This window comes from Chlamydotis macqueenii, chromosome 2 (genome assembly GCF_036417535.1).
Source record: "Chlamydotis macqueenii isolate bChlMac1 chromosome 2, bChlMac1.mat, whole genome shotgun sequence".
NCBI lineage: Eukaryota > Metazoa > Chordata > Aves > Otidiformes > Otididae > Chlamydotis > Chlamydotis macqueenii.
The window spans coordinates 12,860,826-12,932,914 of record NC_141557.1 but is presented as its reverse complement, the minus strand read 5'-3'; positions in this window follow the sequence as shown (position 1 = coordinate 12,932,914).

Sequence of the window (72,089 nt, the reverse complement as noted above, 5' to 3'; positions counted from 1 at the left end):
ATGATCACTCTGTCCAAGGCAGCCCCCAACCTCCACATCTCCCACCAGACCTTCCCTGTTTGCGAACAGCAGGTCTAGCGGGGCAGTTCCTCTCGTGGGCTCTCTGACCAACTGCATTAGGAAGGCATCCTCTATGCACTCCAAAAACCTCCTAGACTGCTTCTTCTGTGCTGTGCTGTACTCCCAGCATATGTCAGGGAAGTTGAAGTCCCCCATGAGGACAAGGGCTGACGACCGTGCAGCTCGTGCCAGCTGCTTGTAGAATACCTCATCTGTCTCTTCATCCTGGTTTGGCGGTCTATAACAAACGCCCACCAGGATGTCTGCCTTGTCAGCCCTTCCTCTGATCTTTACCCATAGGGATTCAATGTTATCATCCCCAGTCACAATCTCAGTAGCAGAAAAGGATTCCCTAACGTAGAGAGCCACACCACCACCCCTCCTTCCTTGCCTGTCCCTCCTGAAGAGTTTGTAGCCATCCATTGCAGTACTCCAGTCATGGGAGCAATCCCACCACGTTTCTGTTATGGCAACTAGGTCATAGTTTGCCTGCCGCACTATGGCTTCCAACTCTTCTTGCTTGTTCCCCATGCTGCATGCATTAGTGTACACGCACTTCAGCTGAGCCCCTCGCCTCTCTCCTAATCCCAATACCACTTCCCCAGGCCGATCTCTAGCAGTTTGTATAAGTTTCTCTGAAAACACATTAGGGACAGGGAGTTCTACAGCCTGCAGTAATTTTAGGAATAGTGACCTAAGAAATCCTGGTTTTAGTTATATTTGCTAACCACTAGCCTATGGAATCACATTTCCTTTTGCCGTGTATTACCAACATTACCAATACTATTGGTTAGAGAAGAGGCTTTTAAATTTTATGTATATATTAAATTACATCTGTATTTGTATATAATTATATGTTTAAGATTGTTTCCTATTTTTTGAAATTTGTGATCCTTTTATAATTGTGCATTTTTTATGTTCTTGAGATGAAGTTACAGTGGAAGATAAAATTAAAACCTACAACTGAGTATTGAAGTCAATAAAAGCTAAATAGCTACTCTAGTATCCAGTTCTTCAGTCACTCTTGCACAGTATTCTGTGCCTTGTTTATTTCTTCTGATCTCTTCAAAGCCTGATCCTCTCCCTCTTATTGCCAGCAACAGTGTAGTAATGCTACCTGTGTGGGCGATTGAAGATAGAACAGGATATGAGAAGGTCTTTGTGCATGATTTCCATCATGCACAACACAAACACTGTGGAAATCCTTTCACACCATTAGAAGAGAAGAAGGACATCCCAGGCAAGAGAAATGGTACAAATATGAAGGTGATTCATCATTAAGCAGATTCTGTTCTTTAACACTGAGGGCAAAAAGACCAGCAAATGCTAGTGCTTCAACTACACTATTATTCTGTCTCTTTCTGTGGGAGGATATCACACTATTCTCAACCAGAACAGAAGCCTAAATTTCACTATAGCTTGGATGCTTCAGGAATGACTGAAAACAATGCACGGGGCCATGCCTACCTTGTAGCCAGAATGGGCTCAGTCCTCTCAGCTGGAGGCTGTCACACTTCTGAGCCGCTCACTTCAGCGCTAATCCAGCTAAACTATGCAAGCCACAGCTGATTCTGAGATTAAGTGAAGAACATGTAAATTCATCTGTGAATCTGTGTAGTCACTCTATCTATACAAAATAAATTGCTAGAAAAAATCACCGGGCCTCAGGGAATCAGAGATTATATTTACTCATAAAGTGCGGGGAAGTATGAACTTTGTATATTTTAACAAGTGGAATTATTTTCTTTCACTTCTTAAAAGTGACTTATAAAATCTCCCCCCACATTTGAAAACTCAAGCAATCTTACAGTATTGGCAAAACATAATTGGCTTGATCTAGGGATGCTTGCGTAGTTAACACTGCAAGATAACTCCTTCCTTTCAGATAATCAGTTTCGGAGGTTGAAGAAATATTTAATATCAACAACAGAAGTTCCTTCCAAGTTGCTGTAGCTTTTATGAATCTGAATGCAGCACTTCTCAGGTTTTTGAGACTTGTATCTGAAACTGTAATATAATTCCTGCTTCCAATGTGACCTTTAAAGTTGTTTTTTTTTTGATAGGCTGCTGTTCACAGCAGGGGAAAATGGCAGGAGGAGATTTCTTTACAGCAGAATAAAAATGTGTTTACCTAAAGAAAAAGCAATAGAGAGTGTAGACTTTTGTTTCCTTCAAAATGACAGGAAATCAGAAAAGGCTCGTCAAACGGCCTTTGAGGAACTTGGATCACAACGTGTAGCAGAACTCATCAAGGCTTGGGGTTAATTGACTCATTTTGTTCTTTGAGAGACATTTAGTAATATATATTTACCCTTCAGGAAATATATTAGACTCAGGCTTGTTGAAACTATAACTTATTTCTTTAGTGGTAGCAACAGACTAGTGGTTCAATTTTAGTCTAACAGAAACTAATATGCTGTGGGTCTTTGTCTCCTTTAAGTGGTTGGATAAGTCCATTTGTTGAGAGGATTACAGGCTGAGACTGGCCACCAGAGGGCTGTCCTGCATTATACATTTAACACAGACATATAAATTGTGTATTTGAAGGTCCTAATTTATCTTGACTTTGCTCATCCTTGAGAGGAATTATAGCAGCCAAAAGCCTGCCATAGAAGCAGAAATAGGTAATATGGTTTAGCACTGGACTATTCATTTAATATTTATTTTGGTTAAGGAAGACTAGTGGTACCAAACATAGGTCTTTCTGTAAACACATGTCACTATCTAAATGGAAATTATAGTGTTGTTCCCATGCATCTTGATGTTGTCTCAGGGACTTGGGGGCTGTGAGAAAAGACACACTATCTCTTAGAAGAATTTTTGATGCCTGTGACACTGGCAAGGTTTAGGAAAACGTAGCAAATGTAGCATGTTTTCTCATGGAGTTTAGCATTTAAACTTACTGCTCTGGTCAATAATGAGCTGAGGAAAAGACTCAGAAAATCTGAACCTTATTCCCAAACCCATCTTTGGTTTTCTCGGTCACTTTGGTCACTTTTCCCTCAGCTTATTTCTTTGTAATTTCTTTGCCGTTGAAACACAAATAATGATGTACTATCCACTATATTGTGGAGTCTATGTATTATAATAGAATCAGAGAATCATAGAATAGTTTGTGTTGGAAGGCACCTTTAAAGGTCATCTAGTTCATCTCCCCTGCAAGGAGCAGGGACATCTCCAACTAGATGATGTTGCTCAGAGCCCTGTTCAACCTGACCTTGAATGTTTCCAGGGATGGGGCATCCACCACCTCTCTGGGCAAGCTGTTGTAGTGTTCCACCAGCTTCATTATAAAAAAAAAAATGTTCCGAATATCTAATCTGAATCTACCTCCCTCTATTTTAAAACCATTACCCCTTGTCCTATCACAACAGGCCTTGCTGAAAAGTTTCTCCCCATCTTTCCTGTAGGCCCCCTTCAGGTACTGGAAGGCCGCTATAAGGTCTCCCATGAGAGTTCTCTTCTCCAGGCTGAACAGCCCCAACTCTCTCAGCCTGTCCTCATAGGAGAGGCTGAGACAGTTGGGGCTGTTCAGCCTGGAGATTCAATAATGATAAATAGATTTTAAATGCTGCATTTTCACTCCAGTGTATACTGTTCTTAAGTTACCTATGCATTTCACCACACATCTGATATGGTGAATTGCTAACCATCTCCATCAGTGTGCGGCACATTCTCTGTTTATACTGAAATGAGCAACGTTCGAGAGAGTACTGCAGCATAGCACCTATCAAAAGGGGGTTCACAAGCGGCAATGTCAGCAAGTTTTCATTCATGCAAACTTGCAACACTCATGAGTGTTCAGAGTCACCACCTATTAAATTCTGAACAAGGAGAATTACTGAGGTCACAGAGAGAAAAATAATGTACAGCTTATAATTCAGCCCAAGGTTCACATGAAAACAGACAAAAGAGATTTATTAAGGCTTTTCAGAAACTCATATGACAGCCAGTTGGTGGTATTTTTGGTAAGGTAGAATTATGCCTATTATCTATGGAAATCCACAAAACATAGCTTTCAGTAAATGAGTTTCAAATACCTCACACTCAGCAGGAAAAGAGTAACTGCCAAAGTAGTTATTTAAAGTTACTGAAAATGCAGTGTGTGGATAAATGCTCCAAGATGATGTAAATTTTTAATATTCTCTGTTCTACCCTTCTATATCTGCTTTAATTTACTATCTTAATTCAACTATGTTAAATTACTGAGCTATGTCACAGGAGTCTTTAAAATACTGCTTCTAAGTTTGCACAGCACTGTATCCTGTTTGCAGCTTTCCCAACAAATGTCCAGGAAAATCTCACATGACAAAGACTTTGTGACAGTTCAGCTGTCTCTATTTCCACTGTCCTACAAAGTTTCCAATAAAATAACTCTACTATGTCTAAATTTTGAATATCTTACTTTTTATTTATTTAACAGAAAATGCATTAACTTTCTGTTTATTCTATCCGTGGTATACAGCAATTCATTAACGAACAAGAGACACCAGAAAAAAAAAGTCTTGAAAACAAAAAGAAGAATGAATTTCAATTCATCTTAATGTAAATGGAAGTAATACAATTAATGACAAAACTTCAGTAGTGCTAAAAGATATTTGGGATTTGATCCTCCACAGAACATTTCAGTGAAGTGTTTGGCCCTATTGGTGCTCACTGCGTTCAGAAATGAGCCTTTATGTTCTCTATATTGAAGGGTAACTATGAAATCAATATCCAATATAGTTAACATTCAGGTAAAGCAATTTCAGTTTCATCATTTCTACAGAGGTTTCATAGAGAAATAGTATTACTATTTAAAGGTAATAGATAGAGAAAGATAGATGAATTGAAAACACCATCCCTAGAGAAATTTAAACCCAGACTGTAAGCATTAGGAATATTCCATAGTGGGCAGAGGTACTAGAGGTACAGGATGCAAATGTACTTTACCTTCACACTGGGTAGCGTTACTTACCTTGAAGTTCACATTTTACAAAGTTCTCAAGGGAAAAATGGTTTTGTGTATACACGGACTCTGGAATGTATGCTCAGACTTTGATTCAAATCTTCCAGTTACCCATGAGAGCTGTTTCCAAAAAATGCTGGTTTCTTGATGAACAGAGATGGCAGGAGAATATACATGGGAACCTGAGATATCACAGCAAGTTCAAATCTGAAATTATCTCAGTTGCATTCTGTTATTCAAAAATCATTCACATCGAAGGAATCTGACAGGGGTTTGTTATATTCAATGTGTAAATTTTAACTGCTCTGCATTGCGTAACATAGGTCTCCACATGTCATAACAACCAGTATTAAATGCTTTTTTTCCTAGAAACTCTTAAAGATATAGCTGCTTGCATCCTCCTTTGTCAGTTAATAATAATAATAATAACAATTAACAATAAACAAGATAAAAAACTTCTAGTACAAATAAACATATATACATTTCTTACTAATTTATCTGCAATTTACGCATACTGTTAAAGTTCCCAATGTTATTTTATAGGCCTATGTTCTGTCTGCACTACTGTTATCAGACAATGACAAATCCATTAGTTCTGGTCATATCATGCTCTGATGCTCAGCCATCTCAATCTGCTATAGTTGTTGTCTGACCTTCTTGTGGGAAAATACCCAAGGCATAACAAAATAACTCAAAACCAAGCATTTTGTTTATCTCTCTTTTCTTGGAGATGTGGAGGAGGCTTTCACTCATCTGTTCATTGTGTATGTCTGAAGTGAAACTCTTACGTGACTGGAGGCATCGTAGGATACCACTGTTGTTTAAAATATTACTGTTCACCACTGGAGACGTGCATGTTATTATTTCCCCTGGATGGCTTACTCCTAGGATCCATCATTAAATGGATCATTTTACATTGCTTTGTTTGTCTTTTCATAAATCTGAAAGTCCCCGGAGGGTGTAACATCAATTTCTAAGACTTTTGGCATTATTTCTCCAGGTTGAAACTCAATAAAATGCCAACAGCTCTCAATTCTGGTTTCATTGATGCTGTTCTCTAATTTAACATCATTAAATATGGCTCTGAGTTTGATTTTGAATCTTTTGACAAGCCATTTGTTTAACACTATTTTCCGTTAAGAGCAGACGTAGTGGTGACTTGAGGTGATATAGAGAAGATTCTGCTTCCGTGAAAACTGCTTAAACTCACAACTAAACAAGTTTCCCGTCAGACATTATCATTTCAGTTGTGTCATGTTTAATGAAAAAGACTTCTGTATTCAGGATGTTTCTGTGGAATTTTGCAGCAAAATTCTGAAAAATAGTTGAGGGTAAATTCAGAGTAGTTTTTCTGTTCACAATTTTGTGCTGATTTTTAATCCAGTAAAGCCACTTGTCCAGTGCAGCAATATGAGCCTGGCTTATTTTGTCTGTTGTGCTGTTTTCTTGAATCTACTATAAAAATTCTCCTCATTTAAAAAAAATGATGGATCACTTTTATTAATTTTCTGTAAGATCTAGAGATGATCACCATACAGCCTTTAATGTAAACCCCATCTAGTTATGAAGACTATCTCTTAATCTGACAATAGTGCTTTCCTTGCAGCTACCTAAGATCTTTATTCCCTGCCACCCCCAATCTCCTGTCTTCATCCTTAGTTCTCGTAAATGCAGGCTATGTTCAGGAGCCAAGCATTTTAGAAAGACTCTGCTGATGTGTATTTCCTTGCCACCATTTTTGCGGAGTGCTTTAGCAAGTGTTCTACCAATTCTCCCTGGGTTTATTATTTATCTGTAGTTCATACAATTGTATCTAAAAAAAACCATCCTGTCTGAGGAAAGTATGGAACATGGAAGGCTCTTCAGGCAATTATAATAGGGTTTGTTTTAGCTAAGAATGGATTTTCATAAATATGAACTTATATATTTTTTTATATAATGTGATAAGTTCAGGGCATCTGCTACTGTCTCAGAACGATGGTAAATCATATCCATAATCTTTAGGACCAAAAGGCTGATGGTGACATAGTGCTGGTGGTTAATTGCTTAACTAGGAAGCGCCAGACAGGCTGCTGGCTGTTGTTCACATTTTCTCCTTCACATCCCCTGGCTACTGAAGGAAAAGCGCATGAATTGTCCTTGGAGTAGACACCAAAATGCCTGCTGACAGCTCAAGGCTAACCACCAAGCTAGAATGTCACGTTCCACCACGGTTGCCCTCTCCTTGCTACACAATTCAGATTCAACAGGAAGATAGAGGCTTAGGAGCTCTTTAATTTCTGCTAGACTGGTAGCTGCGAATTTCTCCTGAGATGTGGGAGATACAAGCTCAGCTATCATACACAATTGTCCTAGGTGTTTCAACACACAGGCCAAAATCCATTTGTGTAAATAGCACAGACTCTTCTTGAGTCCTCTGATTCAAACTCAGTGGTATCTTTACATTTTAAGCATGTATTAAGCACACCTACCAAATCAGTGAATGCAGGAATATGGTTCATTCTCACTCCATCAAGTCATTAGGACTTCCCTGTAAGGGAAGTAAATTAAAGTAAATTAAAAATTCCAGGTTTCTTAGAAGACATAAACACCGCACTTTTCCTGCATTTGCATACTAGTTCACTTCAGTAGGAATAATATTTCAGAACTTAGTTGTCTGCAAACTGCATCTGGAGTTAGCATCACACTGTGGAAAAGCTCGGTACCCCAGGTCACGCTGGGAGCGCCTCAGGTTCGTCTCTGTGGGTGCGCTGGTGCGTGCGCGAGCGCGCGTGTGCTTGTGTTTGCTTTCGGTTTGCTTGGATACCGTAAGTGTAAAATCAGTTTTGATTTTTCACAGCTATTCAAATCACAGTAAAAAGCTGCAAACTACGTTCCATTAGTCACATGGCAACTTCTTTGAAAGTTGTTTTTTTTTCTTTTCTTTGTGTAACGTTATATTCTTGAGAAAAAAAAATGCTGCTTTTCTTTCTTTTTTTCTTTTTTTTTTTCTTTTTTTTTTTTTCCTTCTGTGGAAACAAAACAAAGCTCTTGGCAAGGCAGCCTGCACTTACAGTCCTCTTCCTTCTCCTTTGTGAAGCGTGATGTCACCACTTGGCTCCGGGAAAGCCATTGTTTCGGTGAGACTCCCATAAATGGCCTTTCTGTGCTCCTGATTTACATGTTAAGAAATCGGATGGGAATTGCTCGCTGTGGTGACTCCCACTTTCCTTTCAGTTAAACATCATTTGATAGTAAATATCCACAGGATACATTGTTATTCATGGTACATCCTGTCTACTACCTAAGCACTCTTTTTTTTTTTTTGTTGTTGTTGTTTTCTGGAACTCTCGATTTGAACGGAATTTGCAAAATAAAGCTCTTCTTCCCTTCTCCCCTTTCTCCTCTCTCGCCTTCCAAAGATTACAAATGTTGGCTCTGGTATTCGAACATTACAATCCTAGAACAAAGACAACTTGTTTCTTTATTTCAGAAGTAAACTCATAATGGTGGCACACTTCCAGCGTGGTGTACTATTCCTTGCAGAATCGAATTTACGCTGCCTTAGACAAGTCACGGCAAAGCTGTACTATTTTGAAACTGCTCAGGATTGATTCATTTCGTAATTCAGTGTTCCCTTTCGGTTTGAAAAAAAAAAAATCATAGGGTTAAATTAGAAGATGAAGGAAATTTTGCGATTAAAGAGCTAGATAAAACTCAGGGAACCCACAGTTCTCTCAGTCTTCTCTAAGGCTTTGGCAAATAACTTTATCTGAGCCTTTCACTTGTGAAATGGGAAAATACTTCTCCATAGTTTTGAGGGGCTTTTGGTTTTTTGTTTGTTTGTTTGGTTGGTTGATTTTTTTTGTGTGTATGTGTTTTGTTGTTGTTTTTTTTTTTTTTAATTGATTTGAAGCTCTTTGGAACAGAGCTCTCCATGTGAGTACAAGAACTACCACAATGGATTCCTGATCTCAGACGAGCCCTTCATCAGCCATTGTGATAAAATTACTAATAAAAATTAAATCCTAAATCCCAAAGAACCTCAGACTTGGTGGAAGTTCAGATGTGATCAGAATCATTTTCCTCCCTGACAGAATAAGCACATTGTAAACAGTGGCAAAAAGTCCTCTGACTTCCAAAAAGTCAGTATCCCTCACTAATGAGCCACATCATTTGGAGTACTCCTTAGATCTATGTTCAGGCAGTTCTCAGTTGCTGGAAAAAAAGCTTGATGATATGATTACTTCAATTTTTTTTTTTAAAAAAAAGCTTTTAAAAACTTGCCTGTCATGAACATTTGCTATCTGCATTTGTTAGAGTGTGATAGGCAGGATCCCTGGTTGATGTAAGTCAATGTTGCTCTGATTTACACCCTATTAGGTTTGGCTCTCTGCCTTTTAAATAAAAAGGGAGCTCAGATATTGTTGTAAGTACTGCTGTGAGCTATTTTTACTTAGTCAACCAAGAAAAAAAAAATCACCACCCTAAATAAAGAGGGTTTTAACAAGTCCTGAGTAGGTACTCTGGGGCTGTGAAAAATCTGTTTCTTCTCAGTGAGCATCTGGAACCCCCAGTGGAGCTCTGGCCGGTTCCCATACACTTTTCTTCCAGCAATAACACTGGAGAGTGGCAGTTTCCCATCAGCTCTGTGGAGCAGAACTATAACCTCAGGAAGGAGTGAATAAACATCATTGCCAAGCAGCAGCTCCTGAGGAGCAGGGTGAAATTTCACGTGTTTAGTTCATGTGGAGAAAGGAATGTTGACCAAGTTCATCTGAATGATTGGAAAAATATCCTGGACTTTATTAAAATTACTTTCTCCTTCAGAGGGTTTGACAGCCACTTTCTGTTTCACAACAACATTTTCCAGCAGCAAAATGCCAAAAAAATGCTGAAAAAACCTTTATGGAAAGAATTATTAAGCAACTGGCTTATAATTAGCTAGACAAAGGAGACAGTTTTTTAGACACACTTTACATTGTGAATGTTGGATAAGACTGTAATTTGTGTTTTATCAGACAGCATGTGTGCCTAGATACAATGCTAATTTAATATTAAAAAATATATTTATTTTTTCTGAGAGTAAGAAGTTGATATCCTTTACAATTGTTAAAATCCAGCTAACACAACTGTTATTATTTAATTAAGAACTTCAAAAAACAAGATACATTATTGTGTTCAAGAGTATGTCTTCCAGCAGATAATGCCTGCTTCCAAGCAAGACCTCTGAAAGAATACAAATGAACTCATCTGGAAGTTGGAGGAAAAAAATATTAAGACAACAAAGAGAAAAAGATAGGGAGACATCTTCCAGTGAAAGAAAGGAAGAGAGAGAGAACAGATATGGTAAAAAAGGTTATATATAGTATGGAAAATAAGTTACCAGGATTTGAAAACATCTGGAATACATTTCTGGAATGTCTCTGAAAAACAAAACAAACCACAGGAGGAAAGTCAGACTAAGTATTACTCAATTCTTTTTTTTCCTTTCCTTTTTATAGAGGGGGGGATGTGAAAAATGTTTGATGTTAACGGAAAAATTCCTTCCAGTATGTGTGTTCTGCCTTCACAGGCCTCATCTGAGTAAGCACAAACCTAATTTTAAACATTTTGACAGCTTCTTAAAAATCAATGGGATTATACTTGTGTTAGAACTAGGTGAATAAAAGGGCCTGATCAAAAACCTCTTTCCAGTGATTTTGGTGAGCTTTGGAACAGGCTGGTTCCCAGTGCCTTGCCTTTGACATCTTGCACCTTGAAAGTCACGGAATTAGAAGTGGCATTTTTCCAACTGAACAAGAGCTACAGAAAGACCACTCTTCGCCCAAAGTCCAGTGAAGCACACTTTTGTCCTGGTTCAAACTCAGTATGCGAAAAGTATTAAGAGTGGAGAGGCTAGTAAAAAAAAAAAGGTTTGCAAATCTGTGAAGCATCACTTAAAATAACAAACAGCTTCTGCTATAAATGGAAGAAGCATCTATAAGTAGAGATTTTTAGATCTGCAAATATGATACATATGATGTGCGTGGTACTTCATTTTACAAGTATACTTTGTGTTGGTCAAAAATTCTTAACTGCTCTTACTGAGACATGTACCCATCATTAAGAAAATATAGCAACTCTGTTATTAGCCAGAAGTCGTGGTTTTATCTGAAACAAAGGCTTGTATCTCCTCTATCCTATTCTTGTGAAAAAGGCAGTGTTACTGACAAAGGCCACGAGTGCATCAGCAAAGCTGATATCATGAGATCAGGCCTAATGTTTCTGAGGTCTTCCAAGCTGGAGAGTTTGCAAAATACTGTGAATTCTGGACCTGAAACAAGCTGATGTATTCCAAAGACAGTCAGTTTGCTCTGAAAACCAAACAAAACCAGTGCAAAAGTAACACTCTAGGGAATTTTGGATCTTCTTCCTTCCCACGCTCCATTATTCCCAACCCACTGTCTCCTCATGCAAATACTCAAGTCTGAAGATCCCTTAGAAATGATGACGCTCTGGTTACTAGGACTAAGGGTTATCTTTGTGGCCATGCTTGCTAAGGCCATATTCTAGTTCAAGCAAACCTGAAAACGGAGATCTGAACCATAAAGATTGTAACTGGCCTTAGTGGTGATTCTGTCCCATCATCTGTGGTCTAACCCTGGCCACTGACAGCTTTTGTAAAGAGATGAGGTATTTTTCAATGCATCTGACTTTTTCCTTCTTCTTCATGAAATGCCCTAAAATTAAAAAAAAATAAATAAAAAAATGACTCTCTATCAGGTTGAGTTAGCCACACCTAGTCAAATATGTTATATGAACTTATATTTATGTGGATTTCACACACGAAAAACATTTCTAAGGTAGTGATGAAATAATTTCTGTACAAAATCTGAGCAGTTACTGTTCTCCCAGAAAAAAAAAAGGAACATTATGGTTTAATTCTCTATTCATTCTCCAAACTGATTGCCTGAATGATGAAAAAACAATCTCTTTTGAAGCACTGAGAATGACAAGTTGATTTATTGTGGTCTCAGCCAATGTGCAAAATACAAGTCAGACTTCTTTGCCCAGAAAGAGGTAAAGGCTTTGGTATCTTGTGGTTAGAGTTCTCACAGGAAAATCTCTGTAATTCAAACATGATTGTGCTGTACGTTAAGCTGAAATTCTATAAAATGTAAAAGGAAATGTTTTGCGGTCAACTGCAACACAAACTAAGATTTTTCTTATAAGCTCTTTATTAGCATCTTAGTTTTTGAGGTTGTCAGAATATAAGCTATTAATGTAATGGACACTTTCTCTTAGATCTTAACTTGATAATATGTCAGTAAATATACAAAGAACTAAAAATAACTCTACAATATTTTAATCAATTCTGCCTGCCAAAATAATCTTTATGAATTCTATACAGTATCTGAGCCCAGGCATAACAACTAACTAACTGCATTGTGGTTTTATTCAATTTGACAATTCTAATTATGAGCCCTTTCACCTAGGATTTTTTCTGATGTATATTTAAAGGAGACAAGTAGGCAAAGAAGTGTACTCAGGGCAGTCCTACTCGAAAAGCAAATGTAATTTGCATTATTGATAGATAAAGAAAAGTACAAAAGGTTTAATGGAGTTTAATGAGGAAGTCTTGTGATTATAGCATATTCCCAATAGCTTGTGTCTATTATCTCTGTATTATAGCAATCCTGGGAGTCTGCTAGTAGAAATGCATGAACTTTTCCTTTCTTCTGCCACCGCGTCTCTAACTTTTCCCTCTGGTGCCTTTCTATTGCCTTTGGAAGAAACAGCAGCTTCTCAACTTTCCTTCCACTCACTGACTGCCACTATGCATCCTGCTTCAAACTACAAAATATAATCACAATAGGCATGAAATTCTCTTTTTCATATCCATTTGCCAGGTGCAGTAGTTGCATGATGAACATAAAATATGAGGGGAATTCTCCTATAAAATGGGTATTGAGCAGACAACAAACATGGATGTAAAAATGACAATTCCCTAGTCCCAACACTCCTGACCTTTGCACATTAACTAAATTATTTCCTTTCCTGTATCTGCTCCAGAATGAGTGACTATGTGTTGCAATGAAATGCTGTACTGAAAAATGTCGGTTCATTTCAGTTCACAATCAGTTAGGACAATCTTTAACTCTACTGATGTTTTTGTTATTGGTGAATGTTGTAGAAGAACCATTTAAGTTTCTGGCTAGTTGATCAATAGGTCACTTCCATGATAGCCTTGGTTACTCATGATTTCTGACATTGAGGCTTGTGCATGTTATGTGTTGCTTTTTCTGCTACCCTCACTTCTATTTTTCAAGAAAATAACATGTTTAAAATAGAAAATAGTAAATACAAATACATTTATGAATACTCTTTATGATGTATAAAATTAACGAACAGGATATTTATCTGTTACATTTTCAATCACCAGAAGACATAAGAGCAGAATGGTACATCTCTGTGTGATAACAAAATTTCTGTGGGAAAATAGTTTATTTTCAGGGAATAATAACTTCAGAAGCTTTTTTTTTTTTTTCCTGTGGAAATGTTTTTTTTTTGTTTTGTTGTTTCTTGGTTTTGTTTTGGTTTGGTTTGGATTGTTTTTTTTTTTTTAATGAGAATAGCCAGTATTAGAAAACTGGGTGATTTTTGATTAAGAAATTAGTTATTTCAGAAGTGTCCCCATAGTACTTTATAGAACTTCCAATTGTGTCAAATCTCCATTCCCTCCTCTGAATTGTTCATTATGGCAAAATGTATTAACAATTCTGTCTCATTAAGGGGCAAAGGCTGTGATACATTGTGGGAGATGTCATCTGATTGAAAATTATGTTTCAGAAGAATATAATAATGGAGTTACTAGTGCATAACTGCTTTAAACTAAAATCTTAAATTAAAAATTCTTAATTTTCCGTTGAAAATTATCAGCTTTTATTTTTTCCTTTTTAATTAAATATGTTTTTTTCCAATATTTTCTAACTAGGGATACATGAAAGAAACTCTTTCTTCAGTATTCTGCCAGCTATAACCTACAATTATTATTCATTCAGAAACTCAGTGAATTGAAGAGGTAGACATTCTATGAGTGCCATGTTAATTGATAATAATGCTGTAAAGCTAGTGGCAGTACATATTTGACTGGAAAGAAATAGTAACAAAAGGTCAATAAGACAAGCTAAGGTCTACGGGAGTGACTTTTGTTTATTTGTAGGGTGAATTTCACTCAGTCCTTCAGGTTCTACAATTAAACAAAAGGCCTCAATTCAACTTGAGTTTAATGAGAGCAACTTCTCATATTGGGGACAGAGCTGAGCCAACATCATTCTAGATAACTGAAAGTTTTCACAAACATTACAGTAAAAATTAGCCAAGGTAGAGGCACAAATCTATTGAAACTTTTGGTTTTACTGTCAGTTAAATAACTTCTATCTCAAGAACTGACCTGTGGATCTGACATCTTATTACTGGTGATAAAATAATTCATCCTACATTGGATACTTTGACCACTGAAAAGGGAACTCGTATCAAAAATATTCAGCATCTATACTCAACAGGTAATGTAGATTTGTTGGTTGTCGGTCACTGATACTCTCCCTCAGAATGAAGGAAATTCTTAGTACAGAGGCAGAAATACTGTTGGCTGTTTAATTCCTTACAGTTCCAGCTCTTTAATTTGTAATTTATGAAGTAGTACAATTTAGTAGGACAATCTGAGCTAAAACATGCAATTCATTATTATCCAGATTTCTTTATAACTTTATTCATTTTGAGAAAATTGCAGGAAGCACAAAATAATTCCCTTAGAAATGAAGGAGCTGATACTTTACATTTATTACAGCTGTGAAGCCTTCAAGGTAGATGAGTAATAATTTTTCATTCTCAACAATAGTTTTACAGAGGATGCTTGGAGACTTGGAAAGGATGATTAACTGGCTGTGCATTCCCATGTAATGGCATCATGCTACTAATTCACTTCAAAATAAGTTCACCATTCACTACCAACTAGGAAAGAAATTGAAAGACTTGGCATTTTGCTCAAATTATCTGCTTTCATAACCATTCATTTTCAAGTCAAGGCCAAGAGCTTTTCTAAAAAATGTGCATGTCTACAGGCTATATTTACCATAAATGTATATTGTGTCTGCACTCAAGCTTTTTTATTAAAAATACAAAAGATTTCAAAACTAGAAGGACATAAACTAATAATACAGTCACAACAACTCGTGGGGAATTTTTGGAACCACATTTAAAGCTCTGTTATGTCACTGATTGTGAAAAATAAATAGCTTTGATTGCTTTCCTCTTCTTCTTTTTTTTTTTTTTCTTACTACTCAGTGTTTCGTTTTATACATAGCATGAATAAAGCTGATAGGATCCATTCTTCCTAAATTTTGACCCTCTGCAAGAAATGTAGAAAACATATATAGTAAAATTCACCAGTGGGCTTCCTAAGTAGATAATTTTTACAAAGTTACTTGTGTGATGTGAATCCTAAAAGCTCATAAATTATTATTACAGTCATATTTGAGTTACTTTTAATTTTAGCAGTTCTCAAAACTTTTATATTTTTTTAGCAACAGCAAAAAGGTGTCTGGAGATATTTAGTAACTGAGTGTTCAGCTCTCAGGCTACAACTCAGAATGGAAAAAAGAAGGGGAAGGGTGAGCTCTGCAAAAATCCATTGTATTCGAGAGGCTATGGAATTAGTTAAAAACAGTTTAAGCACATACTGGGAAGACTGAAGCTGTAGTTCATGAAAAGATTTCCACTAACATCTTAAAGAAAAGGATGCAATTTGAATGGTTAATATACAGGCCAACTTGGAACAGATACAGTGGCTTTATACTCATAACGTATGTCACAAGATGCTTTAGGCTAGAGGAGAACTTTGTTTAGTAGTATTTGTTGGAATGTGCTAATTCTCCTCTTCCTCAGAAGAAAGTTTTTGTGGAATGTCAAAGAACAAGCAGAGAAATAAATCTTGAAGATTGTTTCAAATGCAATTTAAAATGAATAATAGAAGGATTTGAGATGCTACAGTGGCTTTCAGGAAACCTGCCACATCTCACCCAGGCCCACTGATTAGGTGACTGAACAAGTTCAAGTTGTTAGAGCTGGAAACAAATCTCAGTACCTCTGAGGTTCTTGCTTACAGCCTGCAAATATTTACATTGACTTTGTGAAAGTAACAGGACTTTACAAAGAATTTTTGCAGGAAGATGCTTGACTCGGGATATTAAATTTCCTTATAAACTCCTAGATATTTATTAGTTATATAGCCCTCAGTAAGACTAGCTGTTTCTCAAAACATTGCATTAGACATCACTGTGATCTATGAGTTAAATGAAAAATGGAGTCTGCAAGTTTTCTGTTCATATCCAGAGACTTTATCAACATAATCTGGAAGAAAGTAGTAGTCCATCTTCACATGCTGTATGTGTATTTTGGAACATACAATTCTTATAAATCAGTCTAAGTCTACCCAGGAGGGAATGGTCAGTTTAAGAGTATTTACTACATCTAGTAACTACAGAAAACGCACTTTTAACAAATGCAAGAGATTCCTACTTTTACTTCTGAATATTCAGAACTCTTAATATCATCCTAAACATTTTGTTGCAGAAGTGGTGCCTGAGATATTTCTTGAATATTAGTGGACTGCACATCATCCAATGGAGCTTTTCTGGATTGGAGAAGCGTGGATCTTTCTGTAAAGATGTATAGATCTTTGTTCACCTGTAAAGGATAAGCCCCAGAAGCAATGGATATATTCATGGAGACTTACACACTTTTTGAAAAGGAGCTGACAACCTCTGCTGCAGGGACTTTTTTAACTGCTGAAAAAATACAGTTAATAAGCACATGCACTCTCTCAAACATTTTCTCTTTTCCACAATAATGCAGAGGGAAAATAAATAAATCACAGTTATTTCTAGAAAAAGATTCTCAGAAAAAAATGGATAAACTTCCTAGTGAATGTAATTACTTTAATTGTGACAGATTCCTCTACAATGAAATTAATGATAATTTTTTTTTCATTAGATGACACTATGTCTAGTTCTTTCATTATTATAGTAACCAATAAAGCATTCTTTGCAAAACTTCACAGGGTATTTTTACATATATTCATATATATATGTGCGTGCATGTGTGTACATCTTTTACACAATACTGTGTAAAACTGATTTGGAACTTCCAGTTGCAATTTAAATATTAATCGGAGATTTTTCTCCTGGGTTTTATCACTTGGGTGTTTCAGACATTTATTAGGATCTGTTGAATGTTTCTAGATTTATTTTCTCTTTTTATATTTTCACTTCTTTTCCCAAAACTCAGGATACTTACCTGTTCCTTCTTCCATTTACATTGTCTTTATCAGATTATTTGATTTATTTATGTTATTTATAATGAAATTTACATGTTGTATACAATTTGAAACAGCATCAATGCAACCATTGGCGTTTGCAATTCAATACTATAGTCTTGTAGTAACCTCAGGTGGATAAAATCTCCATCACAAATGAAACAGGGCAGATGTCAGTAAGGTTCTGTGCATTTACAGCATTATGGGTTACAGGGGTTTAATGAGATAGTTATAGAGAACATGTACCAGAATTAAGACACCAAGGAAAACAGCCTGATTTATTGAAATGGTCTTTTATTTAGGCCTCTAGCAAAATTATGAGTTAATTTAGAAGGCAACCTTTAAGAGAAAAGTTGATTTTGTTGTTTATCTCTATCCTGTCTTCATCACCCTGTAAATATCACAAGATTCAATATTTATTACTGATTCTATTCTAAGTATGAGTCAATAGCGTGGACATTGCGTACTGCAAAGCTCTTAAATTTATAGAATTTCTGCATCTGCCAGTGTCTCAGCTTTACTGCGACTTACAGTACCTTTAGCTGTTTCTGCTTTGTAGTAAGTGTCTCTTTATTGCAAAATGTTGCCATAAAATACACTAAATGAACTACTAGATCTTTTTAATCACCTGTTTATATACACTAGCAGAATATGCAGAGTTTGTGTCCCTTTATATATATCATTTATTTTCTTGCTCTTGTATTCTCTCTACCAAACATGCTTCTTGTGTCAAGTTTCCCAAGGCAGCTTCAGGTCATAATCAGAGTCCTATCAACTAAGTTAGCAACGTTTTCAATACAATAACAGTATTTGTTTGCTTAGGAACTTCCTTGTTAGTGTTTCAATATGCTTTATAAAACCTTAAATAGTACAGTCAGCTGAGGTTAAAATTTCCTTTGTTTGTTTGGGTGCTTGTCCCCTCTTCCTCCCCTCTCCCCAGAGATACAGGCTAACTAACGAGCAAATGAGAAGGAGAGGACTATGGTCGTGCATCTCCCCAGCCCCCATTACCCACAGGACATGTATGTTCCCATGTCACATGTCATAACCCCAGGAAATGCCTTACAAACCCCTGCCCTCCATTAGGATCAATTCTGTATCCATTCCATATCTATTCTTATATCAGTGCAGCTTATTAATAGATAACTGCAGCAAATGTATCTCACTTCTAAAGATCGTTTGTTAACTGCAACTGGTATAGCAAAGCAGGTAAGTTTGATTGGCCCTGATTTCAGCTGATTATAACTTTATGAAATGAAAAGTGAGACTGACCAAGTCAATTTTCTTCTAAAGGGTACAATTTTTTTTTTGGCATTAAAAAGAAAAGTATTCACTCGTTGCGTAGAATGATATTAGGGGAAAAGACATTTCTGTGCCCATGTAAAGAATAGGTTTAAATAGAGAAAACTTACTGGAAGGCTCCCATAACGTGAGAATAAAAAATAAGCTGGTAGGCTACTTTTCTTGCAGAGGCAGGATCTTCACCATCTAGATGGGAACTGAATAGCTGGAAAGAACTGGCCCTGTGACCCTCAGAGGTCTCACAAAGTACATGATCCAAGTGCATGTTCCTAAAACATTTTAATCACCAAATGCCAAATGCCAGTATGGGCTCACCAGGATAACAGCATTTGAACTCCTTGCTACATTCAAAGGGCAGTGAAATGGAGAGACACTTGAGGAGATGGCTTACAGGTTTCTCAGGAGAAATCTTTTTTTATCAAAAAGTGAGAGAAGGAAGCTGCTTTGGGTAAGAGCTGGGTAAAGCCACCTGAACAGGAGAAAACACGAGATGGATAGAGGAAATTAAACAGGGAAAAGAAGGAAGCAACTGGGAGCTGATGAGTATGTAAGTACTATGCGTCTTAGTTCAAGCACCTAAGTTTGAACAACTCTGCCTTTACAGTGTGTGGAGAGAATCAAGCACTTTGACGTCCCTGAATACACTTCTGGGACAGGTTAGACAGACTTCTCCCCACTAACTATGAGAGAAACCTGGAACATAACAGATCATTTCACGTTTAGATACTCAAAACTAAGTGAGAAGAGTCTGACCCACATACACATCAGGAAATCAGATGATCTTAATACTAGATAGCCCCTTATATATGTGGTTAGATTTCCCCATAAAGGCCCATTAGGGTAATCTTTATTGATTTTGCTACATTGCGTAATTTCCCTAAGAACCTGCTTCCTCCAGTATGATGGCAAACAGTGCCTGAGAAATGAATTAGTATCATGCAGTGAATGAGTGTGTTGCAAATTGGCTTCTTGCCTTATTAGATATAGAAGTCCAAAGTTGTGTAGTAAATGTAGCAAGAGAAGTGTTGAGAAAGAAAGGATGGCTAAATCATTAAGATAACTGAATGCTGTGAGAATTTTAATATTTGCATCAGTGGTATTTTTGATGGAGCCAAGCAATTCACTTAAACCAAATTTTTCACCAGTAGCCACTACTACATATTATTCATTTTCTGACTGCCCAACCTGGGTCCCGTGGGGCCAGATTTAAAAAAATAGCCGCAAATGAAGTCAGTTACATTTGAAAAGTGTTCTAAGAAGTGTTTTTTTTTCCCAAGCGTTTGTGTTTCAAGTACGGAATCTAAAATAAAAGTACAAACTTGACAATGTTGATGCTTGTCTGTGCCTCAGCTCTCCATTCATAATATATCAGTAATAGTCCCATCAAACTCTCAGGGGTAGTGTGAAGTGAAAATCACCTCTTGTGTAAAGTATCTCACCTCCTCACACAGAAGACTACAGAAATAGCTATAATGAATGACTTTATATTTCCTTCAGAGTTTAGCTAGTATACCCTACATAAGATCTAGAGCCACATTGCGCCAGAAGAATAGAAAGAAATATTTAATAACGTTAATTCACTGTGTTAGGCTTGGAAAAGAAACAAGATTTAGCGTGAGCTTCTAACCGACACACATAAAGAGACAGCTCAGATGAAGATTGCACTGACAACTTCCCTTCTGAGGTGCTTAAAAATGTAATATTATTTTTATTTTCTTTCAACATTCATATTTGTTTTGTGTTACTGGTGTGTAGAAACCTTTCTAGGGGTTTGGAAGTGGGAGCCTAGGTGTGGTTTTATTTTATTTTCTTTCTTTGGCCTGGAATATCAGTTCAGTTAAGGATATTGGTCATAAGATTTGGATAACTCAGGTCCCAAATCCCTTCCCGATTCACATCAATGGAAAGGTTTCCAAAACACTGAAGGGATTTTGCCTTCCCTGCAACATGGCAACAGTGAGAGATATCCAAGCCAGTGAGTTAATTCTGGAACTGGAAGTGGAACAGCCATGTCAGCACCCATCTTAGGTTTCCTACTGCCCGTAGGAAACATGCAGTAATCCTTGGGCTCTGCTTGACACTGGGGAGGCCTCATCTGGAAACTGAGTGCCGATTTGGACACCTCCTTTCAGGTGAGGTGCAAGGACAAGCTAGAGGGAACAAGGAGGTGGAGAAAACATGACTAGGGAGAAGAAATACTGCAAAGAATTGAGATTCTGTAGTCTAAATGAGGGAAGATTGAGGGAGATGGGGTGTGGAGTTTGAGTACAGAATACATAAAATTCTGCTGCAGAAGAATGGAAGAATTTTGTTCTCACTGGGCAAAGCAAAACCAGTAAGAAAGACATGAAATTGAATTTCAGTGTGATCCATTTTAGATATCAGGAATAGCTACTAATGTAAGCAAAGCACTAGTAGTGATTCACTGAGCCAAAGTGCCTGTGGCACTTTGGGGACTTCTATTACAGTAAGTCCTCAAGAAGAAGTTGTAAAAGTATCTCAAGATGACCAGAAGGATAGATGAGCTCAGCTATCAGGGACCTACCAATTTTGTCATTCCATACTTCTGTGTTTCAGCTATAAATCTTCTCAGTAAGGTAAATTAACTTATGTTAAGAGCTGCAGTGTCATGATTATAATGTTTCAAGAATCCCGGGTACTTGCTCTGTAATGGAACCACAGAGATATGAGCTGCAATCACTTAAGAGCTATCACCTAGAGTTAAAGCTTTTGCTAGGTAGCCCAAGAAACATTTCTGATAATATCTCTGTCTTGTTGTTGTCAACATAAAACTGCTATTAATGTGTAGTTTGTAAGAAGAAATAATATATATTTACCTGTAAATATTTATATGCACATATTTATATTTATACTTTTGTAAATACAACACATCCTTTGGATGGGAGTCAGGTGGTGAGTGCTAGAATGCCATTTCTAGCCATGTTCCAGTCAAATATAATTTTTAGGCAATGTAATAATTAGTGAGGAAAAAAGCTCCCCAAAAATGTTTTCACATTACAATGCATTCATGGTGTTATATACCAGAAACGCCCTCAACATAAGCAGTTAGTATTCAGCTGACATTTAGCAATTAAGAAAAAAATTAAAAACTCAAACATTTCTTAGGAAAATGCTATGCTCCTTAGTATAAGTGTAGCATATGTTAAGGCCATCCTGTCTTCTTTAAGTTCCTGCTTCACAACAAAGTGAAATAAAACGATTGCTTAAATATTTAGTTTAGTATAAAACGACCATGTCAGAGTACTGCCCTGAAATAAGTAGCGTTTAGTTGGTTGTACAAAAGAGCAATATTCAACTATATTAAAATTCGAAAGCAAACTGCTGAAGGGGAATAAATGACAAACATTAAACAAGTGGAAAAATATCTGGTAAGCATAAAGTTGTGCTTCCAAAATAAGTTTGATTATTTTAATTGTATCCTCAATCTGTGTTGACATTCATAAAGTAGTTTGCCAAGCCCATCAGAGAGAGACTTTTATAATGTGAAAAACTTCTTTTTATTACATTGAAATACTTCTGTGAAGTTTCTGATGTTCACTGCTTTGTGTTTTTAAGGAATCTCATTCAGGTTAGAGGTTAAATTTCAACCCCACTCTTTGTTAAATTGCTCATTTTAGCTTCTTCAGTCTTTCCCAAGCCAGCACCTCTGAGCGGGACTGATCCATCAGGCACTGTCCTTTCAAGAAAGATTTGCACTCTGAATACCAGACAACCTGATATACTCATTCTTTGCCTAGCTTTAGCTCAAAATTGAATTTTGAGCATTTAGAATTCCGGTACGTTCAATCATATATCACCTAAAGCTAGTGCTGTTCTTTTGGAAACACTTCAGAATTCCTACACCTTTTCACTTTATCAGCATTTCATTGAGTAAGCACTGAAAATCTTCCTTCTCTAGACTCTATATTTCTGTCACTGCCCATTTTATTTATTAAGTGCTTCTACCTAATTTAACTGAAACTGAGATAATCCAAAATAGATCACTACCATATTCTGCATTATATAAGCTCTTCATGAGCAATTGCAGTGGATAGATAGTTAAATACATAAATAAACCTCAGTCAGGAGGTGAAAGAAAATGTTTACTGATTGTTCTTGGTGAACTAATTCTGAAAACATGAAAGGAAAAGCTTTGATAGGCTTTTGGAAGTAATGAACTCTAAAGCTGATATTTGAAGCAATTGACTGATTTACTGCAAAATGAGATGCTAGGACTTTTTCCTGGATAGATAATGCTCTAACAAGTAAAGATAAGCCTAATATTTTCTTTATTTATTTAAACAAGATATGTCAGTAGAAGACAGAGCAAGAAAACTCTGAAAAAAGTGCAAGCATTTTAAATTATGAGATCAAAATATGGTGTCTAACTTCAAATCCTTACACCCCCCCACACCCCCCGCCAAATCTGCTTTATTTGTAGCTAATCACAAACAAGGGATGTTCTGAGACAATTAAGTCCAACTCTAGCATTTACTTTTACATAAAATTTACATATGAAGTAGCACTACATGTTGGCTGTTGTGAGGTATTTATGAATGTCAGCGTCAAAGCTAAAATCAATCTTCTCTAAGAAAAAAAAAAAAAGTATGGTTGGTGCTATTAGGGCTGAGAGAGCACACAGGTGAAGAACCAGGGCAAGATTTGTTTACCCTGATGCCAGCATCTGGGATTTCTTAGACCTCCTTTACTGTTAGTGCAGCATTTGAGGCCACCAGATCTGGCCGTGGGTGACCACTAGCTCCCGGCTGGGGAAGCTGTGCTGCTTGTCCTGTCCAATGACCAGAGAACAACCCGGCTATGCAACTGTGCACTGGCTGGGAAAGTGGCACACAGGCTGGGGGGGCGTTGCTTATATCTTTAAAAAAAAGAAAAAAAAAGGTGTTTGGCTCACAGCTAATAATCAGAGTTTCCCACTGCTCCTAAAATTATAAGAAAGATGAAAGATGTTAGTGTCAGCTTTGAAAGAGTACCTCAGTGCTTTCCTTCAGCCATTTTTTTTTTTTTAAGTTCTTTTCAGAAAATGCTCAGCAATTTCCTTTCCCTTTTAACATCAAGAACCCTACTCGGTGGAGGACTTTGTTTAAATAGTTTTCTGTTGTCTGCAAACAAATCAAAGGAAAATAAAGTTAATTAACCAAATGAAAACATGGCTGAGAAAACAGGGGATTTTTCCGTGTTGGTTCTTTGGCACTAAAATGATGATTGCATTTAGATACTTGAGCAAGGACCCTCTAACCTAAAAAGCTGTCACTGAGACTTACTGCCAAGATCGCTGGTTATACGGGTAAGACTCAGGCCAAGCTTGAATGACACAGCAGGCTCAAAATAAACTGCAATCTTCTCCCGTTAACACGCTTGTTTCTGTTTGGGTTATGTGATTACTGGTGGTGACTGGCAGAGTGAGGATATCTTAGGTGTGTGGAAACATGGGTAAGTAAAATTCACACCAGTGATGCTTGTGAACCGCACTGTGAGGTTGTTACTATGTAGAAAGTATCCTACTACCCAAAGGGTTCCCATAATCTTGTTTGTTAGTTAAAAAAAGAAAAAAACAGAAACACAACACAATTGGTTTTGATAACATAGTATGTTTGATTTGTTTGCTGGAATAGTTAGTAATGACAAGTAATCCTTAGTTATAACTGAAAAATAACCATGGTAATATGATAACAAGCAATGGTGTGATTTTGAAGGAAATTACTTCTGCAGTCAGTAAGAATTTTGTTCTAACGTATTAAGCTATGCGTTTAAGAAATAGAATCATAGAATCATAGAATCATAGAATGGTTAGGGTTGGAAGGGACCTTTAAAGGTCATCTAGTCCAACCCCCCTGCAAGGAGCAGGGACATCCCCAACTAGATCAGGTTGTTCAGAGCCTCATCCAGCCTGGCCTTGAACGTTTCCAGGGATGGGGCCTCCACCACCTTTCTGGGCAACCTGTTCCAGTGTTTTATAACTCGCATCGTAAAAAATTTTTTCCTAATTTCTAATCTAAATCTACCCCCCTCTATTTTAAAACCATTACCTCTCGTCCTATTGCAACAGGCCCTACTGAACAGCCTTTCCCCATCTTTCTTGTAGGCCCCCTTGAGGTACTGGAAGACTGCTATCAGGTCTCCCCGGAGCCTCCTCTTCTCCAGGCTGAACAGCCCCAACTCTCTCAGCCTGGCCTCATAAGAGAGGTGCTCCAGACCTTTTATCATCTTTGTGGTCCTCCTCTGGACCTTCTCCAACTGGTCCACGTCCTTCTTGTGCTGGGGGCTCCAGAATTGGACACAGTACTCCAGGTGGGGTCTCACCAGGGCAGAGTAGAGGGGCAGAATCACCTCCCTCGACCTGCTGGCCACGCTCCTCTTGATGCAGCCCAGGATGCGGTTGGCTTTCTGGGCCACAAGGGCTCATTGCCTGCTCATGTTGAGCTTCTCATCCACCAGCACTCCCAAGTCCTTCTCCTCAGGGCTGCTCCCGATCCATTCCCCGCCCAGCCTGTATTTGTGCCTGGGATTGCCACGACCCGGGTGCAGGACCTTGCACTTGGCCTGGTTGAACTACATGAGGTTGGCACGGGCCCACCTCTCCAGCCTGTCAAGGTCCCTCTGGATGGCATCCCTCCCTTCCAGCGTGTCGACGGCACCACACAACTTGGTGTCGTCGGCGAACTTGCTGAGGGTGCACTCTCTCCCACTGTCCATGTCGCCGACAAAGATGTTGAACAGGGCCGGGCCCAGCACGGACTCCTGAGGGACGCCACTCGTTACCGGTCTCCACATGGACACTGAGCCGTTGACCACCACTTTCTGAGTGCGGCCATCCAGCCAACTCCTTATCCACCGAGTGGTCCGTCCATCAAACCCATGCCTCTCTAGTTTAGAGAGAAGGATGTCGTGTGGGACAGTGTCAAAAGCTTTGGACAAGTCCAGGTAGATGATGTCAGTTGCTCGTCCCTTGTCCACCGATGCTGTCACCCCATCATAGAAGGCCACCAAATTGGTCAAGCACGATCTGCCCTTGGTGAAGTCATGTTGGCTGTCACCAACCTCCTCCTTGCTCTCCATGTGCCTTAGCATGGTTTCCAGGAGAATCTGCTGCATGACCTTGCCAGGCACAGAGGTGAAGCTGACCGGCCTTAAGTTCCCTGGGTCTTCCTTATTTCCCTTTTTAAAAATTGGGGTTATGTTCCCTCTCTTCCAGTCATCGGGGACCTCACCAGACTGCCACGACTTCTCAAATACGATAGCCAGTGGCTTGGCAACTTCATCCGCCAGTTCCCTCAGGACCCGCGGATGGATCTCATCAGGTCCCATGGACTTGTGCACCTTTAGGTTCCTCAGATGATCCCAAACCTGCTCTTAGAGTACAATGGGCGGTTCTTCATTCTCACAGTCCCTGCTTGCACCTTCTACAGCTTGGCTGGTGGGACAGGAACTCTTGTTGGTGAAGACTGAGGCAAAAAAGTCATTGAGAACCTCAGCCTTCTCCATGTCCTGGGTAACCAGGACAGCAGTTCCCTTCCGGAGGGGGCCTACATTTTCCCTGGACTTTGTTTTGTCCCCTACATACCTATAAAAGCTCTTCTTGTTGCATTTTATATCCCTGGCCAGATTCAGTTCTGCCAGGGCTTTGGCCTTCCTTACCTTATCCCTGGCCACTCGCGCAGCCTCTTTGTAGTCCTCCCAGGCTACCTGTCCCCACTTCCACCCTCTATAGGCTTCCTTTTTTACTTTCAGTTGGTCCAGGAGCTCCTTGCTCGTCCACGCCAGCCTCCTGGCCTTTTTGCCCAACTTGTTTTTCATTGGGATGCACCTCTGCTGAGCTTGGAGGAGGTGCTCCTTGAATATAGACCAACTTTCCTGGGCCCTTCTTCCCTCCAGGACCACCTCCCATGGCACTTGGCCCAAATACTTAGCCAATAATTATGTAAGTGAGTAGAAGTAAGTTTTTGTTAAAGTGATGTTTTACAACATGGTGCTGTATGCATTTCTCAGGCCAAGTAAAAGAAAAATCTTTTATTTCAGCAGAAAAGAATGCTAACTCAGTATCTAGGTTTGTGTTCAAGCAAGCCCATGGCTTTTTGTGATGTTAGTGTGGCTAATCAGAAATGAACCTAGAAAGGGTAACAAGTGTTAATTGGACCCTCTGATTATAATGAGGTCTGACAGTATGGGAGTGCAGTATTTGTGTGTACACAGAATTCTGTTTCTTTTATCTTCTTTTTATTTTCTTTTCCTTTGCTTTTCTTTATTTTACTTGGCTACATATAGCTGGGAAATAAGCAGTTCTTTAATCACTGAGGGCTGTACAATCCTTACCCAGGCAAACTATCCATTGACGATAAATGAAGACATGTAGCACAGCTCCAGTTTCAGATGCCTGCTCACCCAATGCATCCTCACCAGTATGGTGCCGCATCATATGGAAAGTGTAAAACTGGCATTGTGCAGCTTTTCTGTAAAAAATCAACATGAGCGGGTGTGAGCTGTGCAGCAAATCTAAATTACAACCAGAGCTATCTCAGAAACAAAACTGGGAACAGAAAATCTGAGATACAGCTTTACAAAACTCTTCCTTCTCTCTTCAGCAAAAGGAAAGTGCCAGGGGGGAAATTAAAAAAAAAAACAACATTGGAGCAAAAAAGGCAACTAATGCAGAAAAGTGTGTTTTGCTGCCTTGGCTCCTTTTTTATTGTGTACAGGTTGGCAAAACTCCTTGACAGAGTTAACTTCAGCAGGAAAAATGCCTTAAAAGAAAATCTAGTATTTTCCATTTGTGAAGGATTGATTTATAACTGTTGGTTGAAGGGGCATCTGCCAGTTGTTGTTTCTGTAATGTTCATGTTTGTAATGTAATATGGCTGATTCTGGAGAAGGGAGAGCTCGTGTGCCTACTGAATGTAGATATAATCCAGACCAACCCAAGTTTCTCAACAGTCTCAGAGATTGGCTTGATTTATAAAATTCATCTGGATTTTAAACTGAAATCTCTCAAGATTAGGTTTGTAATATTTGAATATACTAAGTTGCTTTGTAAAAAATTGATTGGTTCTCAAACTTCAGACCCAAACTGTCATTAGGGGGACAGAGAGGTGGAGATAGTTGTTTTTCAGAATTCTTTTTTTTTCAGACCAGATTAAAATAACATACATTTCAGCATCAGAGGTGAACATTCATGAAATCTTAAATCAAATAAAGAAAGTTTAGCACCCTAATCTCTTGAACCTCACAAAGCTTTTCACTTCTGAAAGCCTGTTGGATTCTTGCACAGTGAGAGAACACTGTATAACAGCTTAGGACAGGAAACAGATACCATGTGATATTCATCCTATATAAAGAGGGAGAGAACAATTTAGTTGTTTCAAATCTAATCTCTAAACACGTAGTCAAGGCTGGTTCAGATGAGAAAATCCACCTAATGAATCATCAGACTTGTTTCCTGCACTGCCGAAGCAGGCCATGCTGCCTTTAATTCCAATTTTTGCTACAAAATAATTCTTCTACATATTACACAGACTGAGATAATAACTCAGTGTTGGGATTTGTTTTATTAAATCTGAGCTGGTCACCATGGGTTTCTTTAAAGCCAGTAGAGATCTAGGAAATAAAGACAATAAAAGTTAAGGCTAAATCAATCTCACTATAAGGTAGATAGCTACATTAGGTCAGAAAATTGCTTCCTAAAAGAGAAATGAATATTCCTCTCTATTGCTTAGAAGAGTTACCAGAGGAGCAGCTGGAGTGTAGATGTCTGCATCCTACATCTCTGCAGTTATCTGGGGGGAATACACTTCACAGTATATCCTTCACATCTCCCTTTTCTCTCAGGCTTTAGAAACATTCTGTTAGAATCTAATACCCCTGAAAGGGGCTGGAACTTTTTCTAGAATTCCTCCAGAGCTGAAATTTCCTTGTTAATTTCATCAAACATTTCAGTAAAGTCACTTATTTTTTCCATGCTTTATTAAATTTTGTAAGATATTGCTGTAAGTTTCTAGTCAAATATGCTAATTTATATATTTTCCTTTGTATAATCTTGCTATCATAAGACCTGAATACCATTTTTTTTAATATACCTTATTCTTTTCCTGATTTTTTTTGGGCAAGTATGTGTATTTTTATATACATACTTGTACAGCAATAATTACACAGAAATAAGCAATAATAAAACAGATTCCAACTGCAGGCTATGTAGAGACATAAACTCTGAGTTTCATATGTGTATATATAGTTATACAAATGCTATTGGTTCTGTTATTATTTAAAAGAACAATGCTACAGGATACAAGAGAGGTAATTGTATTGGGTAGGGTGACAGAGAATAAGATGTAAGGAAAACCACCAAATTTTAAGTGAGTCTACTGAAAAAAGTTACTAAAAATAAAAGAAGGCAAACTTTGGAGTTACAGTCTCTTCATCAGTGTATGGGAAAGCAGAACAAAGGGATCAGAAAATGTATACTTAAAGGATGATGATTCAGAGCTCATAAGGGAATATGTTATTGTAGTATGAGTAAAAAGGTCTATGGGAAATATTTTCCTTGGGAGACCAGGAAATGCCTGAAAAAACTAAGCCACAGGGTGCATTAAAAAAAATGTTTCCCTGGGTCACCATTCCTTTTACAGAAGGAAAGAGGCATCTATTAAGTCAGGAACGGATAGTAAGATCAAGGGAAATTAATGAGCTGGAAGAGAGCCTTTTAGAGCTGTAGTAATGCTCAGACCTGTGGGCTGCCCTGAAATGGGATTCTGTTTTCCTGAAAACCAGTGATAACTTCATGCAGCTGCTCATTAGATAGTGCAGATACCAAAGGAGAAATTGGAACCCTGGATGTGTTGGATTAGCATTTTCCCTCTATTTCCTCTATTTATTTTCCAGATGGCATACTGTTTCCCTATTATGTTTTATTTATACAAGGCTAAGTCCATTCCCCTTCCAACTCCATTAACCTCAGTGGAACGTCACCAGAAATTACTATGGCCCATTGACTACAGAATCTTATTTGATATTGACTGTTTTCTTTAGGACGATTTGATTGACACAAATTATTGCAGCAGATGTGTATTGTAATTTATAATGGAACATTTTATCCATTTGAATCCTTTCTTCCAGAGTTTCCATTTGTAATGCCGTTTATTGGAATCTTTGAATCTTTATTGTATCAAATGGCAGGTATTTGTAGGGGCAGCTAAGAGCTGTGGAGGATTAATGCTCAATCGTTCCACACTTAAATATCTTGCTGTTTTCATCTTGTCCTAGGTCACCAGTGGGAATGAATTTGGTCACCTTATCCTAGTACATATTTACAAAACTCACGGAAGTGCCATGGAATTTGATGCAGTTATCAGTCTCACTTCAAAAGGGTACCAGAATTGAAATGATAGAAATCTCGTGGACCAGGATTGAGGTACTTTGCAGAGTCATATCAAATGCCTAACACTGGGCTCCACTACATTTATTTTTCTTTTATACCTTTTTTTCTCAAGCTCTGAATTTCTTCATCATAAATATTAATTACCTATTACATGCGCAGAGAACTTGGCAAAGGAACAGGGATATGAAAGGAATAATGCTTAAGATTTGGCTGTTTTGAACAGAGCTTACGACAATAATATTTGCTTTAAAAAGTTACAAATATTGTAATAGCTTCTATTTGAAGAGCAGGAAAATAGCTATTTCCTGATTTGATGCTTTGTGAATTGAAGGGTCAGACCTTCTTCCCAGGTACCGAATCAGGGCAGTGCATGCATTTGCATGGTCATGATGTGGAGACACACAGAGCAGAAATCAGGCTGTCTCAAGTAAGTATGGCTTCGAGTATGGTCACAGCTGGCTTGTCTTCACAGCCAGGTAAACAGTATTCCAGGAAAAGAAAACAGTATCCAGGTTGAATGCAGACAGATGTCAGGAGGGTGAGGCAGTGCAGTGGGGCAGCTGCTGTGCTCTCCCCTGGTACAGACCCCGTGCTTGCCCTGAGGAGGTGCTGGTGGTCTGGGGTGGGAGGTGGGAGACAAGCCCTTACCTACAGCTGAGAAACCTGAAAAGTCTGGAAAAACATCAAGCTCAAGGTAACCTGCTACTCAGAAGAGCTCATTGTCTTAAACCCAGCACTGCCCATCCTGCTGCCGATTTAGCTGGGGAGCCCGTTCCAGCCCATTGCTGCTTGGGGCGGGCACACGCTCCATGGCTGTTGAGAGAAATCCTGGATCCCAGCATGCTACAGAGGTGTGGAATACTTATTATGCACTATAAGTGATCAACAGTTTTTGACAGATGGCCAAGATGGAAATAAGAACAAAATGTTGGTTTGGCTGGATCTGAACTACGACAGTTTAATTCTTCTGACTTCTCTTTCACCAAAACAAGAAAAACTTAAGAGAGAAAAAAAAAATCTGAATTGATTTTTCTCTGATGGAAACCAAAATGAGTTTGATTATAGTTAAGGGATTTTTTCCCTCATTCCTCCTTTTTTTCTTTCTTATGGCTAACTTTAGCTAAACTTTCTTTTAAAGCGTATAAACCAGAGATAAAATACTTTGTATCCAGTGAAGTGGACTGATTTCCTCCAGTGGTTTGTTTTTGTTTTTTTTTTTTTTAAGTTTTCTTTTATTCCAATCTGCTAATTAAACTGTACTTAAAATCACATATACTTTTTATTACAAGAAAGATGCAATTTTAATGGCTTAGCAGCTTGAAGAATTGTATTTTATTCTACACAAGAGAATCAAATATATCTCTCCCCAGGCAACCCCTAGCATACTTGAAACACATGCCTGTTGCAGGGATAATACCTTTTGATAGCATTGCTCAGATACAACCAGTCTTTCTCTCCTTTCCCATAACACTTATCAGCCTCAGAGGACACATAAATATGCATTAAGAAATTTACGGTTGTTTCACAATGTATTAAGGCAGTTATCCTCTTTTACAAAAATCTTTCTTATACAAAGAGTCCAAGAGAGTTTTCACACTTAAGCTTTCTATGTAGGGTTTAAATGATTAGAGATTCTTTGTTAGTCTGCTGCTTGAAATGATGCATCGGTAGTTAATCAGTGTTACACTGCACAGCCCACTTATAATATGCATAGAAATAGAAAATGTTTATACCATTAACAGCTGTATTTGGTCCTGCATTGTAGTTATTACCAAACTGGAAAAAAAAAATCTGAGAAACCTAATATAAGCAAGGAAGACTACTTATTGTCACATTTTAATGTAATAGAGAATGCATGCAGTTGGGTGACAGGGCATAAATAGTCTGAAAGATGGAAAACTGATCTTTTTTCCAGATGTCAACATTAAAGAAACCTAGAAGTTTGAGAAGCAGAAGGTATCCATACCTATGTAAATCATGGATAAAATCCTGTTCTAAATTGTTTTAATTATGCTTGTTTTTCTCTTGAGCGAGCAAAAACTAAGAAAAGTAAGAATAGGAGTTAACATTACACCTCTAGGTCATACCACTTTAAAGTTGCTTGCTCTTATCTCTCTCCTAGTATGAACTTCCAAGTGGTTGAGACAAGTTTCAGTGGCTGGAAAACGAAGGTAGACAAAAACAAACAAACAAAAAGAAATACAGTTTTTGCAATGATGGGAAATTTGGTGAATATCACTCCTCCCTGCAGAAGTGACATCTTCCTCCATCTTCTGTGCTTAGAAAAGTGTTATATGTCTTTCTAAACTATAGATATTAGCCAGTGGGAGAGCACGTCTGGAACACACGGTGATGTCAAGAATGAAGAGAGGCCTCTGCTCATGTGCTGCTCTCTTGCTCTGCCTTCACCTTGGGTACCTGCCCACTGCGGGATGGCGGCTCTGTCACCCATACCTCCTCCCTCCTGGAGGGTCCCGCTGCCTGGAGCAACGGGAGCATTCCCAAGTGAAATGCTGCTGTTTGTGCTATATATATAAACAGCACACTCGTCTTACAGATGAAGCGATTATAAGGTCTTCTCTTACTGTGAAAATCTATGAATCCAGTAATTTATACAGCACGGAGGCAATATTTCTTCAGGAGAAAGCTCTAGCATGTTAGCCCGCTCCCCACATTCCTGTGGGGCAGAGGCAGGACATTCTTTCTTTGCCATCGTTCACAGGATTTGAAGCTTTTGTGCCTGGTAGAAAGCCAAAGCTGAAATACCGAGTTAATCCTGTTATCTGGTACACAGCCTAATGCACGTTTTGCAGAATTCACCTCCATGCTTTCCCCATTCAGGAACAATTTCAAAGGTTTTAAATTGAAAGGATAATATCAACTCCTGTGTCACTTCTTCCTCTTCCAAATTGCACTTGCTTTTAGAGTCCCCTATCTGTACTGGGCAACAAGACTGACTTTCTAAAATCTACTAAAATAATTTTTTGAATAAGATATATAGGTGTGCATGCAGAGTATTATAATAGCAGTTAGCAAAATAAATTTGAACAAAATAATAATGAACTAGCACCAATTTTGATCCATAAATTCTGGTTTTGCTCCAACATTCCAATAAAAATTCCAAGACAGACTAGATGCTTCACTGGTTTCCAGTGATGCTTTTTATGTGAACCAGAATTCACTGCTCCACTTCCTACATGTACCTCTCACAGTATTTCGGTGGAGTGTAAGTGTTTCAAAGAAAACACACGGGTGGAGCAGCAGGTTTGTAACCAAAAGGTTAACTAGCCAGAGTGTCTACTAAAGCTTTGTTGTTACTGGAAGGAAGTCAATTGTATGAGTTGGTGGAGAGCAGATACCTAGCTGTTTTTAAGCACTCAAGTGCCACAAATAGGAACCTAGGTCTTTTATATAGTCGAGGGAGAAATACAGACTCCTAAATTAGATATTCTGGCTTAAAGCTGAAGGACTCTACCTCTCTAGAGTCAGATAATATTAATATTTCCCTGGTTCCCTTCTTCCCTTACTGAATGGCATAAGTTTGTCTTGGACTGAATACAAAGAGGGTAGCCTTTCTGACCACTGAAAACATGTACAGGAACAAAACCCGCTTTCTTCTCTCTTTCTTCAAAGTGATTAATGTATCACCGACTAGCACAGTCAACCCAAAGCCACTCTTTGCAAAAGATTCCAAATTATCCTCTCTTTTTCTCTCTCTGAGTATGGTGGGCAAGTAATTGTAATTGCAAAGTGCCTAGATTCTTAGAGAGCAGAGTAAACTGTGGAGACATACAAAGCCAAAATGAATTTCTTGCTGTGTGCGTTCTACTGAAGTAACTAAAAATCTAACTTAGGGCTGCTATGCAAAGCAACACATGCCACCATAGAGAAGGACAGCTGGAAGAAGAAATGCTTATTGTGCATTGTAATAACAACGGACAGGTGTATGAGAGATTTCTGAACTCGGGAACGTGTCCCTGAAACTTGGCACCTGATGCTGTTTGCTCCTGGGCTGGCATCCAGCTGAGAGCGACAGGGAGCAAAACTACTGCCGTTAGTTATGCAGTGTGCACACTTTCAGATTCACTAGAAACTCAAGTATACTAGTGAAACATTTATAAATCACACTAAAGCAGCTACCAGACAAGAGATAATGATCACACTATCTTTGGTGGAATATAAGGAATCTTTAAAATATAGAAGGGAAAGTCAGATTCACACTGAGGAGAGTGAAAAAAGAACTAAGTATCACAAAATCTGATAAAAAACAAGGGTTTATCATCTGTGACAGACTTAATAGTAGTTAGATAATTATTTACTTAAGTATATATTATTTGACATTGAGGGTAGAAGTTGGGCATCTTTTCTGTCCTACTCACCGAGACATCCTCAATGTTTAGCACAGGAGGACTGGAACCCCCAGAGCTCATATCTGCTTCTCTCTTGCTCCTACTGAATAAAGAGGGAGACCATAGTATTAGTTCAGGCACACAACTGAAGTTTGTGGTTATATGGTTGAAGCCATATAAACAGAACCTAGAAACTGAAATAGTATCTAAGTGAACAGCATATAAATGTACCATTAAGTAAAAAACATAGACAAAAATACTTGTGTAGAAAGTAAGTTTTGTTTGTGTGTACTGCTTCTTAGAGACTGAGTATCCCCAGGCTGGATTACATTCTTCTTTTATTAAGCAGTGTTTGTTGAAAGTATTAACATTTTGTATACCTCAAATCTGGCTCAGTAGACTACAGGAATTAATTTATTTCCCCTACTATTTTTAGACATCTACAGTTTAGAAGTTGACATCAGGGTTAGTTCATTCCAGCTTCCCTTTAGATTTAATAGAGTCACTCTTAGGATGCAGACCATCTGATCAAGGTAGAGGTGTGTGTTACAATGAATTGTCTCAAACTCAAGGGGTCAGGTGAATCCCACTCAAGGTATCTGTCTGTCTGAAACAGAGATTTCAGTCATAGTAAGTGTTCTCAAACAAACGTACCTATATTTAAAAATAGGTTTTCTGGTTAAATAATCTGAACAAAAAGTTTCTTGAGGCATTTACAAGTGACTCCAGGATGAATCCTAACCTTTGAGTACTCAAAACTGAACTCTGCCTATAATTACTGTGATCTTACAGAAGTCTTATCACATTGCAAAGGGTCATTTTCCTTCTGATAGCATCAGGAATTTTCTGATGAATTGTATCCACAAAGCATTTTTTGCACTAAGTTAAAAATTTTTCTCATCTCTCTCCCAGTGGTAAAAATAAATCAGTAAATACAAAAACAACTTGAGTATATTGTCATATATGCTGTTCATTGAAATATAAAAAAAAATGTTTAGCTTGTTCAGTTTCTCATATGTTTGTGCCTCTCTGGGTAAATCTAAGAAATTTTAATATTTAAAGAGTAGTATGGAAATGAGTACAAATGACACCTTGAGTACAGGTAAAGGTTGACTGCAGAATTCAAAATGCAAAGAGAGATTTAATATCCTAATCAGGAAGATACTTAAACACTTTTTCAATTTTGAATGCTCAAAGGAATTAAAGATGTGCCTAGTGTTAAGCACATGCTTAAACACCCTTCCTGACTGGCTGTGTTTTCTTGAGCCTGGGTCTGGAAGAAAGAGAGTGTTGAATGTCAAAAATAAAAAAAAAAGCTTACACATATTTTATTCTGTTCTCCTCAGAGTACATAGAGTTTTTTGGGCTCCTGTCACACTTTTAAAAAAGAAACACTGGTAGAAAAGAAGCCATTGCAAACCACAATGTGAAAATTCATATGGATGATATAAATGTTGAAGGATCTGTTCAAATAAATCAGAAAGATATGGAATCACACAGCTCTAATCTGTGTGAAGTAGTTGTGTAAACCATCTTAGAGGGCAGTAACAACAACCTGGAGAATGAGATTGTTCTGATGGGAAAAAAAATAAATAAAAAATGTCCAAGATGCAGCAAAGCCTTTGTCATTTGTAAACAGTAGGATGAGATCCAACTGGCTCAATTCTTTGTTAATCTCTGCTTCATTCTCTGAGACACTAATTATCTGCATTTGACTGGCAGTCATCCATTCCCAGTTTGGACAGTTTCCCTGTTAGCGTACCAGGCACATGGTTTCTACAGTAGTTATCAGGCAAAACTGCAAGTACGTTGGACTGGAATGAAACAGACTCCTAGCTGTGGGGGTCAAATATCACAGGAATTTTTAGGGGACATGTTTACCCAGACATCTCAAGCTTGACGAAACACTTGGTAGGACAAAATTACAAAACCCCCCAAACTCTTCATTTTATAAGTCCTTGTTTTCCCACCTGTGAGTAGTCCATTACCAAGACAGTAACAGAAGGCTTTTTTCTTCTCTTGCCACCAGAGTACATAAGTCCCAAGACTTATTCATTATAAAAGTATCAGCACCACAACTGCAAAGCACAATCACTGATCTCCAACGGACTGCTGACTCATGAGTATATGGATGTGTATACATATACACACACATATACACATATATACATAAAATGATTGAAGTTTTCAACATTTTGCCTCCAAGAAAAAAAAAAACAAACAAAACCCAACAAACCACAAAGTAATCATGAATAGAAAGCTATTTGAAGGAGTGAAAATTAAACCTTGGCATTATAATTAAGTGACAGTGTTCATATTTGAGAGGGAATGATAAAGTTACAGTAGCCTTGAAATCCACAGTGAGGCCACGCACACATGGACAGAGAGATGAAACCCGAGGCACAAACGTGGAGCAAATCACACCGTGACAGCAGCATACAAAGGAGCAGGTTGCGCATTTGAAAGTGTGAAAAAGAAACATGCTGTGTCTGGAAAGGTACTTGAAAGTACAACACGCATAGCCCTGATTCATTCTAAGTTTGTAGGCAAAAGGGCTAAACTGTTTCTAGAAATTATCTCCTGTGTTCACAGTTTGACATCCACAGTTTAACACTGTGGTGTACAGCTCTTCAACATACTGCTGTTTCTGGAAGTGGCTTTGTCTGTGGTGAGTTATTATTTTAAATGTTTGACCACAGATATAAATAAACCTGGCAATTTCCTTGTATTGGCTCACACCATTGGCCCTCTACTTTAGCCTTCCATTTCTTAAATGGATGAGTAGAAGTCTATTTAGCAAGGTGTAGGGAATTGAGTAATTAGTAGCTAGCCTACTCACAGATAAATTGCTTTCTAACAAAAGTGTTTGCAGGTTGAACTAGAATAGGTTAATGCAGCTATGTGACTGCATGCTAGGAGGGAAGAATTGTGGGCACACTTAAGAAACTCAGCTTTATATAGAGATCCATATATGAATAAGTCATGCTGGCATACCAGTTAACAGAGAATTTGTGGTTTGGCACCTGTCTCTACACTCAAGTAGCCAAAATCAACTTATTTTGTCAGATCTGGACAGAGCACAGCCAAACATAAATAATGGAAATAAATATATAAAGAGCTAGGAAGTAATTCTAAAGGAAGGAGCTAGGAAACATTCTAAAGGTGCAAAATAATCAACTGCATGGTTTACACAGAATTGCGTATTTCAGGTCTGGTTGTTCTCAGCTAACGTTAACTTTATTTCTCTCAGCTATGAAATAAAGTGGATACAGCTGAGACATCTATTGCTGCAAAATCACAGGTGGTACTCACCTGCCAAAAAGAAGGCAGATATTTTTGGCAGCATAACTGTCCCAGTGCCTTTAGCCAGTGAAGTTGTCTTCAAGTTAACTTAGGATCTTCTAGAACTGATGAGTATTAGTGACCGTGAAAGTTATGTCCTCTTTCCCAATGACTCCCTGTCAGGTTTTGACGTTGTGATGCTTTGCTTCTGGATGACCAGTGGAACTGGGCTTGCTGACAGCTTCAAACTACATCACAAGCAAAGGAAGAACTGATATATTTTCCAGGGTTCAATGAAGCTTTTTAAATGCAAAACTCTTCCAAGGTAAAAATCAGTATCTCCAAGCTACATCCATATGAGTTTTCAAGAAAAATGCCATTCACATCAAATACCTGCTGTGGCAGAATTCATTGTAGAAGTACTGAGAGGTAGATAAAACCACAAATTATCAACATAAAAATGTATTTATGAATGTTTGAAAGAAATTGAGATGTTTTTCCTCTGCTATAATAATGACATGTAATATAATCTGCAAACTTGATCTGTTTTTTCATACCTAAGACTCCTTCATACAGACACTGAGCTCTAGCGCTGACCTATCAAACAGACTGATCCTTTCACTTCCAGGAGTGTGAGAGAATGAGATTGTCTCTGCGAGCCAGATGGACCTAAAGGCAGAGACAATGGCAAAGGAGAAAGTCAGTGATGTCCTTTACAGTTTCTTTTTTTTTTTGTTTCCAAGGCAGTATAAATGGCAAATCCAAGAAAAGGGGCAAACTTTAGAATGCTCATAGAATCATAGAATGGTTAGGGTTGGAAGGGACCTTCAAAGGTCATCTAGTCCAACCCCCCTGCAAGGAGCAGGGACATCCCTGACTAGATCAGGTTGCTCAGAGCCTCATCCAGCCTGGCCTTGAACGTTTCCAGGGATGGGGCCTCCACCACCTTTCTGGGCAACCTGTTCCAGTGTTCTATAACTCGCATCGTAAAAAATTTTTTCCTAATTTCTAATCTAAATCTACCTCCCTCTATTTTAAAACCATTACCTCTCGTCCTATTGCAACAGGCCCTACTGAACAGCCTTTCCCCATCTTTCTTGTAGGCCCCCTTGAGGTACTGGAAGACCACTATCAGGTCTCCCCGGAGCCTCCTCTTCTCCAGGCTGAACAGCCCCAACTCTCTCAGCCTGGCCTCATAAGAGAGGTGCTCCAGACCTTTTATCATCTTCGTGGTCCTCCTCTGGACCTTCTCCAACTGGTCCACGTCCGTCTTGTGCTGGGGGCTCCAGAACTGGACACAGTACTCCAGGTGGGGTCTCACCAGGGCAGAGTAGAGGGGCAGAATCACCTCCCTTGACCTGCTGGCCACGCTCCTCTTGATGCAGCCCAGGATGCGGTTGGCCTTCTGGGCCACAAGGGCTCATTGCCTGCTCATGTTAAGCTTCTCCTCCACCAGCACTCCCAAGTCCTTCTCCTCAGGGCTGCTCCTGATCCATTCCCCGCCCAGCCTGTATTTGTGCCTGGGATTGCCACGACCCGGGTGCAGGACCTTGCACTTGGCCTGGTTGAACTTCATGAGGTTGGCACGGGCCCACCTCTCCAGCCTGTCAAGGTCCCTCTGGATGGCATCCCTCCCTTCCAGCGTGTTGACGGCACCACACAACTTGGTGTCGTCGGCGAACTTGCTGAGGGTGCACTCTCTCCCACTGTCCATGTCGCCGACAAAGATGTTGAACAGGGCCGGGCCCAGCACGGACCCCTGAGGGACGCCACTCGTGACCGGTCTCCACATGGACACTGAACCGTTGACCACCACTTTCTGAGTGCGGCCATCCAGCCAACTCCTTATCCACCGAGTGGTCCGTCCATCAAACCCATGTCTCTCTAGTTTAGAGAGAAGGATGTCATGCGGGACACTGTCAAAAGCTTTGCACAAGTCCAAGTAGATGATGTCAGTTGCTCGTCCCTGCTTGTCTTTAGCATAGATTCAGCAACGGCATCAGGTGAGAAAAATTCTTCTCAGTTATATGCCTGCTCTTATGTGCAAATGACTCGGACAGACTGTAGTTCACTTATCTACAGTTTGTTCAGCTGGTGAAATTCCTTACTTGTCCTCAAGTGAGGATTTGCCTGGAGGCTCTTCTGGATACACTTAAACTATTGCTGAGTAAGCTCACAGCAATAAGATTATCATTAACAGAATTTCTCCCATACTAACAGTTCATCCTCTTATTTTCCCCATATGGTTACCTGATATGTGCACAGCTTTTCTGCTCCCACTACCATTTTTTTTTTTTTTGCCAGTGTATGCATCTTAGACTATGAGAAGAGATTGTTCCATACTAGACTAATACCTCTGAAATAAAAGAGCTCTCTTAAGCATTTCATATTGCTGTTGGAAAGACTGATCAATTACAGACATAACTCTCTGTTGGGAATACTTCTTTACAAAGACAGAAAATTAGTAAGAGAAATAATACAAGAAGTGGAAGCTGATTTCAGAATTCTGAAAGAGAAACATAAAATCTTTTCATTATTTAGTAATGTGATCTTGTTTAAACATTATTTCTCACCACGTGGTTTTGTATGGGTTTTTTCATGATAATCTCAAGAAAACTTTTCTTTTTTTTTTTTTGCATGGTGTCTATTCAGCATGTGCTTTTTATGTAATCTGGCCTCTACAAACTTTGTAATGAACGGAGCCAAGTTCAATAACTTTCTCAGAAAATAAAACTTGATAGACAATTTTATTAGAGATTTTCACTGTAATGGAAGCCTGGTCTGCTCCAGAGTGCAGCACTTGGCACATGTAAATAATAAAGCATAAAAGGGATTACCAGCCACTAATTTTATGAAAACCCACTGGCACTAAGTCTAAGAGTGATACTGCTATCACCAAACTTCAAAGATAATAGCAGACTAGAATGAAGCACTCATTCTTTTTTAGTGGAAACAACTTTTGTGATAAAGATGTCTTTTAAGTTGAAAGATTATTAAGGAGAAATGAGGGTAAATGTTTTCATGTTCGGAGATAAAAAATGCTGCTTCAAAAGCAGTGGTTTTGAAGAAGTTCAGGTATTGGCTAGGTACAAGTGCCCTGGGCAGTTGTTTAATAAAGGGTTATAGCAAAATAGAAGTAAAATTTGTCTCAGATAAATAGACAAATTTTAGCGCTATGAAGTAATTGATAAGAGTATGCTTTCCCAGAACATTTCTGACAGCAGGAGGACTTTATTCTTGGTTTTTACCTTAGGGTGTTTGTTTCATTTTTGTTGCTTTCAACAGAATTGCTCGTGCGAGTCTGGATTATTCACATGCCTTGGAGTTATTTGTTTCACCTAGACTTGCAACCACTGACACAGATTCTGATACAGTCAACCACTCACAGAACTGTGAATCTCAAAATTCATGAGTATATCAAAATATTTTACACAAAGCAGAGGATCTTCTGATATATTTATGCAGCTAAAAATGGAAATTGAGGCTCATTAGTATCTCCCTGGGAGGTGGGTACTGTCATGTTTCAGAAAATCCCACTAGGTACCATTCTACCCCTTTGAGTACCTAAATATGCCTGAATCATAGCTTAAAATTAATGAGATATGTAAGTGTTCTCAGGAATAGCTATGGCTTTTGTTTCACTCCTGTTGGAAAGGGGTGAAAAATGCTAACAATCTTCTGAGGAATGGAGATGCAAATAAAGCTTAATGGGTTCAGCTATTTAGATACGTAATATGAAACTGATTACAAAGAAAGATGGTTATTTAATATTTTAAAGAATTTGTTATGTATTTATGTATCTAATGCTTTTCAGGGGTATGTTACGTCTTTAACTTTATTGAATTTTCTTATATTTTGCTAATAGTGCGTAAATGGATGAGACTAGTGTTAGCTTGCCTGAGAGGAGTTTGTAGAACAGTATCCAGCAGTGGAGAGGACGTTTTAGTTTTTCTGACTCACAAAGGAAGGGAAATTAGTATATTAGGTGCAATTTCACCTAGTCTGGATGAATATGTTTCTTTGTTAATTTCAATGGTCCTTTTTTAATGTCAGTTCCCATAGAAAAAAAAACATATAATAATGACTGCAAGATACCACTCTATATAAGAACTCTCCCTTCTTGTGTATGAAAAAGTGATGATTACTCACACATAAAAACCAAACAAACAGCAATCAAACTAACAAACAAAGAAACAAACAAAACCAAGCTGAAACATCTTTTAACATAACTTTTTAGAAAACTGGGGATTTAAAATTTTTATTCTGGATCTGCTATGATGGTCCCAGTTTGCTTAAATATTTGACATTTACTGCATGCGAAGCAGGTTCAAAATCATATTGAAAATCAGGGAGACCCTAAGTTTTGACTTCACATGAATATTTTCTTTTTTTTTTAGTGTTTTTCTCATGCTAGAGTGAAATTAAAATAAACTCTGACAATTCACATCAGTTCCAGAAATGAAGATCTTGTTTCCAGTTAGTCCATATTTTTAGTTTTGCTCACCACAGTGTCTTATTTTCTAGTTAAGGTTACATCTGTCAGTCTGGAAGTTGTCCTAAAACTCAAAATGTGTTTGATAATCTGTGTTGCAAACACTGTAGCTTGACCACTCAGAAGCTGTGTTGCGTTGCCAGATATGAAGAGTTCTCTCAGCTTTCCCTTTTCTGCTGTGTGTGTGAAACTGATGCAGACATGTAGCTCTTGAGGAACAGGACGTCCACGAGTTGGATTCCTATCTTCCCTGTTCCTGAAAGAAAATCTTTCTGAACCAAGATTCCTCCTTTTGTGGCTCATAGTAAGAGAAAAGGGAAGAAATATAATCCTATGGTTCTGTGACTCTAAACTCCTAGAGAGGAATCAACTCCTACAGCCACACCATTCTAAACACAAAAGAAAAATATAAAGGGTTTGATATGTGCTACAAAATATGTTACAAAGAGTTCATGCAGCTCTACCTAGTGAATGTGGTCTCCAAGTAGATCTAAAATGATGGCATAGAAAGATTGTCTAGGACTTGACAAACTGTTATTGACAGCTTCCTATTTAATTTAATCTGTCTCCTTACATATGCAATGTTCTGTGGGACTTAATCAGTACTTCTTGAAACCATTGAAAATATAACTATTGCCATCAATATCCTATTACCAATTCCTTTAAAGTGTAATTAAATGTTTTCCAAATTAATAATAAGACTCTTAATCATTGCATAGGTCAATCATCCCTGTTCCTGTAAACTAAAGCGTGAATCTCAAAGCACTGTAAGCATGGCAGGCAGAAGAACTAACCATAATCAATAAACAAACTCTTAGCCAAGAGTCTCTAAATATTCCTAATTAATTATTTTCACAAAATACTGAACAACAGAAAGACATAGGGGAAAAAAGAGTTATTTACATCTCAATCACAAACCCCTTCATTAGTCCTTTTTTACTGTCAATAATGTTGCTATTACATTGCTTTTAGCCATTATTGGCACTTGAGCATTTGTCTGAGTATGGTCTGTCTTCCCGTTGTTTTAGCAAGATTAATACTACCAGACTTCCCGTATGAGACAAACAGTGGTCACTCATGATAGAAATGGCTGATGTGATCATTTACTTTTGAGGTATTTTAGAACATTTCTGCTTATAAAAAGGGACTTCTTAATGGTGAACAAAAACATAAATCCAGACATAAAACCTGTCATAAATCAAAATAGGTTCCACCTAAATCTGCATCCTTAATCAGTTCAGAAACTTTTTTTTTTTTTTTTTTGGCCAGGATTTAAAGCAATTAACCATGAAATCTCATGGAAATAACAATTTTTCTGTATTTTTGATGCTTGGAAGCAACGAAAGTCTTGTGCAAAAGTTTCTCTTTATTGAGGACATAATAAAATAGAGGGACAGTATCGCATTTCAGATGAATGGTAGAATATTTTTGCTACATGTTTGAAAAGCATCCTGAGATAACCTATTTGAAATTTACACTTTGTGAGGGGGGTCACACAAACATTACTTTGAACCATAAAGGGTATAATATACTGTATAAAATGGATGATTCATGTTTTCCTCTTTTTTCTTCCAACTCCAAAATCACTGCATCTCACTTCTTATCTGCTCACATTTAAGTCTGGTATCTTGCCAGGCAGCTGCCACTTCTTACAGCTGCTTTCAGAGAGCTATGTTGGTGTGGGACCGCGCACAAGCACACTGTGATTTATAGCAGCAGCAGCCTGTTGGCAGAATTCATTTGACTTAACTTGCACTATCTGAAAGGTAGGACCCTCCTCCAGCCTTGTCCTCAGAAGCCCATATTGTCTTTGGAGAGGAGTAGGCACCTCTAGGAAGTTATTTGTCTAGTACTGAAGTGGGTGTTATATAACTGGAGAAGAAAAATACTCAACTTTTTTTCCTTCATCTGCAATACAGGCAGTTACCCAAATCAGTCACATTACTTTTTATGTGGCTGAAGGAATTGATAGGTTGGATTTTCTTATTCAAATGATTAGGAGTACATATTGAGTCAGAAGTAAGACTTTACTGGAAATTTTGAGTGAATATCTGAATTCAGAGCCTACTTGAATAGTATTGAAAATAAGACCTCACAATGGATGGCCATGCAGGAGAGAGTAATGTTGCGTTTGACTTCTCTGCTTGGAAATATGATAACAGTGACTTGTGAGCAGACCAGAGCTCCTCTTCTTACTGGGGGAGGGGGAAATTTGTTTTCTTTTCCATAAATTGAAGCAGCAATGTAGCCCTGAGGGCATGAGGTCCTTCCGTCTTCCTGATTGATGAGCTAAAAAAAATGTTTCAGCTGTATTGATCTCTTTTATCTGCTAAATATAAGGATATGGATCAGGGGAACATTGATGGGAGGGAAGCAAGAGGAATGAACAGGCCCTTCTCTGTCTGCTGGGTAGCAAAAGGATGGAGCCAGAAGTGCTTGTATGTTTATTGTATACTTGTCCTTGTTGCAAAATATAGAACAAAAAGGGAGCCAAAATTTATTATCCAGTGTGACGGGAGCTGTGGCAGTCATTGACCAGGCCCCTGTGTTTGGTTTATTCTGAAGTTTCAGAACAGTTTTTACTCAGTGAGCACAATGCACACTCCAAGTCATGGAGCTGATTACGAGTCTGTTGACTTCAGAAGGCTTTGGAGCTGTTTCTTAGAGTTTAAGTAACTCCTGTTTATTCCTGCAGCTTCAGAAGGGCAAAGAGGGAGTTGTGAGTTCTTCCCAATGCACTCCTTGTACAGCACAGACAGGTAGGTCCAAGTTAATTATTTCTGTCTTGCCCCAACACACTGAAACAGTCTGTTACAAGTTCCTCCGTCCCCTTCTCCCACCTTTTCAAAAAACCTGCCGCCGCTCACTATTTAAAAGACTCAAGGATGATATTTCAGAGATGATTACTATACAGTGGTCATCTGTGACAGCCTGTAGCCTGCTATTATTTGCAATTTAAGTCCATCACTGATATTTTATGACTGCATCTGCAGTTACTGTCAGCTGAACAATATTTAATTGCTTGACTCACAAACTATCTTTTCAACAAATACACATTCTCAGGCCCCATTATGCTTCTAGTGGTGTTTGCAGCTTGCTTTCTTTTTTATTTGTTCTGCTGCTGGAAATCAGGGTTTACTGTAAGACGTCAAATGTTCATGAGCAATAAAATCATAAAAGAATTTTAAGAGATGATAAACAGAAGAATTTCTTGGCACATAGGTTATTTAAGAGAAGGCAATGGGCTTCATTTCCACTTAAAGAGACATATTGTTTCTTTGTATTAAAAAAAAAAAATCTGTTGGCTTATGCAGGGCTTCCTGCTGCCTTCATCGTCTAAGGGTGATGGCAGAACTATCTTTAAAAATATATGCCATTACAGCTCTTTCTGAGTATCAGCCTACAGCTAAAAACGTTCTTAAATGTGCCAAAGTTTAAGGGGTTGTGCCTATGTTAATATTTCCTGAACTATGGCAGTACTTGACAATTACCTGCTTGAGGGTAGGAAGGCTCTGCAGAGGGACCTGGACAGGCTGGACCGATGGGCCGAGGTGAACTGTATGAGGTTCAACAAGGCCAAGTCCCGAGACCTGCACTTTGGTCACAACAACCCTGTGCAACGCTACTGGCTTGGGGAAGAGCATCTGGAAAGCTGCCTGGTGGAAAGGGACTTGGGGGTGCCGGTAGACAGCTGGCTGAACATGAGCCAGCAGTGTGCCCAGGTGGCCAAGACCACCAACAGTATTCTGTCTTGTGTCAGGAACAGTGTGGCCAGCAGGAGTAGGAAAGTGATTGTGCCCCTGCACTCGGCACTGGTGAGGCCACACCTCGATTACTGTGTTGAGTTTTGGGCCCCTCAGTACAAGAAGGATGTGGAGTTGCTGGAGCACCTCCAGGGAAGGGCAATGAAGCTGGTGAGGGCTCTGGAGAACAAGTCTTACGAGGAGTGGCTAAGGGAACTAGGATTGTTTAGTCTGGAGAAGAGGAGGCTGAGGGGAGACCTCATTGCGCTCTACAACTACCTGAAAGGAGGATCTAGAGATAAAAAATGCTTAATACAAGCATTTGTCTTAGTGGCACTACAGAGTGATGGAAAATGAAAGGTTTTAAATTTGATTAACCAGAAACTGTACATCCAGAAATAGACAATATACTGCTTTTATAGAAGGATTCATATTTGTCTGGAATGAAGTGAAAAGGTCTCAAATCTACTTGTTTAAAACTTTTTTTAGCAATACCACTGTGTTGCCTCTGGCAATATTCTTATGACTGTGTATATATTAATATATATTTTTATTTCAAATTACTTCCTCTTCCCTCTGATTGTGTCCTGCAGATTTTTAAGCCAGGTAATTGCTTCTCTAGACTCTTAAAAAATTATCAAGTTTTGTCTAAAAATATGTTTAATTGTAACTTTTCGGAAACCTTGCTTGTTACTGAAAAATTAATCAGTAGAATTAGAGAACTAATTTTAATGATGATTGCTTTTTTAATGTGGGAATATTTTTAGCTAAATCTAAAATGCAAAATGGCTTTATGGTTTGGTGGAACTTAAAGTGAGTACAAAACTGTAATACATCTACCAAGCACAGATAACACATTATCTTAATTCAAATTATGAAGGTATTTATAGAGCAGACCAGCAAGTGGCAGTACATGTTGTGCATAAATCATGAATGATAAGAATAAAATCTTTAAAATGAAACTAAATAGACAGTCAAACAAGCTTTCATGTACAGTTTTATTAATTTTAACTGCCTTGCCAAGAATTGTAAATGCTTAATTCCACACAACCTTATTTGTTTTCCTGGAAATAATAAGTATCTCTCAGTTTTAGGAAAGATAGGAAACAACTCTCCTGTAACTGCTGGGATGCATTTGTATCTCAGTTAATCAAAATGTATGTACTGTAAGCCTAATGTTGGCTCAGAGTGGAAAATGGAATTTTCCAGAGACAGTAGTGTTATGAATTGCCATGACTCCTAACATATTCCAATAAATAATCACTGCCTATGGGTACTGTATTGTAATGGATGCAGAATGCCTACTTCAATGGTCTTTGACCCCAGTGTCTTTTATGTGAACTCCATTTTATGCAGTTTATAGTTGAAATGTTAGATGAAACCATAATATTTACTATTACAGATTTGTTCAAAGTCAGTGTAATATATTGCTAGGCAACATCTAGCAAGGCAAAAGTTAAAAAAAAAAAAAGTGTTGTCTTCATTCAGTGAGTTAGCTAAGAGAATTAAATATATGTATTTTGATAATATACTAGTCCAAAAGCCCTAGTATATCGGTGAAGTGTTATAAATGGAAGTATGCCTTTCTTCTCCAGAAATATTTAGATGAATGTTCTGTGTGACTGTAATGACTGATACCCTTTGAGGTGAAAATAATCTCTGTACTCTAAAGACAGCCATAGAGAGAAATAACACAGGGAACAGTTGGTATTTCACCAGAGTAGATCATCTCTGACCTAGAGATGCCACTAGTATGAGTGAAGGACGAACACTTGCCCTGGGGCCCTTTTAACCCCTTCTCTACCAGTTTAGGATATTAGCAGGAATGCTAAATACTGCTGCTTGTGAATCTCAGTGCTGGCACATTTATACATTATGTGTTGAATGAAATTCACTGTCTTGACTATGTAGCTTTCATAGAGGCACAGAAATTGTCTTCCTTATGGATCCCTGTTCCTGGGGTTGCTGAGCATGATGGCTCCACTTGTTTCCTGTGTAAAATAAGGCTATTCAAGCAGCAGGCTGTGGCATTTGTTAGTGAAATGCAGTTAGAGCTGACTGAAAAAAATGGCTGTTACAAAGTGAATCACTATTTGAATTTCAGAAAAACTTTCTGCATGTGTAGGTTACATTTGCAAATGGGCCAGAAGCGATAGGTGGTGTCATTCTCTGATGGAGCAGTCCAGAACGGGAGGAACACATTCAGGTGCAAGAGAACTAAGATTCAGTCCCTTTCTTTACAGATGGGTTTTATTTATCTCCTTTATCCTAGAACTGTGTATTCTTTTCTGTGCGTTTGCCTATTTTTACAGGTACTTTCAAGTTTGCCTTCTAAGGATATTCACTTTTTGTTGGAATGACTTTTGAGAGAGTGGAAGGAAGCACCATAGCTTTTCATCTCACAAATGGAAATCATTAGGCTGAGAGGGTCATTGTTATTTGCACTCCAAATAAATACATATCTGCTGCAAAATGAAATATACCCAGAGGGAGGAACCAAGAGGCATTCACCTGCATTTACATAAGTGCACTGAGTATATGCAATTTCTCTGTGCATTTAGAGATTTAAAACTCTGTCTCACAGGCTCTTAGTAGAAAATTCCAAGAACTAGATGATGGGAGTGGGATTTGGGAAAAAAAAAATTCTTGCTGACTTCTACTGGAGATATTCCACTTAATAGCAAAACATACTTAAACAGTACCTGAAGACATGCCTATGAAGTACACAGCATAAAATACAGGCAACTGGACAGCAATGTTTTATACAGAGTCTTATCCAGTCTGGCTGAGAAGTTAAAGCCATGTTTTACAACTATAAAGCCCCATTGCATGCACATGAGACACATAAGGCTGCCCGTCTCATCTGGTGCTTAGGAGGTTCTTCTCCATAAAGACTGTGACGGAAACCTTTTTCACAAAGTTGTTTCTTAGCCAGTGTCTTCCCAGCCTCTACTATTCCATAGTATTACTCTGCCTTATGTGCAGAACTTTGCACTTTTTCTTATTGAATCTCCTGCAACTTCTGTTGGCTTGGTTCCCAAGTTTATCAAGGTCTTCTGGACTGTCTGTCTGTTGTGATTTGATAAGATTTGTTGGTCCCACGGTTGTCTCTGATCAACATCAGAAACTATTTCTGAATTCAGGGTTTATATCTTATGCTGGAAGTTTCTCAATTTTGCTATGCAAGTTGAAGCTACATAGTCTGAAAAAATGGAGAGAAAGCTATCTTGGACCATATTTTGCAATAGCTCCCTCAGAAGAGGAGATATAATTTCCTTCCTAACTAATCTAAGAAAAAAAGCTTGGATTTCCCATTTGACTCATATTTCCAATTTGTTATATAAGCTCTCTAATCAAAGGACTGTTATACAAAAGGTTGGCAGTATCATAAAGAGTATTCAGAGTCAACGCATTCAGAGTATTTCTAATAACACTGACTCTTCAAAGACTTTATTTAATATACTATAGAAATAAAATGTAAGGAAGAGATCTAGATGATCAGGCTAAGCATAAACTTGAATTTTATTTATTTACAGGAATATTTACCTCCATATTCGGTTACTACACTGTTTTAGATGCTAAGGAAGTTAGGAAAGGTTTGGGCTTTATTTGGCTATCTATTCTGAATGTGAGGAGTCTCTGATACCACCTCAGTTGCACTTCTGTTGCTTAAGTCTTACGCTAGATCTTTGCTTAGAAATCTTCTCAAATTGAAGTTTAGTGTTATATCAGCCAGCTCCTGAAGAAATTGCCCTTCTTTTTCTGGGGCTGTGCAGATATCTACCTATTTCTACTGAGGACTTTCACTAAAAGATAGCATCTAGTCTGCAATGACTACATTTAACGGGTTAGAAAATGTTAGCATATCAAAGAATCAGACAAAACTAATGCACGTCTGCCTAGGAGCTTATCAAAGCCCTAGCTACAAAACACTGGATAACACTGTGGCTGTTACGTCATGGTGAGGATTCCAGTCTTTCAGAGCAGAAGATTTACAGCACCACATAAATTCTTCTGCACTTACTATTGCTTTTGTTTCCTATTACAAAAGTAAGGGAATCCCCTGAGTGTGTGGTAACTGGCAATGTTTATTTTGGGATACATTGCAGACGGTATAACCAGGTGGTGTTTTCTGATTTGAAGCTGAGGTCAATAAAAAGTAATGGAAAAAGTTAGCAAAGTCTTGGCTAGATTCTGTCTGTGCCTTTAGGAAACTGAATAAGCCTTTCCTACCGGTACAATATCGTCTTTGTTCTTCCTTGCCCAGCCTCTACCCACCCTCTTATTACAGGCAAAGAAAGATTAAAAGGAGAACATGTCCTCCAGTTATTTTCCTCTGAAGTAATGATGTGGTAGGGAGAATAAAACATAACATGGAGGGGAGTGAAGCAGAGGTGGAACAACTAAATGATACTAGTTTAATATATCTGTTAAGATTCTTTCCACAAGAAAAAAAAGGAGATGGGCTAAAATGTTTAAAACCAACCACACCAAAGTAGGGAAAACTTGAAAATAATTCAGGAGAAATTATAAACAATACACATAACACATCAAGAATGTAAACATTCTGGCAGTAATTACAACGGTATGTGGTTATATTTAACATCCATTCTTTTTCAGTTTAAAAAAAAATGTGTCTTTCTTGACACATTGAGTTGAGGTTGAGTTCTCCCAGTACTCTGAGGCAGTGGATAAGAAACAAGTATGTCAAGCTGAGGGTGCTTTCATGAATGACAGACTCAGCAACAATCCACTACTATAACAGGAAATACGGAAAGCCAAAAATACAATAACAAATACTAACAGACCTCCACAAACAGCTCCTGGAGCCTATGCTTTTCTCAGTCTTGCAGTACTTAACAATTGTTATGTGAGCTCTCAGTAAGTCATAGTTTGAAACTTTTTCATCAAGCATATTCAGCAAAAAAACCCCCTATGAATGCAAAGTAAAATCACAATCAGCTGAACTGTGTGATTCACGAATCAAATAAAAAGCAGACAAAAATGTCACCTTTCAGGTCAATATATAACAACTGCAGTAGAGTCTATGCTGTTTTCAACTGAAAGAAAAATAGAGACCTAGAAAAACTAAATTGCTGAAGGGCAGGAAAAAAAAAGTTATTCTGAGAGTCTAAATATAGAAATCTTTCCTATGCTTTTTTTTTTTTTTTATAAAAGATATGACCAGCTGCAAGAGCCATCCAGATCAGCACATTTTTTCATGATGTCTTGTTGACCTTTTCCCTTATATTGAACACAAGTCCCAAAGCAGAAGGAATATGTATCCTTGCACATCTCTAATAAAACTGAGTGAAAGAAGCCACAAATAAATAAAGATTAAACCCAAGTAGTAATTCAAAATAATTAATTATTGATATACCTAAACCCCTAAATTAAGTAGCAAAAAAAAAAACCAACAACTTTCATGGCTACTGCAAGACAATCTCTTCACTCTTTGTAAGAACACAGATGCACTGAGGTAACATATTATTAATTACAGTTCACATATATACATATTTTAATTTGTCTTTGCTTGTGTTGCGGAAGTAGGTATGTTCTTAGCTGAGAATGGACATGACAGCAAGAATGAACAGGAGGAAGCAGAAGAATAAATTCATGAGGAGATGCTCACATATAAGGGCTCCAGGAAAAGAACTTCGGTGATGATCTAAACCTTTCAAATATTTTGTTCCATATTATAACTTTTTATTCATGTTGGTTTGTTGTTCTATAGCCTGTTGATTCATATTCAAGTTTATGTATAATACCATTGGAGCAAGCAGGTCAGAATCAGCGTTCAAAGCCTTCATTTGGAAGAAGATCCCATTCAAGAACTAACCTAAAAAAAGTGCTTAAACTCACATGTGTCTTGGATGCTTGATTTTTTTTTTAGTGTCTTAGTTTTAAATAAGCTTCAATTATTTCTTATTTTGTTAAACACTTTTCTGATTGTTCAGAGCCATCAAACTCTTCTTTCTCAGCGTTCTGCACAAATAAACTGGATACCTATAAGTTAACTGGATAGGATTTTGAAAGTAATTCAGATCTGATTATGATTAATTTCAGAAAATACACCTGCTGACAGGATCTAAAAGAAGTGAAACTACAATTAAAAAAGAAAATGTATGCAATGTTCAGGGTTCCTTCACCTCTTCTTTGTACCTTATAACAGTGAGGATGAGCTACCAACAACTAGTAAAGAAGTCTAGTGATCAATCTCTATGAATACTAAATAACACTGAAAAAAAAATGCCCATGTAACAAGGGCTTCTAGAAGATTGCTACACTTATTTCAGAGGGATATTATAGGCCTCGAAGTAAAGATTCCCATGTTCATTAGAGGCATGCACATACATCATTGAAAACCACCTACTTTCAGGTCAATAGAAGACATATTCCATTGTTGTATATTTCTACAGCATTTTCAAGAAGGAAATCCAGAGTAACCAGGAACTTTCCCAAACTGGACCGTAGAGGTGATTGATTCATTCTAGATTTATGGACTTTAGAGTCCTACTCCAGACAAGCACATCCCATCTGTGACCACAGCTGTTGTCTTTACTCTCAGAGGAGAGAAGAATTGCAGCAACATAAATAGCATCTAAAACCCAGGAAATCATAGGCTTTCTTGTCCATAGACCTATGTTACTGGGCAAGTTCCACTTTCTAGGACTTCAGCAAGCTCCCAGAATACTGGATTTGGTGCATCTGAGTTACTGGGTACTTGTGCCCGTTTGCTTTCTACTAGCATACATCAAGCTAATTTATAAAGTTTATTTTTGTATATATTTATATGTGTGCTTTTATATATTTAGGCATTTCAGGATATATGCTTTTTAATTTAGAAGGTAAAATTAATGCTATAGCCATATATTATGACACGTCAAATTTAAAGTCCCTATTTCCTTCTCTCTCAGGGATGTACATTCCAAAGAAAATGACATCTGCATACATGAATAGAATAAATTGAGTATATGCATATAAGACAAACACATTTTGTAACAAAAACATGATACACAATAAATTAATCAGGATAATTTCCTGAAGCAGCAGAGAAAAGCTGTAAAACATCACATTTGCTGGAGCAGGTCTAAGAGGTCACTGAAACAAGGCAAAAGAAGTCAAAACATGGTAAGAAAAGCAAAAAGAGAAGAAAAATAAAATTACACAAGTGATTAAGAGAAATAATAGGAAATATTTCAAGTATACAAAGAACAGAAAGTCAATGAATGAGAATCCAGTGTTTCTAAGAGACAGTAAAGATAAGTTATTAAAAAGAAAACTCACTTAAGAACAAGATTAATAATTTTCCTTATTATTTGCAAGGAGGATGGAGAAATTATATCAGTAGCCAACATATTACTGCCAAAGGGAGGAAGAAGATATAATGGTTTTAAGGAACTTGCATGTTCTAGGAATGATTTTTCTCTGGATCAGGGGTGGCTTTTTCAGAAAACTGTGAGAAGAGTAAAGGACAAAACCAATTATTATGAACCACGGGCAGGAAGACACACAACTGCATTAGTGTCCACATGAACTTGGAAAACTTTATACCATGTTTAAAATGTCAGCTTATGAAGTATATCAGATTATAATGCTTCTTAATTATAAACAGATCTTTGCTCTCATGGAGAGCTAAGGAAATGAGCAAAATGGAAAGGAAACCCCGTTTAGGTGTCTATATTTTATCTCCACAAATTTATCTGTCCTTTTAAGCATTAATTTCTATGAATATTATAAAAGTATCTTGTATGTGCATAGTAGAAATGAAACAAAATAAAGCTTTCTTTTTTGTCAAATGCCAAAGGATTTTTCTTAACTAAATCTCATTATATGATTATTTAGACACTAGTATTTTGAAGAGAAGAAAGATATAGAAACTGAAGCAGACATATTTTTTTTCTTTTTTAAATTTGACTCTTGAACTCAAGGATGTAGATTATCTTGATATATGAAGACTTCTGCACATATACTCTCTGCTTGTTGGATTTCTTATGTGTAATATGAATATCCTGAATTTCTGCCTACACTCCACTAATATTCTTTGTTTATCTGGAATGTTTTCAGGAAATTCACATTCTGGTTGGGTAGGAATATAAAAGCTAGAAACCAAAGCATGATCATGTACTTGAAAGCTAATATCAGATCTTACTCTCAGGGGTACATATGGAGTTGTTTAAACCGAACACGCATATGAAGCAGGTGCCCATGGAAATGCTAGTGTAGGTATTTAAATTCTTGGAAAATGTAGTAAAGAATAAAAATGGTGTACTGGAAATTATTTGTGGAAATGCCAACAAACAGATTAGTACAGATTAGTGTGAACTGGGTTCTTGCCTCTCTTTGGAAAAATATTGCACAAAAACTTTAATCCTGTGATGAAGATATAAAAAATATACTGAAATCATTACAGAAAAACAATCAAGTAAATTATGATTATACAAAACAGAGCAGAAATAGAAGGCTGTTTAAATTGGTATGATACCGTATCAATCCAGACCCTTTTTCACCATCTACTGTGTCAGTTGCAAACTTCCATTAATGTCAGTGGTGCAAGATAAAACTCCTGAAGCTTAAACACCTCAGTCAATATGTTGCTAGTGATCTATGTGTGTGGACAGCAAACAGGCTTAGACGAGGTGACCACTGAAAAGCCCTGTTATCACCTCTCATCTTTTTCACTCTATAAACCAATGTCATGTGAACAAAGAGTCATCCATAAAATGAAAAAAATTATGAAAAGAGGAACAGGGAAATCAATAAAAATGTAAGAAGGCAGTAAAAATCAAGATTGCTTAGAAAAGGAGAGGCTGAGGAGACATAATAAATACCTTAAGCACATCAATAAAATTAAATGAGTACTTCAAAATAAGAATAAGAATAAAATAAAAGATTAAAGATATGTTTCAAGACACAGATTTGAAAACTAAATGTGTTCTTGTATTTTCTGTCACGAGCCTGAAAATGGGATTAACTAAATTTAGTGCAACTTTAATGTCCCCAAAATATATTTTGATTTTTGTTTGAGAAGTGTTGGTTGTTTTTGTCTTTATATGTTTGCTTGTTTATTGCCTTGTTTGTTTGTTTTTATTCACTTTTGGCATTTGAATTTATTTGCAAGCATTGTGTGTGTGAAAATTTACATTAAAGAACAAAAGCTGAGTTTCATTTACAGTTTCATGCTACCAGAATCTGGGGCTGTAGAAAAATGACAAAATTCCAAATTAAGTGCTAGGCCCTGCAGAAGTCAACACAAAATTTTTACTTTATTGTAAGTACTACTAAGTTTGTGGTAAAAGCACAAGACCTGGTGATATCAAAGCTCCTGAATAGTCTTTCAAGTTTTTTAGTTACCAAAGTTCCCAGTTTAAAATTGCACATCCTAAAATTAAGCTTGCACATACTTACTGCTGAAATTGTTGGTTTTGGGCATTTTAGCCTTTCTCAACATTAGCTGGACTAGCAGCAGGAGTCATTTGCATAGACAGGACATTATTTTTAAAGTGTTAGTGCAGAAACGGCTGAAGTTCAAGATTAAAATCAAGAGAGTTTTTTTTTTAAATATATATGAAATTATTATAAGATAAATACACTGAAGCTACCTGTGATGTACATGAAAGAGAAAGATTATAACTTAAAAAAAATTAACAGAGATATAGTAAATAATTTAAATAAAATTTATTTTTATATGGAATTTTAAAACAAACTTTCTTCCTAAAGATAATATTTGATAGGTCTTATTTATCAAGAAGCCTGTGGAGAAAATAAGTTAGAGACTTGATTGAAACAGATTAGGTGAGGGGCAAATCCTCCTCTCTGCTGTATTTGGTGTTTGATATTGGGAATAGTAAGGCTTTTCCTCTGCAGTAGACAGACTATGCTTTGGCAGCGAAGACCATTACATTTGATCAGTACAAGGCATGGGGATGCATTTCTGCAGCATACTGAAGGGAAGTTGTGTTTTCACTCAACTTTTTTAAGCAAACTTCTGTACAGCAACATGAAATGGTAAATGACTGTACTTGGTTTTACAATGAAGAGTTAAATGTCTTCTGTGTCTACTATGTTTTTTTTTTTTTAAAGCAAGAGGGAAAGGCATCTAGCACAAGCACAGAGTAGAGACTACCTATCTTCAGATTTGGCAAAGGTCTTTTTAAACAGGCCAAACAATTCTACATTATCCATCTATTGTCACTATTTCTTCATGTGAAGTACTGAGCCCAAGGAGCACTCAATGCTATTTGGCATACAGGACACCAGTATAAAACAAACAAATAAAAAAAAAACCAAAAAAAAAACCCCAATGTTTGTAATAGTCTATTCATAGTGTATTAGTAAAGCCAGATATCTAAGTGGTTAAGGGTTTTTAGTGTGCCATTAGCAAATATTGTTAGCTTGTGGCACAGTTTTCTCTTCTATAAAAGATATTGTGTAGCATATCATCATCAGGAAGGTTTGTGAACAGTGGAATTTATGTATTTCACAAAAGGTCAGAACTGGCAAAAATCTATTTTCTTATCCCGTGTCAGCTGAGATGTTAAATGAAACAATTGAAGATATAATCACTTTTCAGAGAGAATTAGATCAAAATCAATTTCAGGAAAAGAAAATGTATACATACTGAAGCACAGTATACCAAGACAATTTTTTGAATTATTAGAAAACATACAGTACCGGTATTTGTTGTTAGACAAATTATATACTCTAGATGTATTGATAAGAAGACAAACTAAATGACAAGTGATAATGGTCTCAATCTGGAATGCCTATGAACCTCTGGCACCTACTGTATGAGATCTCAAATATATACAGACACACACATATATATATATAATCACAGAATCATTACGGTTGGAAAAGACCTCTAAGATCATCAAGTCCAATCATCAACCCAACACCACCATGTCCTCTAAACCATGTCCAAGTGCCACGTCTACACGTTTTTTGAACCCTGCCTCCAGGGATGGTGACTCCACCACTTCCCTGGGCAGCCTGTTCCAATGCTTGACCAATACTTTCAGTAAAGATGTTTTTCCTAATATCCAGTCTAAACCTCCCCTGATGCAACTTGAGGCCATTTCCTTTCATCCTATCACTAGTTACTTGGGAGAAGAGACCAACACCCACCTCAGTACAATCTCGTTTCAGGTAGTTGTAGAGAGCAATGAGGTCTCCCCTCAGCCTCCTCTTCTCCAGACTAAACAATCCCAGTTCACTCAGCAGCTCCTCATACAACTTGTTCTCCAGAGCCCTCACCAGCTTCATTTGCCCTTCTCTGGATGTGCTCCAGCAGCTCAACATCCTTCTTGTACTGAGGGGCCCAAAACAGTATTCAAGGTGTAGCCTCACCAGTGCTCACTACAAAGGCATGATCACTTCCCTACTACATATATATATATATGTATGTATGTATATATATTTTTTAAAAGGAACAGACATAGAAGCCTAAGACATAAACATAGAAGAATGAGTCCTTACTTAGGATACCACAAACAAAGCAGTGGTGTACTGCAGCAAAATTTTCAGATTCGACATACACAAAGCAATAAACAACCAAAGTCACAGGAGAGCCTTTAGTTGTTCCCATGCAAGCAGAACTTCAAAAAAGTTAAATGTGAATAGAGCATGTCGTGTATCCTTGAAATGAACCAAGAAAATCCTGTTCTTTAAACTATATCTGGCAAAATTCTCAACATGGGAACAGTCCTCCACAGGTGTAGAGATACATACACGGAATATTTTGTATATAACTCTACGTGATGCACAAAAAAAACCCCAAAACATACTTTGTTAAAAAAAAAAAAGAGATCAAACAAAGCAGTATTCAAAAGGCAAGATGTCTCAGTGTCTTTCTAAAGACAGTAGTCTGTCATCTAGGAAAGGAACATTTGGCAGTATCCTTGTTCCTCTGGAATTGTTTTTTTTTTTTTTTCTCTCTCTGTGAATATTGGTGGTGGAGGTGAGGACAAAAGAAACTCTCATACCAGTTCATATAAGTTGAAAGCCAAAACTCTAAAGGATTTCAGCTGTGAAAATTAGAAAATACCATGCACCACACACAAGTGATTTTGTGTTGGAGGCTGCTCTTGGTTTTCACTTTTACCGTGAACTGTGTGGCCATAGGCAATGAGTCCATGGGAAGTAAAAGCAGGAAGCACATGTCTTCTCACTAATATGCCTTAGAGATAGACAGACAGACAGATAGATGATCACTTCAGCAGCAGGACAAGATAGGATTTATCTGACTAAATGTACACGTCTACAATACAGTCACCCGAAGCTCTCTTTGCTGCTGTTGAACATCAAGTCAGGATAAAAATTGCACCTAAGAAAATTTATCTATCTTAAAATAAATGCCTAAAACACATTAAATTAATCTTACTGACAACCAAACTTACTATAAAACCAGCTTACAGTGTAGTCATCTGCATGTAAACATGTGAATCTAGTTACTACTGGCTCTGCCCTCATTTAAAACAGTATTCCATGGCAAAGAGGCTTTTAAAGTTAGAAAGGATGCTTTGAAGAACTTGGCAGTGAAGTGAGGACTTGATAGACTTGTGAAATCTATGAAATCAGGATACATATTTCTTTAAATTAGGATAATATTTCCCTGCTTCACAAGAGAACTCTAACAGTAATCAATTGATAGCGTAAGGTGATGAGAAACTTCATTGGAACCCAATGAACGTGTGGAATTATCCCTTAATTTTAGTGTATTGTTTGTAAAATCAAGATCATGTCTGTTAAGTTGCCTCTCATTGTTACTTTTATGAGAGTTTAATTTTGGCAAGCATTCCTTACCTGAGGGAATAGCTTTTTAAAACATTATTGCCCCTGTCTGATTATTAAGACCACAGTTTACTTTCAGCCAAGATGACTATTGAAAAAGGTTTGTTTAATTTCCTGCTTCTAAGCTGTCCGCATGGATTTAAAAAAAAAAAAAATATCCCACTCTATTTAATTTGACACAAGTCAATATGATTGGCATGGTTTTCTACAAAAATGTCTAATATTAAACACATATGCTGCCTGAATTGTCTCTAAGAGTCTGTGGTTTAAGCTGGTCCCAGTCAGGGTAGCCATGTCGTTTCCCAGGCAATGTAGATTATAGTTTTGACACTAGACCTACTTGTCCAGGTTTCCTATGGCAAGTCTTCAAAAGTAGCAACATTTCTAAAAGGGCACAGTCAAATAGAGCAGTCCTGAATGATCAATTTTTTTTGTAAGATCAGAGCAACCACTTCCTAACGGAGCATCTAGGAGAAAGGAAATACTGGAGGATGGAATACGCAAAAGCATATTGAGTGATGCTTAAAGGATGCATAGGGGAATGGATACAGAGAGACATTTAAAGATGGAGTTGCAGAGCTTGAATTATTCAGTACAGAAAAATAGCTGACACTACTCAAATTATAAAAGAAAGAAGATGAAGACACGGGAGAATAATTCTCTTTATTGGAAAACTGGGGAACCTTAGGAGGAGTATGGGAGAAAGAGAAAAAGTAGTTGAAGAGGATGAGGGAAGAGAAAAATGCAATTGCTAAGGTTAGAGAGTAGCAGATAATTCTTGAAGAATTTGCCAATTAGGCAAGAATAAAATAGGGAGTTTTAGCTAAATAAGTACACGCAAAAAAAAAAAGAAACCGATTATAACATTATACCAATGATTTCATATGAATAATTCTAATTAGTTGTGTAGTTTCAAGCTACTGCCTCAACATTTGCCTTCTTTGGAAAAATCCATTAATATATAATCATGCAATTTAACAATATCCTGGAGTCTAACCCAGTATGCCTTGCTACTCATACAGTAGTTAAAGCCCTTCACTCCCTGTGTGCTACTGGAAACACACACAAGACAATTTTAGTTTGGAAACCTGCAAGGGAAAAGTCAGAGCCAGGAGTGACAAGGGCCTTTGCAGAAAGCTCCAGGTCTGCAGTAGTCTGTGGGCATATTTAAAGAACTAATGACATTTGATGCACTCCAGTGCTTTTCAAAGACAAACCAAATTGCTCTTTAGAAGAATCTTTATGAACCGAGGAGGATTTATTGGTAGAGAGAGTACGATCACAATCAAATGTAGGGAAATACAATCATTTCTCCCTCTCCCTATGTTTTGTTATGAGGACACTGTCAAGTTGAAAATGGAAATAACCAAATAGTCCTGTTCTGTGCTAAATCTCTTTTTGTTTTCTCCAGGCAGAGAATATGTTAAGATGCTTTGGGAGAATCAGGTTCACTTTTCACTTGTGTCTGGCATATTGCTCTTTATGCAGAAGTGATGACCTCATCTTCCCTCCTGCAGTACCAGTTTAGCACCACGGCTATCAGTTCCTCATCCTCCATATGCACAGCTGTATGTTGCATTTTCCCTTCATGAGGCCATTGCATTTCCTGTGTTATGTTACAATATATTAGAGAGCTCCATTAGCAAACTACCATGAACCATATTATGGAGTAAAGTTTGGTTCAAAATAACCCTGTGCCTACATCCTTCAACTGTGTTCCAGGTGTTTTTCTTCCTGATTTAGTTACAGAATAAAATATTCCTGCAGGAAATGGCCTGTGCTGATCTATACAGTCATATAACTGTCCTGTTGGTAGAAGCAGCAGCTACAGTTGTTATGATAAAACGCTTGCTGCGGTAAGATTTCTCAAAGAAGTAAAATGATTTAAATATATTATTCTCTGTCATTCATGTATGCCATTAACTGCCTGAGAAGAGATTAGATTACAGCGTATTTTATGGCATTTCCTGATCAAATCATTGACTTCAAGCCAGGTTTTGTTCCAAGGGCTCAAAAATTCCATGTTACTTTATAGCCAGGAAACTAAAATGATTTTTAAAAGAGCAGTTATGAATGGAACAGGGCTTTTCTTCCTGACAGGTTTAGAAAATACACAAATTGATTGCTCTTCTGAACTCCTTTTCCTTTCCCTTTTTTCCTCTTCCTCTTCCTCTTCCTTTTCCTTTTCTTTTCCTTTTTCCCTTCCCCTTCCCCTTTCCCTCTTCCACTTTTCCTCTTCCTCCCTCCTTTCCAAAGACAAATTCTCAACTTCACAGAAAAAAAAAACTGAATGTCAGTAAAAGGAACAAACAAAGCCTGTGCTGTGATGCCCTGACTGCTTATTAGAAGGCTGGAGAGTGGCCTTGAGGCTACAACTGTTCGACTGTTGGAAAGCCTGACACGAGTAGGCCCGGGAGGCCACATCTGTGACTGTGTGAATGGAGCGGAGCTGCCCTCCCACACAACAGGAATGCCATCAGAAGTATGTGCTCCTTATGGGAGGAGAAAAAATAATCTGTTTGGTAGATCACTACAGAAACCCAGATACAGTATTGCTGCCAAAGTACAGAAGATAGTACAGTTTGTGACTATGACTCAAAATGACTAAACCAGAGGTCTTTAAATGATATGGATAAAGCAGGAAAATGTAAGAAAAAGGAGAAACAGGCTTTTAAAAAATGATCTGAAGAAATATCATAGTCCCTTTTTGCATCACCAAGAAACATAACTATAGGTTGTTCCATGCCTGCAGTGCATTGAGGTTACAGAAACTGGAAAGAAATGTGTTTCATAGAGCATGCTAGTATAGATTATATTTTTTTAACAATTTCTAAACTATAAGCAATTTTTCTATTTAGAGGTTCTGTCTTAAGAGATTTTTTTCTCTGTAATACCTTGAAATTATCACATGTGGAAAGGGGCATTGCATGGGTTTATGTGTAAATGCAAATGAATTTCCTTTGGAGCTCTGCTTTGCCCTTTGCTTTCACTAGCATTTCCTAAACTGTCAAGACTATAAATATAAAAACTGCATGTCTGCAGCCTCCTGGTTGTGCCACATTCAGGTGACAGCCTTAGCTTAATCTTAAACAGTTACTGGATTAAGAATTGCATGCGTAATTGTAGAATAATTATTCTCTGAAACAGCTGAAATATTCTGGGATTTATAGATTGCATATAGATTGCCAGAAACCATGATTTCTGTGATATCATCTCAGACTGAAATCAAAATAAAACAAAAAAAAATCAGAGTAAACACAGCAATTTTCTTTATATAAGAGGTTATTCGATTCACTGTAAACTATTTTTATTAAAGCAGTTCTACTCTGTGACATGTGATCTAAGAAAATACTATTTCTTTACGAAGAGATAGGAATATATCTTTGTTTTTCAGGTTGTAGTATCACTTTTTTTTTTTTCCCCTCAATGTTATCATGTTATCATTCCCTCAGTTATTATTTACTGCACAACCTTAGTCACAACAAGAAAGAGAGTGCTGAAATCCAGAAAGATTTAGCCATTTAAAAGCTGACAATGGGAGGCAGCATGTAAACATAGCTTTTATAGAGTTCTTTAACACAGCAAACAGACAGCAGATTATTGGATAAAACTTCCACCAGTAAAAAGCATATTGGCCAGTGGTGGTTTTGTTTGTCTGTTCTTGTTAACAGAAGTGCAAACATCCTGAAAAATATTGTTCTGTACCTTGTGACTGTGAGTATTGTACATTTTATTATTCAGTTCTTTGGCTGGTAGCTTGAAACAGATGGGACTCCTAGAAAATAAATATTTAACCCAGCAGGCCAGTAGCTAATATTTGAAATAATATTTAGTGAAAGTATAATGGCATTTATGTCATTGATAGTTATAGAAATCTTATGCCTATAACATTTCTACCCAGCCTTCCATTTTAATTTGTTCATAACTTTATGAAAATGTGCCCTTTGTGGCTAAGAATTTGCTTACTTTGTTGACCTCAAATATGTTCTTTATGGAAGGTTAGAAGAGAAAGAAAAATCTTTTCAGCTGTTTTAAGAAAAGTTAAGTTGGAAAAATATGCTCTCCTTCCTGCAATTTCTTTTTTTTCTTTTTGCATCCATCAGAAATTACTCCCTTATGAAATAAAAAACCCATAAATAGTGCACTTAGTGACATGGCACTTTTCCTAGCTGGGGAAAAAAAACAAAAACAAAACCAAAAAACAACCTTAAAGGCATAATTAAGCAATAAAATTTTAAATCACTGAAATTCTCATGCTGAGCACCTCAGTGGATACAAATAAAAGGACAAATGTATTAGCAGTGCCAGCTGATGTAAAGCAGTATGACTGCAGTGAACCCACAACAAATAAGTTAATTTACATATTTAGCTGTGCTGAGTCCAAAGGCCTGTTGAGCTTCTTCTCATTTCAGAATATCTTTTAATGTCTCCTCCTTTGCAACAAAAAGGCTGAGAATGCTTCTGTATTATTAGGATTTTGTGTTCGTGAGAGTAGGACTGTGAATGGCTTATTGAAACACTTGTAGGAATCTTTTTTTAAAACTTTTTTCTTTTCAGGTAAGATAGACCTCTGCCTTAAGGAAGGGAGTTCCTGTCTCACAGCTCCTATCACAGCATTGCATCACTCAGATTTCCAGTTTCCCTGAGTGTAAGACTTAACCACAGAAAGAAGCTCTCTTATAGGTCATGCGTGAGGCTAGGAGCAATGATAGTAGTCAAGAAGTGCAGGAGTGTAAAAGGAATTGTGGTAAGTTTCTCCCAGGAAAAAGTAACTACCCAGTTCTCCGGTAGTCATGACCTCTTTCCCAACTCGTATGTCAAAAGAAGAGGGAGACTGGTTGTGATAATCATTAACATCACTAATATCCCCCACAAGTTGAAGGTTATCCGTGTAGTGAGGTGATCAAATCTTTTGCCTTTCAAATAAAAGCTGGATCTAAATGCCTAAGCATAAGACAATAGAAATTCCTTAAGCTTCATTAAGGAGTACGCATTGTAATTTGCTCTGATTTACCACAGTACTGGACTTGCTACAAGATTAAAACTGTCACTGTGTTTCGAACACTGCAATAAACAAATTGTTTACTAAGAACAACTTCAAAATTTCTTATCTTACGAGTTCAACAATGCAGTATTTTGTGATGCAAATATTGCCGATGTCAGAACCCTGTATAAAAGTCAAACTTTGATTACTTGATTGCAACAATGGGTCCAAAAGTGTGAGAGGCAGCAAGGAATTAGTCTTCTCCCTTGATCACACAGGGCGTGTTGGTTGTAATTATGTTACTACACTCTGCTGATTGCAGAATAAGTTCCTGGATAGTGTTGGTAGCCAGCCCAGGGCTACCAACTGATGCTCTCATCACATCTACTGGAAGAGTTTTAAATATAAAAGCACCTCCATCTTTTAAATGCATGACATAGCTGCTGGGAAATTGCATTTGCTGGGCATACTTCTTTGTTCTTGTGTTTTCTTTGCAATAAATAATGAGCTTAGAAAGAATGCTTTATGTTTTCCTCCCTCATTCATGTTTTGAATTATTGAATCCGTACACCATTACAGCACTTGCATATGTAGTTTACTGTGCAGTCATGTAAAAGCTCACTTGTTTATCAGTTAGTAGGAACCTGAAAACTTCAGTCTACAAAATATAATGCATTTGACACAAAGAGAATAAGAGAATCATACAATAAAATCAAGGCTGCACAATTGATGGCCAATCTTCAAAGGCAGCGAGAAACCAAACTAGTGGTTGTGGCTTTCTTTAAAGATTCTGCCACTGAATGGTGGAAATGGATGGACAACTATGGCGGAGACTTAGGTGTGTACAAAGCTCTAGCAGTCTACATTAGCAGCAAATTCAGATCAAAGTAATCTATTTTCTGTCTTTTCATGTGATGAAACGTGACATACTTATTACGTCACCAGTGTTTTTACTAAAGACAAAAAAAAAAAGAGGAGGAAAAAGAGAAGAAACCATTATCAAAATCTAAATCTACAGTTGTTAAAACCCCTATAGAAGTCTCAAAAAATTCCTGCTTCTTCTTGAAATCTGTAAGCTGGCATTTATGTCAGTAATAATGGAATTGTGCTGTCTTTACCTCACTTACAGCATAGTGCTTCAGTTCTCTGGGGATATACTTCACTGTCAATTCACATTAGGCCATTAGAACAAAAAGAGCTTTGCTAACTTTGGATGGAAAAAAAATTTCTACTGTTTTTTTCTATGGCTAATGTACAATAAAGAGTTTTGCTTTGAAACATGGTACATTTTTTAATCAGTTATTGATATTCTGTGCTATATAACCAGCCAAATACACAAAGGGTTCAGTTATTTTGCCTCTTTTTGTGAGAGTGTCAAATCCATGAAGAGTCTGTAACATGTCAGTCTTTCTGCCTCTCTTCGCATCAGGACCTCAGTTCCTGTTGTCTCAAGAGAGAACACAATACCACCAATTATTTTGAACTTTAGAGAAGCATAGCTCTAAATTCTAGACCCTGCTTATCAGAGTTAAGGTTTCTTGTGAAATCAGTATTGCGTATTTATATACACCATTGTTACTATTGAAAATTATTGGGCAAACAAAATGAAATTAAAACCTGTATTGTGATCTCAGTATATTTTTGAAGGTTTTATGTAGCATTCTCATCATGCATTTTGGATTGTCACAGATCTGTTATTTATTTTAGCAGTCATTTAGACCTCATAAATACAATAACCATAACAGGACATGACTCATGACTGTAAGGCTCATATATTAAGATAACTTATCTTTTGACCCCTTTACAGGATATCCGCTTCTTTAAATCACTGCATCAAGTTTAATTTACTGTATATTTTTCTTTCTTTTCACAAAGAGCTATTTTCATGGGGATGGAGAATATGTGAATGAATAAATTAATACAAATAACTTACTTCTAGGGAAATGAACAATTTTTTTCTTGCTGGAAATAACAGAATCTATATACTTCCTAGACAATTGCATATTTGGAGTAGATCCTAAATCTAGTGTATATAGTTCTACTCCAAGTTTTAAATAGAAATGAGCAATTGATTTTTATATTTGTAATTTTTTGGTCTCATGAATTGCTTTATAGAGAATTTATTGTGCAGTATGTGAAACAAAGCTTGCTTTACAAATACGCTAGAAGTAAACCTGGATGAATTATTAATTGTCAAAATATTTAGTTGCAAATGTAGTCCTCTTCCTATTAATTAATCATAAACACACTACAGTCCTAATTTGTAAAATATATGAACTAGGCCATTTTATTATACTAGCTGTAGGCTGATGTACTAAAATAGAGAAATACATTTATAGTACCATAGGGTTACAAAATTATTTAAAGGAAAAGAGTGATCTTTTTCACTAAAACTTTCTAATAATGCTTATTGGACTTATCAGTTGTTTGCAAACTGTTTAATAACAATGCTTACGAGTTAGTGGTTTTTGTGAGTGCAGCTGTTCACTTTGTCTTCATGGATTCTATTTCACCCTGTGGAATGTTGTTTTCTGTATAAGACTTTTTAAAGCTAGAACAAAGTCACTAGGTCCAACACAGACTCTTGGAGTTAGTTTTCACATGTATAGACTTTATTTGTCTTTAACTCTAGGATTCAGGGCTTTTTCTCAACTACAGAGACAGTTCTGTATGAATAACAGCTGTTACAACCTCACAGAACAATGAGAACCTCAACTCTTACGTTTTCTTTGCAGAAACATGTGTGAGCCAGTTTTTGCACTGTATACAGTTAAAAAGAGAAAGAAAGAGATCAAGAGACTGAAAACAGAGAAAAAGATTGAGTAGTCTGTTATTTACTCTCTGTTGGCATGTTTCATATATAATCTCAGCAGTTTTATGTCAGATGCTTAGCTGTCAACACCTTAATGAAATATTCAGTAGATCAAATTCTGTCCATACCTTAGCATACATGTAAGCAAGGATTGAAAATACATCAGTTTAACTTGCAAAAATATGGATGTTTTCCTCTCTTGCACTTATTATTATTATTATTATTATTATTACACTAATATGAAACCTATTTAAATTAAAGAACATAATGTCGTAGAAGGTCTTGGACATAAAATAGAACTGATTCTTTCTAATCTGTAGCTTTTCCACAAGTACTATTTAGGAACCAGTATTTAGATGGTTTCATGCATTGGATTTTGACTTAAGCTTCACCTTACATCTATTGATAGTATGATGAAGTTCCCAGTAGTATATACATGAAACACTGTACAATCAGTTCTTGTTTTCCCCTTTTGAAGGACTGGGAATGTATCTGCAGCAGCTTGTCGTGAAGTCCAGTGTGAGTCACTTGTCCCATGGGGAATGAAAAAGAGACTGACAGACCTATAGCTCCTACCACTCTCCTTTGAAAGTAAGCCTAATTAACTAACTTTGCTACTAACTTTGCAATTGGTCTTCTACACTCCAATTTGACTTTGCACATTATCAAGATGCATATTTTGTAAGGTAACATCTCTGTCTTTATTTCTCAAGAGTAAAGAGCTTACTTTGGTAGAGGGACAAAAAAAACGGACTATTAATTGTATTGTTAAAGCAAAAATGCCTGAGGGTAATTTAACACCTATCAGTTGTTCTACACAGGAGCAAGAATGTGAACTTCTATTGTTTGCTTTCGAGTATCAACAGTTCAAACAGCTAAGAAAATGTACTATGTTACACCTTCCAAATACAGAGGATGTAAGTACACATTGGACACATACTTTAAATTACTGATAGCTTGGGCTTTAAAGAGCTGAAGAACAAAGAAACACACTGAGAGGTCGTCTGAATCATGTTCAAAATAAAACACTCCCTGTACTTGACCCTAGAGAGTTATAGTTGCATTCTTTAGTTTATCCCAATCTTTGGCAATGTTCCTAATTTATGAGTAATACCCCTGCAAAAACCTTGAACGTCTTGCTTTTATGCAGTAAGGTTAGTCAATAATTCATGAAGGAGATTGTTTCTTGCAAAAGCAAAATTATTTTTTCCCAGGACCCAACTTTAAAACCAGAAATACACGAGATTAGAGATTAACTAGACTAGTATAAAAATATATAGCTCTATTTATGCTCTATTTCAGTATTGCCTTTAGAATTAAAATATCCCATAGCAACATAAGGCAAGTTTTGAAACTACAAAGACACATAAATAGAAGTTTGCTTTTCAAGAGTGCTGAGCACTCACAGTATAGCAGCATTATGAGAAGTGAATGCTCAGTATGGTTGTAATGAAGACTGCGAAATTCAGAGACTGCATTTGAACAACCTGTCCCTCAGCATCTAGAAGCAAAATTGAATTAAAAGACTCCTTCCACTGAAAGAAACCTCTTGCAGGTCTCACAGAGGGCATTCAAACCTGTCACTTGTGTAACAACTTTAAATTCACCAACTTTTTCTCCTCACATGAAAGGGAGCTCTGAAGGAAAGTTGAAGGTCAATGGTGGCACCTTTCTTCATTTAAACCCATCAGTTATCAACTTTTACTTCCATTGGGAACTTAAGCAAGTTGACCTTTCCTACGGGAAAACAAAAAAAAAAACAACCCCAAACTTACTTGCCTCATTTTCTCCACTTAAACTTGCTCTGATTGTTGATAAGAAGAATAGAAATCACTAAGGATGTATTTTAAAATTACCCTGCACTTTGAATCCCCATTTCACCTCCCTCAGAACACAAATTTGATTCTAAGTTTCAGATGTCCTAAGCTAGCAATTTCATTCACGGAGTATGAACTATTTGAAGCTCCTAAAATGACTCCTGTTGGATTTTTCCAACACTATATAACAGACTAAATATTCATTGGTACAAGAATTTGAACATTTAATGTTGTTAATAACCTAGTCTTACGTTATATAGTTATGTACTTTCTGCCTCTTCTGGCTACCAGTCTTCCTCTCTCCTCATTTTGCCAGACAGTGGTTATTTATTATTCCATATCGATGTAAATACCAAGTGGGATTTAGAGAAAGAAGTGCATGTTATAAGCCACCTAAAAAAGCACTTGTCGATAAAGTCTTTCTGTGGATCTAGCCCCAGATACCTACATTTCCATGTAGTTACCATGCTTTAGAGGAGTTTTAGACAAAGGATTACAACATAATTACTTTCTGAATGTGTTTTCTAAAGAAAGTAAAAAGGAATTTTTCTTAGTGGCATATTTACATATTTAGTTGTAATATTATTCATAAAAAACACAACAAAAGCATTATAATTGTGTGCAAAGTTTGAAGATAACAGAACTAAGAATATCAGAAACAGATACCATTGACATGGACAGTAGACTATCATTCTTTTGAGAGGTGTCTCAATCAAGGTGCTTTGAGTGAGGGAAGATATTATGATCTAGTAGATTATTTGAAATAACATCTGAAGTCTGAATTAAAGTCCTTCTGAAGTCAATTAAAAGACTATCATTGCCTCAGAACATTATGGATTCATACCCCAAAGGCAGCCACTTTTCATTATCATCAATTCAATATTTCTTTTCACGTAAAAATTGTGATGTTTCTATTGTTATTTACTATAAAAATAGAGCCATCATTCACTTCATTTTTGGGGAATTTTCTCTTTTCTCTACTGCCACTATTAGGCAATACTCCAATTTGTGCAAACAGCTGATCTCAAAACTGAGAAAGCCCAATTTTTCACTGAAAGTAACAGTAACCTTCTTCCATAAGCCCAAACCACTGAAACCTGTGTCTACAGTACAAACTTGAAAGGATGATCTAGTTCCTGAAAAGAGCAAGCATCATCAGAATCCAAAACACTCTGAAGCCCAGCTAAGGCTTCAAGGGCTTAAATACTCCCTATTGTATGGAAACTGCATCTGACAAGTCCAAGGGCTGTTTTTTTATGATCTGCCTTCAGCAAGCTGCCAGAGTGACAGTCAGGATTCTCTGGAAGTTTGCCCAAAAGAAGACATTCCATCTTCTGTTTTCAGCAAACTGACCTTATTTAAAAAATGAAATGTCATTCTCTTGGAAAATTTCTGTCTATCTCTTGTTAAAAGATAGCTATGTAGCGTGATTAATTTTCCCCATTTAATTAGTTTAAACTGAAAAAATTCACACACACCATTGCCATTTATTCATCCTAAGTGAAGTCCATCAGAAGTTGTACTGAACTGTGAGATCTAGTTACATCCTTGTGAAGAAACAAAGCAAACCAAAAATAAAACAAACAATACTAATTTCCAAAATAAACAGCCAAAACATGTAAGCCTGATACGATATAATACAGGGTCCAGAGCAATGGACCCACTGCACCAGGAGACGTGGCAACTAACACACATGAACTCAGTCTCCAAAGAAGAGTGAGAGCATGAGACACATGAGCTGCAGCTGTCTTGGCACACACTGGTACACTAAGGTACTGCAGCAAGAATTTGGAAAGGAAAACTTTAGGTTTTGACTAAAGTTTTTGTAAATATTCTATATTTAATGTTTTTTTTTTCTGTAAAGAGTTGATATATTTATGGGAAAATATGTTAAATATACTTATTTATTTCCATCAAAACATTTTACATAATAACAATAATAATTTCAGTCCACTTCACAGATCTGGAAGTGAACAGGTGTTGTCTCACCCTGATTTGGGAAAGTTTGGTATACAATGGATATTATTTAGACAATTCCAGAAAGCATATGATTCTAGTTTATACTGACTAATAAATATTCCTTTTTTGTCGTGCCATGACATTGAATGTTACTGTGATGATTTTAGTTAGGAAATGTATGGATATAGCTAAGAAATAGTATCAAAATAGGCTAAGAAATCATCAAAATCAGCTAAGAAATCTAAATCAAATTAAATCTCTTTTCTAAACATTAAATTTCTTGCAAAAAGTGGCACAAACTAATGCAAGTAATCTATTTGCTTCCCATTTTCTTATTGTTTGATCTGTAAATACATGTTCATAGTGGGTATATATTTTCCTGACTTGAATAAGAAGAAAATACAACCTGTTCCATTGTTTTTCATGTAACAGAAGAAAGTATTTGGAAAACTACAAGAATTTCCTAATTAAATTGTAACAATTTCTATCTCATGAACCTGCATGGGATCCAGATAGGATTTGAAAATCCTAAGAATTACTGCAAACATTTCCTCAAGTGAGTGTGCAGCTAATTTTGCGTATATTTGCCAATATTAAACAAGTTAGGAATTTCCTAATGTAAGACATGTAAATCTAGAGAAATCTGCAAAAGGAAAATGTTTTTTTATTAATTTCATATGGAAATGATTTCTTATGAAAACTTTTTAGCCTAGAAATTACTATATAGAGCACAAAATTATTTTCCCTTCATCATTACCAAGTAGTTGTTTCCAACAAGTTGAATAGCAGTCATCAGTGTTGAAATGTCCTTTGCTTAACCGAGTTGTTGTTTTTCATATTTGTGCTAGATATTATTAGATGAACCAAAAGTATCATCCTAACCATGCTCCGTGCTGCAGATAAATGTTTAAAGTCTTATCTTTTTTTTTTTTTTTAACTTGGAGTCCTTTGTCTCTTTTCCTGAAATTGCACAGAGCCATTACTTACCTTGTGCAGAAAGACAGCAAAGGTGAAAAGCTTATTTCAAATCCGGGGGCCTACACTTGAATCTGACAAGGAAGCGCTCTGCTGATCAACAATAGATGACGGAGACTCATATAGTGATGGCTGGAAAGAAGTCGTGTCCAAGGAGGCCAAGGAAGAAGGAAGGGCAGATGGTCCCTGCCAGAGTATATTGTCACAGTTCTGATGTCACATACAAGTTACTTTATCAATTAATTCCACTTGTATTGTGTCATGTTTCTACTGACCTCAGCGGCTGACTGACACCTGTAAATTAAAGATCTCTAACTTTCCATTTGAGCACTTTGTACTTAAATCACTAGCAATATAATAAAATAATACTGACTTTGTCCCTGAAGTAGTTTGCCTCTGCAAAGGCAACATCTTTGACCAACATAGTTCAAATCTTCATAAAGATATTTAAAAAACAATTCAGAACCACAGAGTTGGTGTCTGAGGGATGTTCCTCTCACTTAGTTTTAGACACCTAAGTGCTGTTTGTCTAAGTCTAAATGAATCACTTCACTTCCACTATAGTCAATGGAAAATAACAGGTCAGGTAGGTGTATGAGTTGTTGGGACCAATCGTATTCCGAAAGCAACTTTCAGTTGGACAAAATTAGTGAGAAGAATGCATCTGTTTTCAAAATAGGTCCTTTTGTCTTCTGTTTAATGTAGCAAGATAAACCAAACCTGAGTGGAGTCATTTCACACTCAGTTCATTTATACTTATATCTGGGTTCTTCACTCTGAGCCTTTATAGCCAGTGGAGATCTGAGCATTGTGAAGGAAATAGTCATTAATGTCCAGGGTGCTATTTAGTT